Genomic DNA, 63,937 nt, shown 5'->3' with positions numbered 1-63,937 from the left:
TTTTATTTCACAATACTCATGTCCTGATTTGCTTATTGATGAATGCTACAAACATTTATTGTGCACTGATTATGTGCCAGATACTGAGCAAGGCACTAGGGGTTAGTGATAAGAAAGCAAACATGTTTCTCGCCCTCATGGAACTACTGTTTAAAAGGGAGAAAGGAATAACAGAGAAGTGTAAATTGTGATAAATCTTATATAGGAAAAATGCAGGAGACTATAAAGTCAGTATTACTTTGATATCAAAACCAGACAAAGGCATCACAAGAAAAGAAACCTACAGAAAATGTCTTATAAATATGGATGCAAAGATCCTCAACAAAATACTAGCAAATTGAATCCAGCAATACATAACACGCATAACACCATGGCCGAGTGAGATTTATCCCAGGGATGCAAGATTGGTTTAATATTTAAAAATCATTAATGTAATACACCACTTCAATAGAATAAAGGGCAAAAGCCACATGATCATCTCAAGAGACATAGGCAAAGCATTTGATAAAGTTCAACACCCCTTCATGATAAGCACTCAGTAAAATAGGAATAGAAGGCAACTTCCTCAGGCTGATAAAGTCAGGAAAAATCCACAGGTGAGATTATACTTAATGGTAGAAGAATGGATGCTTTCTTCCTAAGATCAGGAACGAGACCTAGATGTTAGCTCTTGCCATTTCTATTCAACATTGTACTGGAGGTTCTTCTAGCCGGGGCAGTTAGGCAAGAAAAAGAAATGAAAGACATTCAGAATGAAAAAGAAGAAGTAAAACAATTTCTATTTGCAGATGACATGATCTTATCAAGGAAATGCAAATTTAAGGCATAACGAGATAGCACTATATACCTACTAAAGTGGCCAAATTAAAAAGCAAAAAACAAAAAACACATGTTGGTGAGGTTGTGGAACAACTGGAACCCTCATTTATTGCTGGTAGTAATGGAAAATGGTATAGCCACTTGTAATAGAGTTCTCTATTAACTGAAATATATATACATATATACACATACATATGTATGTCTGTATATACATACATATGTCTATATATACATATATATGTATGTACGTATATGTGTGTGTGTGTGTGTGTGTGTGTGTGTGTATACACACACACACACACACACACACACACAGGTCCTAAGATCTGCAGGGTGAGTCAGCAAGCTGGAGATCTAGGAGAGCTCATGGTAGTTCCACAGTCCAATTCCAGAGGCCTGAGAACCAGGAGAGCTGATGGTATAGTTTCAGCCCAAAGGCCAGCAGGCTTGAGATCAAGGAAGAGCCCATGTTTCAGTTCTGCCTTATCCTGAAGGTTTTAGCCCAATACCCCTGCAAAGAGGGCCCTGCCTAGGATTCCCTCTAATTGGTGGCATTTATCCCAAGTCTGTCTACACTCACTAGGTATTCTCTTGTTTAATATGCCTCTCCCCTGCTGGACCATGAGCTCCGTGAGGTAAGAGTTAGGTTTATTTGTTCCCTCCTAATCCCTGGAGCCTCGCACAAGGCCCAGAGGCTCTAGAGGAAACTGGCTGAAAGGACTTCTCAATGCTTTACCAAGTGCTAAAGATTTATTTTGAAAGTTTAAGCTTCCCTCTAGTGGAAAATACAAGCCAAAATTCGAGCCTAGCTTTTATTCTTTGTTTTTGTCAATGAGAGACCCAGACTCGCAGACCAGAGAAGCAGAGACCTAGCATCTCTTCTCTCCCTGCAGTGGAGTAGACATCGTGGGCTACCTGCCCACCCTGGGCCCACGTGGGGCTCCCCACAACTGCGGATGGAGGGACAGGCCTCCCCCAGTGGGACCCCTCCCAGGATCTGGGGGCTCTCCCCACCCTTCTCTGAAGTTCAGAATTTGCACTGTCTGTCTTTGTCCTTGTCTGTGCTCAGAAACCCATTCATATGGATGTGGGAACACATTCTAAAGCAGAGCAGTGGGGGCCATGCTGGGCTTCTGTCCCCCACGGGTCAAAGTCCTGAGCTGCACACTTTAGAGAGTGCTTCTGTCCTTGGGGAGCTGGTGGGCTGGTTTGGGGGCAGAGGGCCCCCAATACAGGCCGCGTTCCCTGACCCTGACTTAGGTAATGGTAGTAATGCTGAATCTGTGGTTCTGGGTAGGGGGTCTCTGGGCAGCAGCAGCAGAAATTGCCCAGATCTGGCCATTTGACTCTAAACCTGAGCCTTTGGCTAATGGCATCATAATATTACACTATATATAAAAGGAGCAGTGTTAATTTAGTTTGTCCCTTTACTAAGTGAAGTTTAGTAGTAGTTACCAGCAGTACAAAGATCAATATGACATGGTACTTGTCTTCAAAGAACCACAGCCTCTGACGCAATGTCACAAGTAGACTAGGCCTCAGAAGTTGCAAACTGGTGGTCTACAGGTATGTTTTATTTGGCTGGCACAGTGTTTAAGTTGTTAAAAATTGGTTGCCAATCTTTTTTTTTCTTAATTAACTTTTTTAAAAAATAATTTATTTTTGGCTGCACTAGGTTTTCGTTGCTGCACGTGGGCTTCTCACTGCCGTGGCTTCTCTTGTTACGGGGCACGAGCTCTAAGCATGTGGGCTTCAGTAGTTGTGGCACGTGGGCTCAGTAGTTGTGGCTCAGACTTTAGAGCACAGGCTCACTAGTTGTGGTGCACAGGCTTAGTTGCTCCGCAGTATGTGGGATCCCCTGGACCAGGGCTCGAACCTGTGTGCCTACATTGGCAGGCGGATTCTTAAACACTGCACCACCAGAGAAGACCTGGTTGCCAATCTTTTAATATGGGAAATTTCTTATAAAAATCTAGACTCCTGGCTTCCATTGGAAAACCAACATGGCAACATGGGGTCCATACCCATCACTTCTCACGGGACTGGCACCAGTGCTCACTTCTCTCCTTCTGTCACCTACCTGGCCATTCCGGGCACTGATTGAGACCCCTGTGCTAGGAATAGCAAGAGGGGAGCAATTAATTCTGGAAGCAGGTGAGAGAGTGGGTGAGTCCTCTCAGGTGCGGTGACTTCCCAGGTGCCATCTCAACAGCCTGCATGGGAGATGGTGGTGGCCACAGGGGCTGTGGCAGGGAGGGTGGGATGAAATGAGAGCCTTATGAGCTGGAGGATGGGCTGCACTTGGCTTTGCAGCATTCATGAACGTGAATCATGAATGAGAGCTCCAGGTCAAGTTTTCCAGCAGGAGATGAAACTGAAATAGCTGCAGGAGAGAACTCAGGTCTGAAGACCTTTGTATCAAACATGAATTATGTTACTTGAGGACTGGGGATCTTGTTGAAATGCAGATTCCAGTCCAGCAGATCTGGGGGTAGGGGAGGGACTCTGCATTTCTAACAAGCTCCTGGCCCCTGGACTGTACTTTTAGCGGCTGGGGCTTAGAACAGAGGTTGCGATCCTAGTGGGCTGTGGGCCAAATTTGGCCTGGGAAATAAGGTTTTTCTGGGTTGCATAGTATTTACATTAAAAAAAAAAAGTTGCTAACAGCTTAAAATCAGGCATTTTCACATAAAAGTCTGAATCTGTCTTCACCACTCATCATTCTCTATCACATCACTGAATTTTATTTTATCTTATTATTTTTCATAATTGAATCTTGCTTGTTAATTGATTTTTTACTTGTTCATTGTGCATCTCCACGAGGCTGTGAATTCCATGTGGGCAGGACCTTGTCTGCTTGTTTGCCCCTGCTTCCTTTGAGCCTAGAACAATGTCTGGCACACAGTCTATACTCTCTATGTTTATTATTTTTCAAGTGAATTAGCACATCTGCTTTCTTGTGTGCTCACAGTGAGTGCCACTGTCCACACTTGGCCTTCTTCACTCACTTCTGTTACCTACTGAGGAAGGTGGACTCAGGATAATGCCCTTGGGAGTCCCCTAGGTTTAGGGGATCTGAGAAGGAGGAAGAGGAATGAAGGCAGGAAGGAGAACCAGAAGAGTGAAGGACCAGAAGAGAGAAGTCCCGGAGGCCAGGGGAGGAAGGACTACGGAAGGGGATGCTGGGCTGTCACTGCTGCAGCGGGCGGAGGGTGATGGGAGTGAGGGAGGGCAGGCCTCTGGAGGAAGCTACTGGCCGTTGAGAAAGCAGGAGAGGAAAGGCACTACCCCAGAGCAATTTGGTGCTATCCAGAAAGTGCGGAGGCAGTATCTCAAGATTGCAGTTGGGCTCTGGGAAGTTTTTAGGGGAGGGCAGTAAGTTTTGAGCCCCTGTGTAGACAGAGTATAAGGACCTAGTGGTGAGAAAGAGAGTGAAGATAGAAAAAAGACTGGGAATAGTGGGTGCCACCCCACCTAAGGCAGGTGGAAGGCTGCAGTGGGCTGCAGATGGAGGGATTGGAAAGGAAGAATTAAAAAACCCTTTCCTTAGGATAAGGGGGAGGGGCAGGAAAAGCAAACTCCCAAGAAATGTGTGCTCCTAAAAGGTCTCCACTTAGGGGAAAACTCTAAAAACTTTCCATATAATCCATGCAAGCATAGGTTTGGAAATGTATCCAGTTTAATAAGTGATTTGTCCTTAATATCATTTCAGCTGTGAGGGATCTGAGAGACTTTAGCCCAAGGTTTTCCTTTAAGGCAGTAAGTGGAAATGTCTTCCCTGTGATAACACTGTCATGACCAGGCTCTTGTCTTTCTGTGGGACTCATCTTCCTGGTATTCTGGTAACCTCTGCTGTTGCCGGCCATCTCAGGTCTGACTAGTCATGGCCTGGCAGAGCCATTAAAGCGTGGATTCAGAAATTTGGCTGGTTTTTAATACTGGCACTGCTGGGTTAAATTGGGCATTTCTTAATTTCTTGGTGACTCCATGTCATCATCTGTAAAATGGGAATAACAATAATATTTCCTGTCTCATAGGATGGTTTTTGAAGATTGAATAAGATACTGCAGATAAAATATGCAGGGGTGTCTTGCACACAGTACTCAACAAATGTTAGCTATTATCGTTGGAGGTTATAGTTGTTGATTAGTAAATGTAGGTAAAACATACTTTTACATTCTTTGAAAATATCCTCTGTGTGTAGGTAGTGAATGAAAGAGGGGGAGAGAAAGAAAAAGCGAGAGAGTAACTGATTTTTAGTGATGAAAAGTTTGGAGCCATCTAAGCCAATATACTATTAGAACTGAAGATGCTCTTCTAAGAGGTGAAGTGACTTGCCCAAGGTAATACCAGCGGTAATGGAAGAAACAAGTCTAAATACTATGTTTTTTGACTCTCAAGCCAGTGTCTTTTCCGCTCTACCTCATTTCCAGGTATGGCTTGTTAGTTTTTCGGAACTCATCCCAAATTATGTCCTAATTCAACTTTGTCTAAGTTCGTCCCAGTAAACAAAAAGAGCAAGAGCTGGGACGAGAAGATCAGTCCTTCCGGCCAGTAGATGGCGCCCAGGCACTGCCACCGGGGTGGGTGGAGGCTGAAGGGGCGGGGCTCGTGTGGAAACGGCTGCCACGCAAACTTTCCTTTAATTGGTCGAAGAGCCTCGGCCCACTATCCAATCAGAAGCGGCTGCTTCATCGCGTTACTGGGCCGGGCGGCCGCCCGCGGAAATTTGAAATGGCTGACGGGTTGCTGGCTGGTGGTGGGTTGGGGTCGGAGGCAATGGCGCGGGACCACGAGCGCACCGGCTGGGCTGCGGAAGAGGAGCCGGCGCCCCTCGGGAAAGGTGAGCACCCGTCGTGACGGGCCGGAGGAACCGCCGCCTGCGACAGACCGTGTCGGCAGCGCGGGGGGCGTCGGGACTCTCCGAGGGCGCCTGGGGCGCAGGCCTTCCGGACCTTGCTGGCCTGGGTGGCGGCAGTGGCTGGGCGATGCCCCGACGTCGAAGTCAGGAGGTACCCAGGACAACTCCCCCCGCCCAGTCTGGCCTCAGCTTCCTCGAGACTGGAGGGAACTGGGCCGGGCCGGGAATTCCTACTTTTGCTGTCTGGGTGGGCCCCCCGGGCTTTGTGCACGCGTTTGTGAGTCCAGAGTGGGCGCATTTTAAAAATGTGCATCTCAAAGGAGATCTCGTACCACACTTCCCTTTCCTGAAAGAGAAGAAACTTGAACGCTTGGCCTAGTTGGCTGCATCTAGGCCTGCACTGAGCATTGAGGGCAGGTGACATGCCCAAAGGTAGGGGAGCCAATTTGGGACGGAGTCTAAAAGTAGACCCCAGGTCTAATTCTCAGTCCTTTCTACCTCTTCATGGAGACTCCGTTTTTTCCCCCTGATATTTTAAGGTGGTTTTACTTTAACATTTTCAGTTGTATTGTGTAGTGGAAAGAGTCCTGGAGAAGTGAGAGAACATAGGTGTGACTTAACTCCTCTACCAGCCACTCTTGTGAACTGGCAACAGTCACTTGGCTTCAGTTTGCCCATCTGGAAAACAGGTAGTGGTGCTACGGAGTGGTGAAGATGAAGTGAAATAATGTGTGAAAAGAAATACTTTCAAATTGGATCTAAAGAATTGTGCTGAAGTAAGGTATATTCTTTTTCATTGTAAGACACACATAACAAAATTTACCATCTTAACCATTTTTAAGTGTACAGTTCAGTGGTATTAAACACATTCACATTGTTGTGTAGCCATCACCACCCTCTGTTACCATGGTTCTTTTCATCTTGTAAACTGAAACTCTATATCTATTGAATAATAAACCCCCAATCACCCCTCCCCCCAGCTCCTGGCAACCACCATTATACTTTGCCTTTATGATATGATTTTGACTACTCTTAAGTACCTCATATCAGTGGAATTGCACAGTATTTGTCTTTCTGTGACTGGCTTATTTCACGCAGCATAATGTTCATCCAACACTTGTCGTAATCTCCTTCCTTTTTTTTTTTGTTTTTGTTTTTGTTTTTGTTTTTTTGCGGTACGTGGGCCTCTCACTATTGTGGCCTCATCCGTTGCGGAGCACAGGCTCTGGACGCGCAGACTCAGCGACCATGGCTCACGGCCCCAGCCGCTCCGCGGCATGTGGGATCTTCCCGGACCGGGGCACGAACCCACGTCTCCTGCATCGGCAGGCGGACCCTCAACCACTGCGCTACCAGGGAAGCCCAACACTTGTTTTCTTGATAGTTTTTCTTGTTGTTTTTTGGATAATAGTCACCTAATGTGTGTGAGATGACGGTATTATTTCTTTAACAAACATTTATATCTATGTTATGTGGTGGGTACTGTTGTAAGTGATTAACATATAGTTTATTCTCTTAATTTAATTGAAGTTGGCATACTGTTTTCATCTTCCTTTAGGTACAGAGAGATTGTTACACAGCAGGTGAGGTATTGATGTCCTCTGAGGCTCAGGTGCATTGATAATCTGTAAGCAGGAAGCCCTTCAGTACACCTTGGTCATCTTGTTGCCATGTCCAAACTTGTACTGCTTGCTGCACGACAGGACAATAAATTGAGAGACGAGTTGTTGGGGCAAGGAATAGAGACTCTATTTGGAAAGCCAGCTGACTGAGAAGTTGGTGGAATAGAGTCCCAAAGAACCATCTTGCCAAAGTTAGAATTCAGGCTTCCTTTATACTAAAAGGGGAGAGGTTGTGGCTGGTTGTTGCAAACTTCTTGGTGTCAGAATCCTTTGTTCTTGCATCTGTCCAGGTAGGTCAGGTCAGGATATTCCTGTAAACCTACAAGACAAATGTTATTCTCTGTTTAGCAACTTTTTATCTCTATATGAGTGGAAAAGTGTTATACCTTTAAAGGTCAGAGCTTTGAGAAGGGGCTATCCTGTGTATTTCAGGCTATAGGCAACATTCTTGTATCAAAAGCAATAGGATACAAAGGGTAAAGTACAAGAAACAGATCCAATATGGAGTCAGATTTGTTCTTCCCTATTACAGTCTGTGGGGTCACATAATTCTGGTGGCCTGAACAGGGGCAGAGAAGTGGAAGGAGGGAGAAAAGGAAGGAGGAATATAAGAGGTAAGGGAAGAGAAAGACTGCTGCTAGTAGTTGTCTCAGATACCCTTCCTGAAACCACAGGAAAGAACTTTGCCAGTCTAAATGCTACCCTCAGCATTTATTTAGTAGTCGTTTTGTCTATTAAAAACATCGTATTGCACAGAATTAGATATGTCACTGGCCCAATCACGCCTTGTGAAACATGATTACATACAGCCCAAACCTAATGCGATTAGCATTTTCTAATCCTTTCCTTAGACACAGGCATTGAAATTAGTCAGGAGGAACCTAGAAACTTTGGTGAAGTAAACCTTATGCATTATTAAGAATCTCTCATCCCTGTTTATTGAGGGGGCATTGACAAGCTGATATTGTAGAAATTAGAGGGAGGTTTCAATTTGTTTGAGATGGAGTATAGAAATCAGCTCCCTATTTAATGCAGCTTTATGGAATTGTTTTGGAAAAAAATGACTGTAAGCTATGTGACCATTATAACTTGCTAGCTCTAGTAATAATCATAGCCGTGTTCTCTGAAGGAGAACTTGGGTGATTCCCACTTAATTAAAAACAACCCTCTTCTTCACAGAAGAGCAACAAAAACCTAACCCATGAAGTATTTTAAGTCCTTATTGTTTTGAAGTAGAACTTGGATTTTGAGATTTTTTAAATTTAGAAAACTGTTTTTTTCTGACAATGATAGAGGTAAGTAAAGCATTATACCCAAATACTTGTTTTTATTTGTTTGGAATTTCTAAGCAAGTATATGAAAATAGAAGCAGTTTATAAGCACTGGAAGTGTCTGGGATAGTTGAGCCTACCTATTTTTGTTCTCTTAGTTTTGTTTGAAGATGAAGATTCATGCAGTGATTGTAGCAATCAGGATAAACCAGGTACTAGTTTACAAAGTTTTGTGCCAGAAGGAAAAACTCATTTCCCAGAAATGTTCCAGACAAGTCACCTTTTGTTCTATGAACGATTCAGAGCTTATCAAGATTACATTTTAGGTGAGTAGGTCCTCTTTTTTGCTTCTTTTGTCTTTTAATTTATATGTATTCAGTAGATGGTCTCAGTTCCTCAGACTGCTGTTTGTTGGTTCTGAGAAAGTAGATTTGAGTAGATTTATTAACTTCTCTCCCCTTTATGCAGCCCCAATTCTTATTGCGTTTAATTTGTTTGTAGCTGACTGTAAGGCCTCTGAGGTAAAAGAATTCACAGCTGAGTTCTTAGAGAAGGTCCTTGAACCATCTGGATGGCGGGCAGTCTGGCACACTAATGTGTTCAAGGTGCTGGTTGAGGTAAATTTAATTCTGTTGTTAAGACATTTATCTCTAGCTAAAAACACTTTCCCTCAGACTGTTGTAGCACAGTGCTTATTTTTTATTAAGGTTTATGAGCTGATTGAAAATAGCATGTTTTTCACAACTAACTGTCATGGTGTATGAAGTGTCCCACAAATTTTAAAGGCAACTGAGGAGGAGCTACCAGGAAATAGAGGTGGTTTAAGCTTCAGTGTCCTTTAAAAAGGGGAAATAGATTAGAAACCTATGAAGTGAGGGTGGTATTTGAGACCGTTTAAAAAACAAAGAGGCCTAATTATAAAGTCAGTGGGGTTCGAATTGATTTTTTACCTTCTTAGTTGTAGCCCATTAAAGTAGCTCAAACCAAGCGGGCATTTTAAAACTAGCCTATTTTTTGCCTGACAAGTTTGTAGGTATGTGGTTAACCTCTTGATGTTCCATTGCAGAAAGTAAAAACAATCTTATTTTTCAACTGACTGGGCCTTTTACATTAAATTTGCACTCTAATTACAGCTGTGAATTTTTCTTAGTGTGTGTTAACCGGACCACAAACCTCCACCCCAGTTAAACTAAAATAGTAAACCAGGGAGTGTGAATGAGTACAAGTTGTGGCTGCAGCCCCTTTAAAAAATGACATCACATGCTGCAGTGACTATATATGAGGCAATGGTTTGCAAGCAGCTGTTCCTCGTGGATTTTTAAATTTTGGGTTATGCTAATGTCTTTGGTTGCAGTTCAGGCCTATTAATTTGATTATGATAGTAGCTCCCTTCCCCCAAAACACCTCAATTCTCTAAAAGCAGTCAAAGTCATTGTTTTTTTTTTTCATCTTTATTGGAGTATAATTGCTTTACAATGGTGTGCTAGTTTCTGCTTTATAACAAAGTGAATCAGTTATACATATACGTATGTTCCCATGTCTCTTCCCTCTTGCGTCTCCCTCCCTCCCACCCTCCCTATCCCACCCCTCTAGGTGGTCACAAAACACTGAGCTGATCTCCCCGTGCTATGTGGCTGCTTCCCACTAGCTATCTATTTTACGTTTGGTAGTGTATATATGTCCATGCCACTCTCTCACTTTGTCCCAGCTTACCCTTCCCCCTCCCCATGTCCTCAAGTCCATTCTCTAAGTAGGTCTGTGTCTTGTTTTAAAAGAGAAATGCGCCATTCCTCTGCTTACAAACCTCTAATGCATTGCATTCACCAAAGGCCTGTGTTGGCTTTATGGCTTCTCATTGTGCTAGATAACATGTAAAAGCCAAGCTCCTTCCAATGCCCTTTCTGTCCTGATCTTCTTGCCTCTCTCTCACCTCCTGCTGCCCGTACCTCATTTCCTTCCTGCGGTTCCAGCAAGAAACACTGCTTCTCTGCCAGCTGCCAAGCTTGTCTCTGCCCCAGGGCCTTTTGCATCTTTCCTACTCTTCACACAGCTGCTTCCTTTTCATCCTTTTTATCGCAGTTCAGAAGTGACTTCCCCTACCCTCCCAGTAAAACCAGACCACCACCCCTGCTACTTATTCTCTGTCACTTACTTGTTGCCATCTTGTTTGTTTATTTGTCCTCTCAATTACGATGTCAGCTCCATGTGGGTACAAGCCAGGCCTGTCTTGTTTATCCTTTATGTTATGGAAGAAGGCTCCCCACTCCCATTTCATGGTTTAAAAAAATCAGGCTGTAAGTAGTGTTTTAGATGTATCTTAATTTTGATTTGCTTATGTTAAGTCACATTATTTTAAATTTCAGGTCACAGATGTGGACTTTGTAGCCTTGAAGGCAGTGGTGAGGCTTGCTGACCCGTACCTCTGTGAATCTCAAGTCAGCACTTTTACTTTGGAGTGTATGAAAGAGCTCCTTGATTTGAAGGAACACCAGTTGCCCCTGCAGGAGTTGTGGGTGGTATTTGATGATTCTGGAGTGTTTGACCAGACAGCACTTGCAATTGAGCATATCAGGTAGGAAAAGAGGTTGATAAAAGTAACCTTGTGGCCAAAAACTTTGGATGAAATGCAGTAATTCTGGTCTGTAGATTTAAAACTCAAACTGTAAACTTGGTCACTGCAATATTTTAAAATATTCAAAGACAGTGGAAACTTTTTAAAGTTAAAAAAAATGTTTTCAATGTTTAAAATTTTCATTTTGAGGTAATTTCAGACTTACAGAAAAGTTGAGAAAAGTAGTACTAGGGATTCCTGTATAGCCTTCTCTCAGTGTCCCCAAATGTTAACAAAAGATATGGAATTTTTAAATTTGGTTTGTATATTTTTTTTTTTTTTTTTTTTTACAAATTTAATCAGTTATACATATACATATGTTCCCATATCCCCTCCCTTTTGCGTCTCCCTCCCACCCTCCCTATCCCACCCCTCCAGGCGGTCACAAAGAACCGAGCTGATCTCCCTGTGCTATGCGGCTGCTTCCCACTAGCTATCTACCTTACGTTTGGTAGTGTATATATGTCCATGCCGCTCTTTCACTTTGTCACAGCTTACCCTTCCCCCTCCCCATATCCTCAAGTCCATGCTCTAGTAGGTCTGTGTCTTTATTCCTGTCTTACCCCTATGTTCTTGATGACATTTTTTTCTTAAATTCCATATATATGTGTCAGCATACAGTATTTGTCTTTCTCTTTCTGACTTACTTCACTCTGTATGACAGACTCTAGGTCCATCCACCTCATTACAAATAGCTCAATTTCATTTCTTTTTATGGCTGAGTAATATTCCATTGTATATATGTGCCACATCTTCTTTATCCATTCATCCGACGATGGACACTTAGGTTGTTTCCATCTCCGGGCTATTGTAAATAGGGCTGCTATGAACATTTTGGTACATGTCTCTTTTTGAATTATGGTTTTCTCAGGGTATATGCCCAGTAGTGGGATTGCTGGGTCATATGGTAGTTCTATTTGTAGTTTTTTAAGGAACCTCCATACCGTTCTCCATAGTGGCTGTACCAATTCACATTCCCACCAGCAGTGCAAGAGTGTTCCCTTTTTTCCACACCCTCTCCAGCATTTATTGTTTCTAGATTTTTTGATGATGGCCATTCTGACTGGTGTGAGATGATATCTCATTGTAGTTTTGATTTGCATTTCTCTAATGAGTAAAGATGTTGAGCATCCTTTCATGTGTTTGTTGGCTGTCTGTATATCTTCTGTGGAGAAATGTCTATTTAGGTCTTCTGCCCATTTTTGGATTGGGTTGTTTGTTTTTTTGCTATTGAGCTGCATGAGCTGCTTATAAATTTTGGAGATTAATCCTTTGTCAGTTGCTTCATTTGCAAATATTTTCTCCCATTCTGAGGGTTGTCTTTTGGTCTTGTTTATGGTTTCCTTTGCTGTGCAAAAGCTTTGAAGTTTCATTAGGTCCCATGTGTTTATTTTTGTCTTTATTTCCATTTCTCTAGGAGGTGGGTCAAAAAGGATCTTGCTCTGATTTATGTCATAGAGTGTTCTGCCTATGTTTTCCTCTAGGAGTTTGATAGTGTCTGGCCTTACATTTAGGTCTTTAATCCATTTTGAGCTAATTTTTGTGTATGGTGTTAGGGAGTGATCTAATCTCATACTTTTACATGTCCCTGTCCAGTTTTCCCAGCACCACTTATTGAAGAGACTGTCCTTTCTCCACTGTACATTCCTGCCTCCTTTATCAAAGATAAGGTGACCATATGTCCGTGGGTTTATCTCTGGGTTTTCTATCCTGTTCCATTGATCTATCTTTCTGTTTTTGTGCCAGTACCATACTGTCTTGATTACTGTAGCTTTGTAGTATAGTCTGAAGTCAGGGAGCCTGATTCCTCCAGCTCCGTTTTTCGTTCTCAAGATTGCTTTGGCTATTCGGGGTCTTTTGTGTTTCCATACAAATTGTGAAATTTTTTGTTCTAGTTCTGTGAAAAATGCCATTGGTAGTCTGATAGGTATTGCATTGAATCTGTAGATTGCTTTGGGTAGTAGAGTCATTTTCACAATGTTGATTCTTCCAATCCAAGAACATGGTACATCTCTCCATCTATTTGTATCATCTTTAATTTCTTTCATCAGTGTCTTATAATTTTCTGCATACAGGTCTTTTGTCTCCTTAGGTAGGTTTATTCCTAGATATTTTATTCTTTTTGTTGCAATGGTAAATGGGAGTGTTTCCTTGATTTCACTTTCAGATTTTTCATCATTAGTATATAGGAATGCCAGAGATTTCTGTGCATTAATTTTGTATCCTGCAACTTTACCAAATTCATTGATTAGCTCTAGTAGTTTTCTGGTAGCATCTTTAGGATTCTCTATGTATAGTATCATGTCATCTGCAAACAGTGACAGCTTTACTTCTTCTTTTCCCATTTGGATTCCTTTTATTTCCTTTTCTTCTCTGATTGCTGTGGCTAAAACTTCCAAAACTATGTTGAATAAGAGTGGTGAGAGTGGGCAACCTTGTCTTGTTCCTGATCTTAGTGGAAATGGTTTCAATTTTTCACCATTGAGGACGATGCTGGCTGTGGGTTTGTCATATATGGCCTTTATTATGTTGAGGAAAGTTCCCTCTATGCCTACTTTCTGCAGGGTTTTTATCATAAATGGCTGTTGAATTTTGTCAAAAGCTTTCTCTGCATCTATTGAGATGATCATATGGTTTTTCTCCTTCAGTTTGTTAATATGGTGTATCACGTTGATTGATTTGCGTATATTGAAGAATCCTTGCATTCCTGGAATAAACCCCACTTGATCATGGTGTATGATCCTTTTAATGTGCTGTTGGATTCTGTTTGCTAGTATTTTGTTGAGGATTTTTGCATCTATGTTCATCAGTGATATTGGCCTGTAGTTTTCTTTCTTTGTGACATCCTTGTCTGGTTTTGGTATCAAGGTGATGGTGGCCTCGTAGAATGAGTTTGGGAGTGTTCCTCCCTCTGCTATATTTTGGAAGAGTTTGAGAAGGATAGGTGTTAGCTCTTCTCTAAATGCTTGATAGAATTCGCCTGTGAAGCCATCTGGTCCTGGGCTTTTGTTTGTTGGAAGATTTTTAATCACAGTTTCAATTTCAGTGCTTGTGATTGGTCTGTTCATATTTTCTATTTCTTCCTGATTCAGTCTTGGCAGGTTGTGCATTTCTAAGAATTTGTCCATTTCTAAATTTGGTTTGTATATATTTAGAAACTGTCTTAAAAGTTCTGGATGCTAAGGCTATAGTTGATGTACTTGAACATAAGAGGAAAGGAAAGAAGGTAAAGAAGGTGGTATACCATCACTTGTGCACTGATAAGACTGACATACAGTGTTTTCAAGGATATGTCTGGCCAAAGAAGGTGTTTTGTCAGGCCACTTCCAGGATCCTTAGGGGGTATGTGCATGGCTTTCAACCTTTTTTGGCTTAGTCGGTTTCCACTTGCACAGGTGCATGCCTTGTCCCTTAAGTGAGAAGGAAAGCCCATACCTGCATTAATAGGTATGCTTTTTTTTGTTTTTCAGATAACTTTTTTGTCGGATAGTTCCTAATACAGATAGTTCTTTTGAATCTTCTTTTTATAAGTATATTTACTAAGGAAGGCTTATATTTGGCTATTTAAAAATGGACTTAGGGGCTTCCCTGGTGGCACAGTGGTTGAGAGTCCGCCTGCTGATGCAGGGGACACGGGTTTGTGCCCCGGTCCGGGAGGATCCCACATGCCGCGGAGCGGCTAGGCCCGTGAGCCATGGCCGCTGAGCCTGCGCATCCGGAGCCTGTGCTCCGCAACGGGAGAGGCCACAACAGTGAGAGGCCCGTGTACCGCAAAAAAAAAAAAAAAAATGGACTTATATTCCTCCATGAACTGGAAGACTGGATAATATAAAGGTCATGTTAATAATGTTGCTTGGTGTTCTGTAGTTCAAAAAGTATTTTCCAGTTTCTATACCGTTAGTGAGTTAACCTGGTTTTGCTGAGCTTAATTTGATACTTTACAAAGAAGCAGGGTGTCTTGGGCCCTGCTTCTGACATTTCATAGAAAATTTCTAATTGTATGCAAGGACATTGGACTTGCATATGATGCGAGGACTGTAGGTATTCAATATTAGGCCAAACAATATAAATCTAAAGAACTGGCTTATGTCTAGAACCAAAATAACTCTCTTATGTTTCTCTCACTTAAAAAATCTGTCAGTTGAGGCATATGAAGGTAAAGGGATAATTGATGAGTTTAGGAAATTAGGAATCAGGGAGCTAATCTCTTATGGGTATAGAAGTTGATAGAAAGACAAGTATCTGGAATTAGTAATAGTATTATTTGAAGGCGAGCCTGGCTAAATTATTCTTTATTTTGAGGTGAGGGCTCAGATTCTGGTCAGTGTTCAGAAAAGGTCAAATTATGAGGGTTTTCATTTGTTCATTTTATTCAGTAAGTATTTCAGTGCCAGGTCCTGAGTTGAGGGTGAGATTTGACTGGTGCACAAAACAGAAACAATCACCATCACCAGGGAGATGTCAGTCTAAAGGTGGGAGATGAACCTTGATGAAATAATCACATAAAGTTATGTGTACAATTGGAAACTGCAGTGAGTGCTGTGAGGGATTACGGAGTGTTCTAAGACTAGGTCAGGTTGCTGTAATATGGTTATTTCCTGAGGAAATGATATTTGAACTTGGGTCTAAAGGGTTGGCTAGGTGAAAGTGGTTGTGGCAGTTTAGGGAGGGAACAGGTTCAGGAACTCAGTGAGTTTAAGAAGCCAGAGGGCCAATGTGGTTAGAACATAGACAGTAATGGAAGAGACTTAGGAAACTAGCTTAGAGGTTGTCAAGGGTCAGAAGATGCAGGGATTTGTCAGCCAATGAACGATTTTTGTCTTTAAGAGCAGTGGGAAACCGCTGAAGGGTTTTCAATCAAGGATGAATATGATCAGCTTTGTGTTTTAAAAGGTTTGTTCTGGCTGCTGTGTAGAAAGTAAATGGAGGGGGAACGGGTAGAGAGATCAGTTAAGAGATAGAGTGGACTAGGGTGCAGATATGGAGAGTACAGATTAGGCTTATAGAGAAAGTAGGATGGCTAAGACTTGGTGGTAGAGCGGATATGGGAGAAGTCAAGGCTGACTCCCAATTTTCTGTCTTGAGAGAATAAACACTGGAGGAGGTGCAGATGTGAATGAAATGTGAATGCCCCTTACTGAACTGGTGAGGATATTTGAGCTGGGTCATGAAGTGTAAATATAAGCTTACCAGGTGGAAAAGGTGGAAGGCAGCCTGACCAGCATGTCACAGCAGTTTTGAAAGAGCTTGTGAAATTGGTAGTTTGCACATAGGGTCTCTGAGGCAAAAGAGGTGCTCTAGAGGGGGACTGTGAGTCCATGTAATATCACCAAGCTCAGGAATTTGGGCTTTGTTCTGAGGACAGCAAGGAGCCAGCAGGGTTTTTTTGTTGAGTAGAGGCATGCTCAGGTTTGTTTTATTATTATTTTTTGTTTGTTTGTTTTTAAGAGATGGACTCTAGAGGGTGAAGAGAATGACAGTCTAATCTATAAGAATTAAGAGATGGCTTCATTTTCACTGCTCCTTCCTTTTCAACTTTTTGAGTTATATCGTCTGTACTTCCTGGCATTCCACTAATGCTTCTACTCCTACAGTACCATTGAAATTGTGCTTAAGGTCACTCATATTCTCGTATCCACTCGTCACTCCTCTGATCTCATCTTACCTTGACCTCTTGGTCACATTCTAATTATTTGATCATCCCCATCTTCTTAACATACTCTACTCTCTTCCCAGTTTCTGGGACACCACTTTATGATAGTGTGTCACGGGCTTGCTTTCTTAGTAATCTTGGCCAGCTCTTTCCTCTCATGCTCAAACTTTAGGATGTTGAAGTTACCCAGGGCTCAGGCCTAGGCTATCTACACTTCTCTCTCTCTAATCAGCTTTGAAAGCACATTAGAATCTCCTGGAAATTTTCTTTATAGGAGTATTCCAACTACTACATGAAGAAGGAATGATAAGATGAGAATATCAGTATTTTGCAACCCATAATAAAATAGAGGTTTCAGGCAATGATCACCAATGGCTGCTACAGCCATTGGTGAAAACCTGATGGGGAACTTTGTGGCAGATAAATCAGGCTGACAATATCTGAATCCATTGATCATTCTTAAGCTCATCATCAAAAGAGATGACCAGGTATCATGTGCTTCGTGATGAAGCTACATTATACCACCCTTGAAGTATTCTTGCCAAAAAGTCTTTCCTAAAGACGATCAAGTCTCTAGTCCTTACTATCAGTTTACTAGAAATAAAGGAAACAGAAGGACATCTTAAATGACCCCATGGGGATGCAATCAGTAAAATTCAGGGTGTGGGAAACTATTAAATAAATTGCAAGGTGAAAAAGAGGGATGGATAATCTATAGAGTAAAAGTGATTTAATTGAAGTCAATGACTGACCCTTGTTTGGACCCTGATGAGCAAGCCAACTGTAAAACAACAACAGCAACAACAAAAGAGATAATTAGGGAGAACTGAACACTGACTGGATACTTGGTTATTAAGGAATTAAAACTTTTTTTGTATAAAGATTTATTTTAGAGGCACATACTAAAAATTTATGAGTGATATGATATGTCAGAAATTTGCTTTAAAATGATCCAGTGTCAGGATGGTGGGGGTAGGAGAGCAGAGAAGTAAGTGGGTGGATTAGAGGTGAAATAAGATTGCCTGTGAGTTGATAATTGTTGAAGCTGGTGATGGATACATGGTATTCATGTTTTCATGTTTGCTCTTGTATATGTTTGAAATTTTCCATGATGAAAAATTTGTTAAATCACTTTGGGGAGCTTTAAAAAAATATGGATCCTGCACCCTCCCTCCCCCATCCCCCACCCAAGAGATTCTGGTTTATTGGTCTGGAATAGGGTTGAAAATCAATTTTTAAAAGCTTCCCAGGGGACTCTAATGGGCAGCCAGGATTGAAAACTACTGCTTTATTTTATGTCCCCGGATGATCTCATCTATTGCTCTAATGCCATCAATATGCTGAAACTTCCAGATTTATGTTTCTAGCCCTGACCTTTTCCTTGAGCTCTGGTCTGGTATATTTATCTGCACTCTTGACATCATCCATTTGGAGTTCAAATAGGCATCTCAACTTGAACATGGTGAAAACAGAACTCTTTATTTTCAACCCTAAACTTGTTTCTCTCCCAGCCTTTTCTATCTTAACAAATAGCACTACTTTCCACCAAGTTACAGATGGTCAATAAATAGTTCTTCTGATAAAAAGAAGGTCCTAATAGAATCAATTTTGTAGAAAACTTCTTTAGCCAATCCAAAGAAGTTCATGTGTGACTCATGACTATCAAATCTAGAAAATATTCAATCTTCTCTACCATACTTGATAGACTTGTTTTGATTTACTCTTATTCCTCCAAAACCCTAAGATTTTAAGCCAGTGATTGAATTTGAGTGATACTAATTTCCTTTTCAGGTTTTTCTATCAGAACATTTGGAGGAGTTGGGATGAAGAAGAAGAGGATGAGTATGATTATTTTGTTAGATGTGTTGAACCTCGATTGAGATTGTAAGTATTTATCAGTGGCCTTGTACATGTTGGAAAAAATAGCTATTTGTGATTTAATTTCACCTGTGTTTTGTATATACTGTATATATACTCCAGGGGCCTACAGATAGAAACAGACTCATATACAAATAGTATAACCCACTGACAAGTTATTAAATAAAAATTGTACAGGTGCAGAGAAACCTACTTTTAGTGTTTATAAACCTACTTGTAGTGTTTTTAGAATCTAAAAGCAGAGAATTCAAGAACATGTTAATTAACAGCTCACTCTTGTAAATTTAAATAAAACTTAATTGAGCTAATATGTTAAAAAGAAACAACCCGTTACTAAACTCAATAAAAACAATTGAAGAACAGTGAAAGTAATTGAATTATAGAAGACTTTTTTTTTTTTGGAGTACTTTTAAATACATGGCTTTACTCTTAAGTTCTTACAGTAAAACATAGTAGGCTAAACAGACTTACCTCAGGATGTTTTGTCAAGTTCTTTTCCTTAAATCTTATTTGATAAATAGATGAAAATACTAAATATTTAATATTGATGGTGAATAAAAATTTCCAAAATACCTAAATACATTCTACTGACTTATCATATTTTGGTAGGGAAAAACCCTTCCATTATAAAAATACCCCAAATTAACCATGCAACCCAATTTGTTGTCCTGCACTAACTTTGTTAACTGTGGCTTCCACTAGATGGTGCTATAAGACCAGGTAACTTTTTGGTACTTGTGCATGGTAATTTAATACGCAGTGCTGCAATAAGAATAAAATTAGACCTTGCAGGCCAAAAAAAAAAAGAAAAAAAAATTGTAGAAGGTAATTTTTTTCCCTGTGTGAAAGATGATTTGGTTACATAAGATAAGGCAGTAACCCTTTACATTTCTGTATAACCAATTTGATTTAGTAAGTTTCTCTTCATTTAAACAGTAAATCATAAGTAAAAAATACGTGAGAAGTCTGGTTAAGGTTGGTTCTACCTGGTTTAGAATTATGTATGTCTGATTTCAGCTTTTCATAAATTGGCTGTGATTTCTATTTAGCCTTTCCAATTTTTCCATTATGCATTTCTTGTTTTCTCATAATGTATTCAGTAAAATGCCAGAATTTCAATAAGCTTGCATATTTTCTAGTTTTGATATACTTGCTTTTAAAGAGCAATGATTGGTTTTGATTGAAGGGAAATGTAATGGTGGATGAATATCATGTATCTGGCAAATTTGATCTTTACTTGGAAAATAACTGTATTCCGATTTGACAGTCTTACATGTTGGAACAACAAGACAGGATTTACATACATATCTTATACATCACTGGCAGATGGGAAAGCATAAGCGAGGAATTGTTTTCCGTTATGGAGAAGAAACTATGGTACTTGATGGGGAAACTGGAATGTTATCAAATATAGGCAGACTCTTTAAAAGGTCCCTAGGCTAAGACAGGTGTAGAGCTATTCACAGGCAAGAGTTAAAGGGAATCAAACCATATTGTCTTGAGTTTGCACTGTGAAGTAAATATTTTTCCTTTCTAATTCAAAACACTCTGCTTCAGAGCTTTTGGGCCTGAGACACAGATGTTGGTTCATTACTTTCAGACTGTGAAGTATCACTATAATGAGAAGAAATAAGCTGATTGGCATGGATATTGGAAATGCTAAGAAACTAATTTTAAAATTTGAGTCTTAATCTTTGTAACTTAGTAGATCTGATCAAGCAGTCAGTGGTTGGGTCCCCAATTTCTTGTTTGCAAAGTGGATTTCTAGAATACCTTTAAATGAGTATGGATTAACCAAAGCAGACAAAATCCTTGCTTTTCAAGCTTCACCTAATTCATTTACTTGAAAAGTGGAAAAAATATTTTCTATTCATCTTAAATACTATTTAAATGTTCACTGTAACTTGATGTAAATTTGTTTAGGATATGGTTCTGTTTTTTTGTACCTGTATCTTATTTAGAGCGTGACGAAGTTAAGAAGACATTATCTAAGGCAATCGTACTCAACATTGGCTGCACGTTAGAATCCCCAGGGAACTTTAAAAAAATACCCCTCTACTTTCAGAGACTAATTTAATTGGTCTGGATGGGGACCTGATCATCTGTATTTTTTAAAGTTCCCCAGTGATTCTAACAAGCAGCCAAGGTTAAGAAGCTCTGGCCTAAGTCAGTATGCTTTTAACTGAGAAATAAAGCAATTATTTTAAAACGACAGGTAATGACAATAATATTGCAGTTTACTTTCAAATCCATTAATTTCATATCCATTAACTTGATTGTACATTCATAAATTATTATATCTAGAAGTACTTTTTGTTCTGTCTATATATTTGAGAAGGTTTATAAATTAATAATAAACTTTAAGTGCCAACACAGTTGTCCAATACAAGGTTATTTTGTTTTAATCACTCTCTAGTTTAGTAATAACAGCTTTATTTTTTTCTCAGAATCTCAAAGGCTTATGTTTTTGAAAGACTCTACTAATCTTCCTGAGGGAATATTCAGCAAATTCTGCTCCGTAGTGCTTTATTTATTTATTTAATATTTTATTTATTTATTTGGCTGCACTGGGTCTTAGTTGCAGCACGTGGGATCTTTAGTTGCAGCATGCGAACTCTTAGTTGTGGCATGTGGGGTCTAGTTCCCTGACCAGGGATCAAACCTGGGCCCCCTGCGTTGGGAGTGTGGAGTCTTAACCACTGGACCACCAGGGAAGTCCCCTCCATAGTGCTTTAAATACAGGAAAGGGGGACTTCCCTGGTAGTCCAGTGGTTAAGAATGCCTTTCAATGCAGGGGACGTGGGTTCAATCCCTGGTCGGGGAACTAAGATCCCACATGCCGTGGGACAACGAAGCCAGTGCGCCACAACTACCACGCCCATGCGCCACAGCTGGAGAGCCTGTGTGCCACAACTACTGAGCCCGCGCGCTCTGGAGCCCGTGCGCCACAACTAGAGAGCCCATGTGCTGCAACTACTGAGCCCGTGCACTCTAGAGCCCCTGCGCCACAACTAGAGAGAAGCCTGCGCACCGCAACGAAAGGCCCATGCACTGCAACGAAAGATCCCACATACTGCAATGAAGATCCCGTGTGCCTCAACTAAGACCTGATGCAGCCAAATAAATTTTGAAAAAAAACTAAACTAAATTAAAAATAAATAAATAAATATAGGGAAGGACTAGATGATTTGAATCATTTAAAATTTTTGATCCTATAAATGTGGTAATCTTAAACATTGTTATGAAACTACTTGAGATACTATCGTCACCACCCCTACCTCCAGGTTGCCCTCTGCCATCCACTTATTAAGATTTTGAATCTAATATATGAGAAAATAATTTCTTGTTAAGTAATGATTACAAATTGTGCAGCATGGACTCTCAGTGTTTCAAAAACACAAATGCTTGGATCTAAGGGGAAAAAAAATAGCAACTCCTCAAAAGAGAAAAGTTAGTGACCTTAATGAAGTGGTCCTTAAAGCTTTCAATAGCTTTCACCTACTCAGTAAGACTTAACATGTTCCTGAGTTACATACTATGAAACACTTTTCTTATGGGGTCTTTGAGGACTAAATCGGTGTCTTAATGATGGGAAAATGTGTCTGAAAGGCAGTGGGTTTCAATTTGCTTTTAAACTTCCAGGCATTATGACATTCTTGAAGACCGAGTTCCTTCAGGACTTATTGCTGACTATCAAAATCTGTTGACTCAGTGTGAGGAGAGTTACAGGAAATTTTTAAATCTGAGAAGCAGTTTGTCAAATTGTAACTCTGATTCTGAGCAGGAAAACATCTCCATGGTGGAAGGATTAAAATTGTATTCAGAGATTGAACAGTTGAAACAAAAGCTAAAACTCATTGAGAATCCTTTGTTGAGGTATGTGTATCTTTGTTCTTCCCAACTAGTTGGCATCTTTTCTAACCAGCTGTCTTATTGAGAACTGACAGGTCTGTTTGGTTTCTTTAAGATATGTGTTTGGTTATCAGAAGAATTCTAATATACAAGCAAAAGGCATCCGTCTAAATGGCCAGAAGGTCACCCATGTGGTCTCCTCCACCATAATGACTGGTCTGCTGCAGTCCCTGCTCAGGGATAAGCTTTGTCCAGATCCTTGTAAGGAAGAAATAGAAATTCAGGTAAAAGGAGAGTTTCTTGCTCCAGGTGGCTTTTTTTCCTTCAGATTCACCCCAGCCTTTCCTGAATTCTACAAAAAGTTTTTAGGAGTTTCCCAGAGCTGGTTTTCTGTGAAATGGAAAGCAGTGAGAGCACTGCCTTTCTGCAGTATTAGTCACTTATCAACCATGCACTGAGCTCAGTGCAGTAGCAAAGGAGATACCTACATATGCAGTTTTGGCTCCCTTTTCAAAATGAAACATGAAGGCGCCTGGAGTAATACTCAGGTTGCATTTGAGGGGTATATATTTTCAATATGTTGTTGTTTTCTAGTTCCACAGTGATCCGTTGTCTGCTATAAATGCCTGCTATGAGGGCGACACTGTTATTGTTTGTCCTGGCCATTACGTGGTACATGGTACATTCTCCATTGCTGACTCCATTGAATTAGAAGGTGAGTATGGAAGATCATACAACCAAACTCTCGTGCATGATACGCTTAAGATAACACTAAATCACTGATCTTGTTGAAGCTCCGAGAATTTGATTTCAACCCATTTGATTTCAAATGAGTTGCCTTGAAACATTAAGGGTTTTTGGAGTGTACAGGTTATTGACTCAGTGTTTGAGCCACATGAAGTGTGATTCTTTGTGGCATTATAAATGTTGGGAAGACAAAAACATAGAGAAAAAAAGACCATTAGGAAGAAGTATAATTCCAGATTATAGGTGGTTGGTGAAAAGGAAATTCATTATTAGAATTAAAAAAACATTCCAAGCAATATTTTTTAATTTGTTGCTTCCTCTTATTTCATATATGTTGTGGACATATTGGTGCTTTTTTTTTTTTTAATTTAGCTTACTTTTTGAAAGGTATAGGTCCAACTTGAAATTAGATACAAAATCTTTATCTTAATTCTTTAAAAGCTTGTTGAATGTCGCAAATTCTAAAGTGTACTTTTGAGAACATTAATGTTGAAAGAGTCTTTTTAAAATAACTTTATTTATTTATTTAATTTTTGGCTGTGTTGGGTCTTCGTTGTTGTGCGCGGGCTTTCTCTAGTTGCAGTGAGCGGGGGCTACTCTTCGTTGCCGTGCGAGGGCTTCTCATTGCAGTGGCTTCTCTTGTGCAGCACGGACTCTAGGCGTATGGGCTTCAACAGTTGTGGTAGGTGGGCTCAGTAGTTGTGGCTCGCGAACTCCAGAGCGCAGCCTCAGTAGTTGTGGCGCCCGGGCTTAATTGCTCCGTGGCATGTGGGATCTTCCCGGACCAGGGATCAAACCCATGTCCCCTGCGTTGGCAGGCGGATTCTTAACCACTGCACCACCAGGGAAGTCCTAAAAATAACTTTTTAGAAGTTGAAATCTTATTGTACATTTAGAGTGATTCCTAAATTTAGGTTACTTTACAGTAGTTCACCTTGGTCCTTTGTATTTGCATAGCGTGTCAAATTTAGATGCACCTGTTCAACTATTTACCAGAAGAGCTTCAAGTTAGCAATAAAGCTTGTCATGCAAAAAATCATATATCATTTTGGGACTGGTGCAGCTGTTCACAAACTGCTTAAGCTATGTTCTTTAATTTTATCTTGTCTAGAGTTCTTAATGGAAGCAAGGCTGGGAATTTAATTTCCTGCTGTTCACTAGTACACCACCTCATCCCCTTTTCTGTTTTACGTGTGTAATTTTTGTTCCTTTTCCTCTCCAATATTTGATATATAATAGATGTGTGTTTATAAATAACACATCTGCAGGATAAAGCACTGCAATAAAAACACTTTATTTTTTTGGCATAGTGCAAACAGCATTGCTATTACACATTGTATGGTGGATAAGCATTCTTCCTAGATTGTTGAGGAAATTATAATGTAATTGCCAACATGTCATAAATAATCATATAGAATTCTGATAGTTAAGTGTAAGAATGACTGTAAATTTATGAACGGAGGGCATTTCTGAGAATTTGGGGAGTCAGGTGATATCTCTAGTGTGAATATATAGAGTACTTGTTCACGAGTAAGATTAAAGCTTATCTGATAGCTTTTCTGATCTATAGCTGACACTTACAACAAAAGATATACACTGAGTACCTGCTATTTGCAGGGTATTAACAGTACTTATAATAGGATTTTTCTTTCTTGTTTAGAAAATCCATTCAGTTAGGCGAGGGCTTTGTGTTTTAAACTGCTAAGATTATGTAACTTGTTTATGTAATAACTTGTTTATATAATGTAATATGGCCATCCTTTTTATATTTTTAATTTTTCACATGATAGAAAGCCATAGCTATTATAAAAATGTGCAAAGTACAGGTAGACACATAAAAAGAATCAGGGAAGGACTTTCCTGGTGGTGCAGTGGTTAAGAATCTGCCTGCCAATGCAGGGGACATGGGTTCGATCCCTGGTCCGGGAAGATCCCACATGCCATGGAGCAACTAAGACCACGTGCCACAACTACTGAGCCTGAGCTCAAGGGCCTGTGAGCCACAGCTACTGAGCCCATGTGCTGCAACTACTGAAGCCCACGCACCTAGAGCCCATGCTCTGCAACAAGAGAGGCCACCGCAGTGAGAAGCCTGTGCACCATGACGAAGAGTAGACCCCACTCGCCGCAACTAGAGAAGGCCCATGCGCAGCAACAAAGACCCAATGCAGCCAAAAAAAAAAAAAAAAAAAAGAATCGGGAGAGAAATTTACTTACAATCTAATCATCCATAATCCACCACTGGTAGCATTCCTGTGTGTGGAGTCCTCTTGCATTCTCTAGTGTCCCCAGAGGCTTGTCTGTACTCTTCAAGTGTAGAAAACTTTAGTGACTTTGCCTGTTTAATGTTGTCACTGCTGTTATTTACTCAAGCAAAGACTCAACTTTAGACAGTGAGAGTTATTTCTTAAAGCTTTGTCTATGTGATTGTGTTTTATGATAAAACTCAGGCAAAGTTTTCTAGTTTTCTGATACTCCAGTTTTTCATAAGCCCATTCAGAGGTCTGACCTGTATTATTAGTTTGATTAAGATTTGTATAGAACAATGTTTTTTATTGGTTAACAAGATAGACCTATTTTTCCAATAGCTAAAACTGTTCTAAGTCAGTTTGTCAGATTTTAAGTCAATCTATTTAAGAGAATATAAAATTTAGAAAATCTTGAGAAATGCCTAGGCTTTTTCAAACCTAATTACGATAGAATAATAGAATCTTAGAGTTGGGAAATAAAAAACTTATAGGGCTAAATGCTTCAAAGCCCTCTACCCAGCTATGAGTACTTAGATTATTACTATTTTTTTAACTTATTTATTATATTTTTTTAACATCTTTATTGGAGTATAATTGCTCTACAATGGTGTGTTAGTTTCTGCTTTATAACAAAGTGAATCGGTTATACATATACATATGTTCCCATATCTCTTCCCTCTTGCGTCTCCCTCCTTCCCACCCTCCCTATCCCACCCCTCTAGGTGGTCACAAAGCACCAAGCTGATCTCCCTGTGCTATGCGGCTGCTTCCCACTAGCTATCGATTTTACATTTGATAGTGTATATATGTCCATGCCACTCTCTCACTTGGTCCCAGCTTACCCTTCCCCCTCCCCATGTCCTCAAGTCCATCCTCTATGTCTGCATCTTTATTCCTGTCCTGCCCCTGGCTTCTTCAGAAGCTTTTTTTTTTTTTTTTTAGATTCCATATATATGTGTTAGCATCCGTAATTGTTTTTCTCTTTCTGACTTATTTCACTCTGTATGACAGACTCTAGGTTCATACACCTCACTACAAATAACTCAATTTCGTTTCTTTTTATGGCTGAGTAATAGTCCATTATATATATATGTGCCACATCTTCTATATCCATTCATCTGTCGGTGGACACTTAGGTTGCTTCCATGTCCTGGCTATTGTAAATAGTGCTGCAGTGAACATGGTGGTACATGACTCTTTTTGAGTTATGGTTTTCTCAGGGTATATGCCCATTAGTGGGATTGCTGGGTCATATGGTAGTTCTATTTGTAGTTTTTTAAGGAACTTCCATACTGTTCTCCATAGTGGCTGTGTCAACTTACATTCCCACCAGCAGTGCAAGAGGGTTCCCTTTTCTCCACACCCTCTCCAGCATTTATTGTTTGTAGATTTTTTGATGATGGCCATTCTGTTACTATTTTTTTTAATAGCAGTTTTGTAAGTGACTTTAGTGCTGAAACTGGTATGAGATGGTTGATAGGGGGTAGTCTTCCTGATATGCAGGCAAATTGAGGAGTTGTTATTATTAAAAATTGTATACCTTGGTAAAAATTAAGCAAGATATGTGGAGAGATAATTAGATTTTATTTAGATATAACTGGGTTAACTGGTCTCAGATATCATTTGGAGTCATTTGATATAGAGGAATCTATCATAGAAATTTTGTGTTTAGACATTTCCCCTCACCTATCTTAAATGTTCTTGCTCTCTTCCTTAGGATATGGCCTACCAGATGATATTGTGATAGAAAAGAGAGGCAAAGGAGACACTTTTGTGGATTGTACGGGTGCAGATATTAAAATCTCAAGCATAAAATTTGTTCAGCATGATGCTGTGGAAGGAATCTTAAGTAAATATCTGAATATTTCATTTATTATTTGTTCCAGACTTTGAAGGAAAACTGTACTTTCCCTGGAAGATAGAATTTAATAAAATACCACTCTTGAGTAGTACGCAAGGCTGAGTATTTATGTACATAGCTTGACAACTGAGGAAGCTTACTCTAAAGTGAAAAATAGTTCAATGTATTCTTGAAAAGTTGTTAGTTTAATATTTGTTTCTGTGTGATCATTTTTTTCTTTTAAAACATTCCAGTATTGTGGTCTGTGTTCTTTGTATTTGATTTAGCCCTGGACTCAAACCAGCTATCTTCACATTGTGATAGTATTTATTTCCTGGTATTTGTATCCCTTATTTTGAATTGGGCCTCCTTTTCTTCTCTCTTCTAAGATAGTCATGAAAGTTACTTTCTGATATTTTTTTTGTAATGAGAAGTGCTTTTTAACTTGATTTTGCCTTTCTGAGGGCAAGTCATTTTTTTTTTAAGAATGCTGCTTTTAGATTTTATCAATAGAAAATAACTCAAAATAGTCATTGTTTTATAAATTATGAATTCATAATTCCAGTAACAGAGTTTAAATGAGAAATATTTAGATTGTATCTAATATCAGCTCTAGGCCATTTCTAATATTGGAAAAGACACATACTTCTTAAAGTATTTGATTGCATGTTTTCATCATAGTTATTCACCATGGCAAGACTACATTGGAAAACTGCGTATTGCAGTGTGAAACTACAGGAGTCACAGTACGAACATCAGCAGAATTTTTAATGAAGAACTCAGATTTATATGGTGCCAAGGTATGATAATCTCTTATGGGAAGTGGTTTAAGTTCTAAATAAGTACCTAAAATGTCCTGGGACAAGATGTAAATGCATACTCCTGTTCTCTTTCTTCAAAGAAGTTCAGATACTTCCATGTACTAAGTCAGCCAGACTCAACTGTATAAGGTTCTTCTTATTAAGCATTTTCAAAACAGAGATTAGGAAGAAAATAATAAATCTCACAGTTTCTCTGTCATAGCTTTAAAAGATGTTAGACCCACGGCTTCCCTGGTGGCTCAGTGGTTGAGAGTCCGCCTGCCGATGCAGGGGATGTGGGTTCGTGCCCCGGTCTGGGAAGATCCCACATGCCGCAGAGCGTTTGGGCCCGTGAGCCATGGCCGCTGGGCCTGCGCGTCCGGAGCCTGTGCTCCGCGGCGGGAGGGGCCACAGCGGTGAGAGGCCCATGTACCGCAAAAAAAAAAAAAAAGAGGTTAGACCCTTTAAGTATGTAAATTATGTTGTAGCAACTGAGGCTGGGTTGATTTTTTTTAATTAAATTTTTATTTTGAGATTGTAGATTCACATTCTGTTGTAAGAAGTAATACAGAGGTAGTCTGTATGTGTATCCTTTACCAGTTTCCTCTAATTGTAACATCTTCCAAAACTATAGTACAGTATCACAACCAGGATAAGATTGATTCAGTCAAGTTGAATATTTCCATCACTACAAGGATCCTCCATGTTGCCCTTTAAAGCCATATCTAGGTGCCTCTCCTTCTGACGTTCTCATTAATCACAGGCAAACGCTAATCTGTTCTCCATTTCTGTTATTTCATCATTTCAAGAATGTTATATAAATAGAATCATACAATATACAACCTTTTGGAATTGGCTTTTTTCACTCAGCACAGTTCTCTGGAGCTTCACCCAGGTTGTTGCACGTACCAATAGGTTGTTCTTTTTTATTGCTAAGTAGTATTCCATATATGGTTGTTCCACAGTTTAACTGTTCACTTGTTGAAGGACATCTGAGTTGTTTCCAGTTTTTGGCTTTTGTAAATAAAGCTGCTATAAACATTGGTGTACAGGTTTTTGTGCAAACATTGTTTTCATTTCTCTGGGATAAATGCCTAGGAGTGCAGTTGCAGGGCATGTGGTTAGTTGTGTGCTTACTTTCTTTAAGAAACTGCCAAACTTTTCCAGAGTAGTTGCACCAGTTTACATTCCCACTAGCAATGTTTGAGTGATCCAGTTTCTCCATATCCTAAGCAGCACTTGGTATTTTCACTACTTTTTAATTTTAGCCATTCTGATAGGTGTGTGGTTTTAATTTGCATTTCCCTTGTGGTTAATGATGTTGAACATTTTTCATATGCTTATTTGCCATCCTTCAGTGAAATATATATTCATAACTTTTGTCCATTTTCTAATTGGATTGTTTGTTCTTTTTTACTATAGAGTTTTAAGAGTTCTTTATAAATTCTAGATATGAATCCCCAATTGGGTATGTCATTTACAGATATCTTATGCTAGTTTGTAGCTTGTTTTTTCATCATTTTCACATGGGCTTTTACAGAGCAAAATTTTAAAATTTGATGAAGCCCAATTTATCAATTTTTCCTTTCATGTGTAAGAATTCTTTGTCTAGCCCTAGGGTGCAAAGATTTTCTCCTTTTTTTTTTTCAATTTTATAGTTTACATTTTACATTTAAGGTCATGAACCATTTCTGAGTTAATTTTGGTATAAGGTGAGTTTTAGGTCAAAGTTCATTTATTTGCTTATGGATGTCTAGTGGTAACTGCACCATTTCTTGAAAAGTCTATCCTTAAATAAATTGGTTTTGTATTTTTATCAAAAATAATTTGGGTATGTTTTTGTGGGCCAATTTCTGGGTTCTCTGGTAGAATAATTCCTCCCACTCTCACTTGTCTTTTTTTTTTAATTGTTTCAGCTATTCTAGTTCCTTTGCCTTTCAGTATAAATTCTAGAAAAATCTTGTTCGTATCAACAAAACGTCTTGCTAAGATTTTAATAGGACTTTCAATAAACCTATATATCAATTTGGGGAGAATGGACATCTTTTTTTGCGTTGAGTCTTCCAATCTGTGAACATGGTATGTCTCTCCATTTAGATCTTTGATTTCTTTCATCAGCATTGTGTAGTTTCAACATATAAGTCTTGTATGTTTTTATAGATTTGTACCTAAAAATTTCATTGTAAGTGATATTATATTTTTAATTTATTGTGCTTATTGCTAGTATATTGAGATACAATTGATTCTCATATGTTTGTTTATATCCTGTGACCTTGCTGAATCTTCTTATTAGTTCTAGGAGTGCTTTTATAGATTTCATGGGATTTTTCTATGTAGACAGTCATATCATCTACAAATAGAGACAGTTTATTTCTTCCTTTCCAGTCTGTTTGCCTTTGGTTTCCTTTTCTTGCCTTATGGCACTGACTAGAACTTCCAGCGTTATGTTGAATAAGAGTGGTGAGAGTAGATATCCTTACCTTGGTCTTGAAATTGGGGGACTGTATTCAGTACTGTACTGTTAAGTATAAGGTGTTTTTTGCTTTTTTAAGAATTAAAAGGTCTTCCCTGGTGGCGCAGTGGTTGAGAGTCCGCCTGCTGATGCAGGGGACGCAGGTTCGTGCCCCAGTCCAGGAAGATCCCACATGCCGCGGAGTGGCTGGGCCCGTGAGCCATGGCCGCTGAGCCTGCGCGTCTGGAGCCTGTGCTCCACAACGGGAGAGGCCACAACAGTGAGAGGCCGGTGTACCGCAAAAAAAAAAAAAAAAAAAAAAAAAAAAAGAATTAAAAAAAATCCTTTTTCAGCTTTACTGAGGTATAAGTGACAGAAATTTTATATATTTAAGGTGTCCAGTGTGATGCTTTCATATAAATATACATTATGAAATGATCATCACAGTCAGGCATTCATTACCTCACATCATTACGTTTTTTTAAATTCCGCATCCACTCTTCCCTCTGGCAACCACCTGTTCTCTGCATACATGACTTTGTTTCTGTTTTGTTTGTTCATTTGTTTTGTTTTTTAGATTCCACATATAAGTGAAATCATACACTATTTGTCTTTCTCTGTCCAGCTTATTTCACTTCGCATAATACTGTCTAGGTCCATCTTAATTGTTGCAAATGGCAAGATTTCATTCTTTTTTATGGCCGAGTAATATTCCATTTGTGTGTGTGTGTGCGTGTGTGTGTGTGTGACACTACATCTTCTTTATCCATTCATCTGTTGTTAAGGACTTAGGTTGCTTCCATATCTTGGCTATTGTAAATAATGCTGCAACGAACATACATCTTTTTGAGGTACATATATTTTTTTGAATTAGTGTTTTTGTATTCTTATATAAATACCCAGGTGTGGAATTGCTGGATTGTATGGTAGTTCTGTTTTTAATTTATAGAGGACTCTCCTTACTGTTTTCCATAGTGGCTGCACCAATTTACATTCCTATCAACAGTGTACTACGATTTCCTTTTCTCCACATCCGTGCAACACTTACTGCTTATTGTCTTTTTGATAATAGCCATTCTAACAGGTGTGAGGTGATATCTCATTGTGATTTTGATTTGCATTTCCCTGATGATTAGTTATGCTGAGCACCTTTTCATGTGCATGTTGACCACCTCTATGTCTTCTTTAGTAAAATGTCTATTAGGATCCATATTTTAATCCGGTTGTTTTGTTTTGTTTTTATGTTGAGCTGTATGAGTTCTTTGTATATTTTGGATATTAACCCCTTATCTGATATATTGTTACCAAATATCTTCTCCCATTCAGTAGGCAGCCTTTTTGTTTTCTTGATAATTTCCTTTGCTATGCAAAAGCTTTTTAGTTTGATGTAGTCCCATTTCTTTATTTTTGCTTTTGTTTCCCTTGCCTTAGGAGACATATCTAAAAAATATTTCTCAGACCAATGTAAAAGAGGGCACTGGCATTGTTTTCTTCCAGAAGTAGTGTAGTTTGATTCTTTTGTGTGTAGCTGTCCAGTTTTCCCAACACCATGTGTTAAAGAGGCTGTCTTTTCTCCATTGTATATTCTTGCCTCTTTTTATTGTAGATTAATTATCCAGATGGTGGGGTTCATTTATGGTCTCTCTATTTGTACCATTGATCTATGTGTCTGTTGTGCCAGTACCATACTGTTTTGATTACTGTAGCTTTGTAGTATAGTTTGAGATCAGGGAGCATGATACCTCTTGTTTTGTTGTTCTTTCTCAAGATTGTTTTGGCTATTTGGGGTCCTTTGTTTTTCCATACAAATTTTAGAATTATTCTAGTTCTGTGGAAAACGCCATTGGTATTTTGATAGGAATTGCTTTGAATCTGTAGAGTGCCTTGAGTAGTATGATCATTTTAACAGTATTCTTCCAATCCATGAGCACAGTATATCTTTCCATCTATTTGTGTCATCTTCAATTTCTTTTATCAGTTTTTTAAGTTTTCTAAGTATAGGTCTTTTTTTTTTTTTTTTTTTGGCTGCACCATGCATCATGCAGGATCTTAGTTCCCTGACCAGGGATTGAATCCATGCCCCCTGCAGTGGAAGTGTGGAGTCTTGACCACTGGACCGCCAGGGAAGTCCCATAAATATAGGTCTTTTACCTCCTTAGTTAGATTTATTCCTAGGTATTCTTTTTGATGTGATTGTAAATGGGATAGTTTTCTTAATTTCTCTTTCTGATAGTTGTTAATGTATGGAAATGTGACAGATATCTGTATGTTAATTTTGTATCCTGCAATTTTACCAAATTCATTGATGAGTTCTAGTAGTTTTTCGGTGGCATCTTTAGGATTTTCTATGGATAGTATCATGTCATCTGAAAACAGTGATGGTTTTACTTCTTCTTTTCCAATTTGGATTTCTTTTATTTCTTGTCTGATTGCTGGGGCTAAGACTTTCAATACTACGAAGAATAAAAATGACAAGAGTGGGCATCCTTGTCATGTTTTCCTGATCTTAGAGAAAACGCCTTCAGCTTTTCACCACTGAGTATGGTGTTAGCTGTGGGCTTGCCATATATGTCATTCATTATATTAAGGTATATTCCACCAATGGACACTTTGTTGAGAGTTTTTATCATAAATGGATACTGAATTTTGTCCAAAGTTTTCTCTGCATCAACTGAGATGATCAAATGATTTTTTATTCTTTCATTTGTTAATGTGTTGTATCACATTGATTAATTTGTGGATATTGAACCATCCTTGTATCCCTGAGATTAATCCCACTTAATCATGGTGTATGATCCTTTTAATGTATCATTGGATTCTGTTTGCTAATATTTTGTTGAGGATTTTTGCCTCTATGACTGTCAAGAATATTGGCCTGTAATTTTTTTTTTTGTTTTTTTGTGGTGTCTTTTTCTGATTCTCATATCAAGGTGATGCTGGCCTCATAGAATGAGTTTCTGAGTGTGCCTCTTCAATTTTTGGGGATAGTTTAGGAAGGATAGGTGTTAACTCTTCTTTAAATGTTTGGCAGAATTCACCTGTGAAGCTGTCTGGTCCTGGACTTTCGTTTGTTGGGAGCTCTTTTATGACTGATTTAATTTCATTACTGGTAATTGATCTATTCATATTTTCTATTTATTCCTGTTTTGGTCTTGGGAGATTGTACATTTCTAGGGATTTGTCCATTTCTTCTAGGTTGTCTATCTTATTGCCATATAATTGTTCCTTGTAGTCTTATGTGGTCCTTTGTATTTCTGTGGTGTCAGTTGTAACTTGTCCTCTTTCATTTCTGATTTTATTTGGGCTTTCTTCTTTCTTTGTGAGTCTGGCTAAAGGTTCATCAATTTTGTTTATCTTTTCAACGAACTAGCTCTTAATTTCTATTTCTATTGCTTTTTAGTCTCTATTTCATTTATTTGTGCTCTGATCTTTATTATTTATTTCCTTGTCCTAACTTTGAATTTTGTTTGTTCTTTTTCTAGTTCCTTTAGGTTTAAGGTTATTGTTTATTTGAGATTTTTTTCTTGTTTTCTGAGGTAGGTTTGTATCACTATAAACTTCCCTCTTGGAATTGTTTTTGCTGCATCCCATAGACTTTGGATCATTGTGTTTCTATTTTCATCTGTCTCCAGGTATTTTTTTATTTCTTTGATATCTTCAGTGACTCATTGTTTGTTTAGTAGCATATCGTTTAGCCTCTACATGTTTGTGTTTTTTGCATTTTTTTTTTCTTTTTTTTTTTCTTTTTGCGGTATGCGGGCCTCTCACTGTTGTGGCCTCTCCCGTCGCGGAGCACAGGCTCCGGACGCGCAGGCTCAGCGGCCATGGCTCACGGGCCCAGCCGCTCCGCGGCATATAGGATCCTCCCAGACCGGGGCACGAACCCGTATCCCCTGCATCGGCAGGCGGACTCTCAACCACTGCGCCACCAGGGAGGCCCATGCATTTTTTTTTCTTGTAGTTGATTTCTAGTCTCATACCATTGTGATCAGAGAAGACGCTTGATAGGATTTCAGTCTTCTAAATTTTTGAGATTTGTTTTGTGGCCTGTAGAATTATCCATGTGCAGTTGAAAAGAATGTGTTTTCTGCTGCTTTTGGATGGAATGTTCTCTATGTATCTACTAAGTCCATCTGACCAGTGTTTCCTTATTGATTTTCTGTCTGGATGATGTATCCATTGATGGGGTGTTAAGTACCCTACTATTATTGTGTTACTGTCATTTTCTTACTTTAAATTCTCCAAATGTGTCAGTGCATACATATTTACAATTGAAATATCTCCTTGTTGGATCTATCCCTTTATCTTTATATAATGTCCTTTGTTGTCTCTTGTTACAGTTTTTGTTTTAAAGCCTATTTTGTCTGATATAAGTATTGCTATCCCAGCTTTCTTTTCATTTACATTTGCATGGAGTACCTTTTTTCATTCCCTCACTTTCAGTCTGTGTGTCTTTAGATCTGAAGTGAGTTTCTTATAGGCAGTATATATACGGGTCTTGTTTTTGTATCCATTCAACCACTCTATGTCTTTTAATTGGAATGTTTAGTCCATTTACATTTAAAGTAGTTATTGATAGATATGTACTTATTGTCATTTTGTTAGTTGTTTGGGGGTTGTTTTTGCAGTTCTTTATTGTTCCTTTCTTTTCTTTTGTTCTCTTCCCTTGTGATTTGATGACTATCTTTAGTGTTATGTTTGGATTCCTTTCTCTTTTTTGTGTGTGTATCTATTATAGATTTTTGATTTGTGGTTATCATGAGATTTATATATAGCAATCTTTATGCTATGTGATTATTTTAAGTTGCTGGTCTCCGAATTTCAAGCACATTTTAACAACCCTGCAGTTTTACTCCCCTCCTCCTACAGTTACTGTTTTTTTGACATCATATTTTACATCTTTTTGTTTTGTATACCCCTTAACTACTTATTGCAGATATAGATGATTTTACTACTTTTTTCTTTTAATCTTCCTACTAGCTTTGTACATGGTTGATTTACTACCTTTACTGTATAATTGCCTTTATCAATGAGTTTTTTCCTTTCATAATTTTCATGTTTCTAGTTGTGGCCTTTTCTTTTTTGCTTAGAGAATTCCCTTTGACATTTCTTGCAAAGCTGGCTTGGTGGTGCTGAATGCTTTTAGCTTTTGCTGTCTATAAAACTTTTGATCTCTCCATCAAATCTGAATGAAAGCCTTGCCGGATAAAGTATTCTTTTTTTTTCCAACATATTGTATAATTCATTTTATGTGAAATGCCCAGGACAGCCACATCTATATGGATAGAAAGTAGAGTAGTGATTGCCTAGGGCTGGGAGTAAGGTGGGGAAGACGGGATTGGGGTAATAACTGAAGGATACAGGGTCTCTTTCTAAGGTGATGAAAATGTCTTAACATTGACTGTGGTAATGTTTACACAACTCTGTGAATATACTAAAAACCATTGAATGGTACATTAAACTTAAGTGGGTGAATTGCATGGTATGTGAGTTGTATCTCAGTAAGAAGGGAATGATGTAGCCAGGATGGTGGGAAGCATCCTTTGGGCTCCAGCTTTCTCCTTGACCCTCTCTATCCTCACTGTCCCTACAGGGTGTCTTCCTTCCCACCAGGTTCCAGTCCAGGAGTGTCTTAATCTGTCCCTGGCCATCCCTGTTGCCTTTCTCTTCTTTTGGGTGGACCATGAAGTATGCTGGCCTTTCATTAGCTGGTGTCTGATATCAGGATTTCTTATTTTTTGATTATTGAAGTATAGTTGATATATGATATCTTGCTAGTTTCAGCTATACAGCAAAATGATTCAGTTTTATATCTGTATATTTTTTCAGATTATTTTGCACAGGTGGCATATTCTTGATTTTAGGTTTTTCCCTTTTATCACTTTAAATATATTGTACCCTTTGGCTTTCAGAGTTTCTGCTGAAAAGTCAGCTGATAGCCTTATGGGAGTTCCCTTGTACATAACTTGATGCTTTTCCCTTGCTGTTTTTAATATTCTCTTTATCTTTAATTTTTGCTATTTTAATTATAATGTGTCTTGATATGGTCCCTCTTTGGTTTGATCCTATTTGGGACTCTCTGCTTCCTGGACCTGGATTTCTGTTTCCCAGATTAGGGAAGTTTTCAGCTTTTATGTCTTCAAGTATGTTCTCTATGCCTTTCTCTCTGTGTTCTCCTTCTGGGATTCTTATAATGTGAATGTTTTCCCACAGGCCACTTAAACTGTCCTCATTTCTTTTTATTCTTTTTCTATGTTCAGCTTCAGTGATTTCTACCTCTCTGTCTTCCAGCTAGCTGATTTGTTCCTCTGTATCATTTAATCTACTATTGATTTCTTCTAGTGTATTTTTCATTTCAGTTATTGTATTTCATCTCTGTTTGGTTCTTCTTTATATTTTCTAAGTCTTCGTTAAACTTCTCTTTATGTTCATCCAGGTTTCTCCAGAGTTCTTTGATCATCTTTTGAGCATTACCTTGAACTCTTTATCAGGTGGCTTGTCTATCTCCACTTCACTTAGTTCTTGTGGGGTTTTTATCTTGTTCCTTCTATTGGAACATGATCCTCTGTCACCTCATTTTGTCTAATTCCTGTTTGTGGGTTGCCTACCCTGGGGGTGTAGGTCTTGACTGTACTGGGTCTCTGCCCCTCCTATCTGTCTCATTGCAGTTCCTTATTTATAACTCTAATTGTGGGAAATATTTTCTGCTAGTCATCAGGTTGTTCTCATTGATAGTCACTCTGGTAAATAGTTTAATTTTGGGGTGCCTGTTGGGGGAGGTTCTCAGGGTCTTCCTACTTTGCCATATTTGCCACCGGTATAAGGTTAACTGTAGGTTTTTTGTAAATATTCTTTATCAAATTAAGGAAGTTCTCCTTTATTTCTGTTTTCTGAGATTTTTTATAATAAACTTGTGTTGGCTTTTGTCAGATGCTTTTTTCCTGCATCAATTTTTGGTGGCTTACAAGTGATTGATTTTCAAATTTTGAACCATCCTTGCATCCCTGGAATAAACCACACTTGGTCATAGTATACAATTCTTTATATATTGCTGAATTGTATTTGCTAATATTTTCTTAGGAATTTATGTCTATATTCATGAGAGATATTGGTCTGAAGTTTTCCTTATTTGTACTGTTTTTGTCTGGTTTTGTTATCAGAGTAATGCTAGCTTCATGAAATGAATTTGGAAGTATTCCCTCTTCTGTTTTCTGGAAGTGATTGTATAGAATTGGTGTTAATTCTTCTTTAAGCGTTTGGTAGATTTCTCCAGTGGAATCATCTGGGCCTGGAGATTTCTTTTTTGGGAGTTTAAAAATTATGGATTAAATTTCCTTAATAATTATAGGGCTATTCAATGACTTATTTCATGTTGGGTGAATTATTGGATGCACTCATAGGGTACAGAGCCCCTGTGACCAGGACCCAGTTGGTGGTGAAGGGCTTTCCTATTTGACAGTGATGGCAGCAGGCTCCTGGCACACCTGCTACATGCACCATGTTGCATGCAGGGGTGTTGCTTGCACACCCCGCCCCCCATCCTGTTAGACCTCACACCAGCCTGGGGATTCAGGTGGACCATTTCTTCTTCTAAGTTGTCAAATGTATAGAGTTGTTTGTGGTGTTCCCTGATTCTTTAGATGTTTGCAGGGCCTGTGGTGATATCCCCTGTTTCATTCTTGATATTAGTAGTTTGTGTAGTCTCTCGCTCTCTTTTTTTCCTTTTTTCTTTGTGAATCTTGCTGGAGGTTTGTCAATTTCATTGAAGTTTTTTCAAAGTGCCAACTCTGTTTCGTTGATTTTCACTATTCTGTTTTCAATTTTATTTATTTTTGTTCTTGTCTTTATTATTTCCTTCCTTCTGTTTACACTAGGTTTATTTTGCTCTTTCTCTAGGTTCTTTGGGTGAGAGCTTAGATTGTTGATTTGAGACTTTTCTCTTTTTGGATGTATGCTTTTAATGCTATAAATTTCCCTCTTGGTGATTTAGCAAATTTTGATGGGTTCTATTTTCATTTTTGACCCATGCAGTATTTAGAAGTGTGCTATTTTGTTTCCAAGTATTTGGAGTTTTACTATTATCTTTTGTTGTTGATTTCTAGTTTGATTCCATTGTGGTCAAAAAACACTGTATGACTTCAATTTTTAAAATTTTTTTGAGGTTTGTTTTGATGGCACAGGATATGGTCTGTCTTGGTATATGTTCCATAGGCCCTCGAAAGGAAATGTGTATTTTGCTGTTATTGAGTATAAATGTCAACTAGATCGGGTTGGTTGATAATATTTTTGAATTCTTCTATATTCTTTCTGATTTTCTGTCTAGTTGTTTCAACTTTTGAGAGATGGATTATTAAAGTCTCTTACTATAATTGAGGATTCGTCTTTCTCCTTTCAGTCCTATTAGTTTTTGCTACACATATTTTGTAGTTCTGTTATTTGGTGCATACCCATTTGGGATTGCTTTTTTTTTTTTTTTTTTTGGTGAACCAACCTATTTATCATTATATAATGTTACTGTCTATCTTTGGTAATTTTTTATGCTTTGAATTCTACTTTATCTAATATTAACAGAGCCACACCTGCTTTCCTTTGATTAAAGTTTGCATGGTATATCTTTCTTTTTTTTCAAGATTTTTTTGACGTGGATCATTTTTTAAGTCTTTATTGAATTTGTTACAATATTGCTTCTATTTTATGTTTTGGTTTTTTGGCCACGAGGCATGTGGGATCTTAGCTCCCTGACCAGGGATTGAACCCGCACCCCCTGCACTGGAAGGTGACGTCTTACCCACTGGACCAGCAGGAAAGTCCCTGCATGGTATATCTTTTTCCATACTTTTATTTTCATCCTGTCTTTATTGTTCTGTTTGAAGTGAATTGTAGATAGCATATAGTTGGATCTTGTTTTTTAATCCACTTTGCCAGTCTTTGTCATTTAATTGGTGTATTTAGACCACTTACATTTAGTGTAATTATTGATGTTAAGTCTTTATTCTGCCATTTTATTTTTTGTTTTCTATTCTGTTTTTCATTTTAATTTTTTTGCCATCCTGTGGGTTACCTGAACATTTTTTAGAATTCCATTTGTTTTTGAGTATATCTCTTTGTATAGTTTTTTAAGTGATTGCTCTAAGTATTGCATTATATGTACATAACATACCACAGTTTACTGAAGTTATCTCACCAGTTTGAGTGAAGTTTAGAAACTTTACCTCCCTTAACATCTCTTTACCATACCCTGTCTGTAATATAATTATCTTCAATATTTCCTTTTCAAACTTCTAGACACATTAGACCACATTAGACAGTGTTATGTTTAATTATGATGTATCTTGAAATGGATTTCTTTGAGCTTATCCCATTTGGGTTTTTCTCAGCTTCTTGAGTCTGTAGGCTTAATGTCTCTTGCCAAATTTGGGAATTTTTAGCTATTTCTTCTTTGAATTTTTTTTAGCTTCACACATCCTCTCTTCTTCTAGGACTCTGATGACACAAATTTTGGATCTTTTGTTATTGTCTCATAGGTCCCTGAGGTTCTGTTCACTTTTCTTTTTCAGACTGTTTTCTCTCTGTTGTTCAGACTGGATAATTTCTATTGTTCTGTCTTCTGTTTCACTGATTCTTTCCTCTGTTCTTACCTTTCTGCTGTTGTGCCCACTACTGAGCTTTTTATTTCAGTTATGGTATTTCTCAGTTCTGAAATTTCCATTTGGTTCTTTTATCTTCTACTTCTTTGATGAGACTTTCTATTTTCTTGTTCAGCCTGCTATTGATATTTTTCATTTAAGTATATTCATAATTGCTCATTAAAGCAATTGGCTGCTTTAAAATCCTTGTTAGCTAATTCCATCATCTCTGACATCTTGGTTTTGGTTTTTACTGATTATCTTATTAAGTTTGACATCTTCTTGGCACTTGGTATGAGAAGTGATTTTCCACTGAAACCTGGATGTTTTATATTATACTATGAGAATCTGCATCTTCTGTTTTAGCTGGGTTTCTCTTACCCTTGTTACTGCCAGGTGGAGGTAGAAGTCCAAGTTCCCCATTTGGCCTCCATTGACATCCAAGTTGAGTGGGGAAGCTCCTTCTTACTTCTGGGTGGGGGTGAGAATTCCAGCTTCTTACATGTCTCCACTGATGCTCTGGCACATGGCAGTGGTCTTGTTACTACTGGCAATGGTGAAAGTCTTACACGCCCCACTGGGCCTGCTCTGACACCACTCCAGTAGGGAAGGTGTGTGGCACCTTGTTATTATCAGTTGGGGATACAAGTGCAGGTCCCCTATGTAGTCTCCACAAGTGAGAGGGCCTTGTTACTAGCTGGTGGGGATGAAAATCCTTGGCCTTAACTGAAAATCCCAGTGTGGGTGTGGGGGTGCCTAGTCATAGCCTCAAGAGTGTGGAAGTCTAGGCTCCCCTGGGCACTTGCCAGCATTGGTGGGGGTTGGCCAGTTTTTTTCCTATGGTATTTGGATAGAATAGAGCTGTTACTGTTTCAAAGTTTTGTAGGCTTGCCTGGTCCTTTGGCTAAAGAGAGCAGGCTTTTAGGGAGGCATTTCTGGTCTGTTTGGCACTTATGGATTGCCAGCTTCTTTAGCTTCATGTCTGGGAATATAAGGCAAAAAGAATACCCAGGAAATGCACCAATGTGTTGGTGTCATTCCTCAGGTGTTGAGGTGTCTAGCTGGTCTGCCTTTTCAATCATCTTATGTTTGTTTTATATATGATGTCCATGGCTTTTTACTTGTACCATTATCTTAGAAGTGGCAGCCTCTTCAGTTTCTTTTTAGTTACTGAATATCTGTTCAGCTTCCTAGCATATTTTGAACATGATTGTCCCATTTACTAAGTGACTGTGGCTTAAGTTATTCTTCTCTTTAAGTTTTACATGATTCCTGATAATTTGATATTTAATTTTAACTATATCGTTGTGTATGTATTTTTAATGTTATTGCCCCTAAATCTTTTTTTGTATATAGCTATAAACTGAAAATCTTAGCTGAAGGCCCATTTCCCAGATCTTTTGACCGCTCTACAGAGAGTTAGGTTTGTGTGTAGTGACCATCCCACTACATATATGTTTTAGTAATCCCTAAAGGGGAAAATAATAATAAATGTTTTCTCATGGCACACTCCTATTCCTAGGAAAACAACTCAACATACATGCAATAGATGTGTCATAAATGGTTAATAGCAACTCTTCTTCATCTAGGATATTGTGTATAAAATTATTCCAAAAATGAATTTTTAAATAATCATAGAGGTTTGAGCTGAACCATTTTTACTTACTAAAGTGCCTAGCATAGCATCAGGAAATCATTCCTATTATTGTTACTTTTTTTGTTGGTACCATGTGGTACCAAGGGACAATGTGAGAGCATTGGGCAATGCATGGATTGTTCTGGTTACTCTGTAGGTATAAACAGGACACTTGATTTGGTTACTAATTTAATATGTGTGTAGTAGTGGGGACCATTAATTATTTTAATTCATGGAAGTGATTTTCAAGTTAGGTTGGGATATTTTTAAACTGGTGTGCTTTTAAAAATATAGGGCCTTATTTCTATGTACAGCTTAACAATATTTTACTAGATTTGAACACTGTTCTCCAACTAACTGAGTATTTCTGAGAGAATGGTCATTTTTAATAAGTGTATCTTTCAACATAATTGTTAACTGACTTTTTTTTGGCAGAATCAGAAAACTGATTTGTCCCAGATGAAAGAGAGTGAAATAGTAATCAAGTGTTGAAACTCTTAGCAATTGTTTTGTGTGTGTGTGTGTGTGTGTGTGTGTGTGTGTGTGTGGTATTTGAAAGTAATAAATGATAGACATCTTGCTGGAAATGAAGCAAATGGAAATGTTGATTAGAAATACCTAATAAAACTTTCTATAAAATACTTTGTATTTGCACTGCATTAAAGTCTAAGAAGTGACAAACCTTCTTTTATAGTCTTGCCTATTTTAAACTGATTGTCATTACCTTAAAATGTAACTTGTAGGGTGCAGGTATAGAAATATATCCCGGGAGTACATGCACCCTGAGTGACAATGGGATCCATCACTGCAAGGAAGGGATCCTCATTAAGGTGAGCACCTGCTGAGACACCCTCTTTCAAAGGTTAGAATGGTTTTACCTAAGAAATAATTATGTTTTATTAAATTCCCATGTTGTTCCTGTTGTTTTCTGGTTTTGAAAAACATAAACAGTATGTAAATTTTAATAATGTCAATAGTTGGTGGTTGAAAGTCTCTTGTGAGAATATTTTGTTATCTATAGATCTGCAGAAATGACAAAGGAATGCTGTGTCACTCAGAGCTCAGATTGTGCTACCACGTATTAATAAGCATAGCTTTCTATTTTATTTTTAGAATAGCCTGAAAAAAGTGAGATTTTTAAAGCAGGCAGTGTTGAATGTGACAGTTCCTTAAAATATTTGTTTTCAATGTCGCAGGACTTCTTAGATGAACATTATGACATTCCCAAAATAACCATGGTGAATAATGTCATACATAATAATGAAGGTTATGGTGTTGTCTTGGTGAAACCTACAATTTTCTCTGACCTGCAAGAAAATGCCCAAGATGAAACTGAAGGTATGGTGTATTTAGTAATTTTCAAAATAAAAACCAGACCTAATTTATTGTATTTCAACATTAAACTCCGATTAAAGATCTTAATCTTCTTCTCCCCTTTAAAAAAATAACTAGCATATGCTTAGGCATGGAGATAGAGAAGCTTGATAAAACTATAACATTATGGAATCTTGGAGTGAAAGAAACTTTCAAGGTCAACTAGTCAGCTAGTCAAAGACTTTGATGTGTGGTTTCTGTGGTCCTGCATTTCCCTTCTTACCATGCTTGGCTTTCGATAAATTTATAGAATAAGGTTGGGCATATGATAGCAATGGTGGCTCCTGCTGGCATTTGTTAAGGATGGAAGCAGAAAAATGAATGTGCCAGGTTGAAGGCTGCATTTGACTAGAGGGGATCATGGAGTTTACCTCTAGTTTTTATTTGTAAAAGTAAATACCTCCCTGTCAGCTGTCTTTCTTGGCAGCAAAGCTGATCTAACACAGTGGGAAGTTCATGAATTTCAAGCCATGACCCAGATTACTATGAAATCTCAGTCATGGAGAAGGATTGTGCATTGGCATAGGTGAGGAAAGTTTAAAGGATGATGAGTAGTCCTTGTCATCCTTCAGGATCCACTCCAGCTATCTGGTAGTTCTTTTTCTCCTCACAGTTCTGTAGGTCAGAAGTTATGGTGAGCTTGGCTGGGTTATCTGCTTAGGGGCTCACAGGGTGAAAGAGGTATCAGCTGGGTGGGGCCCTTATCTGCAAGCTCTGGGGCGAGAATCTGCTTCCAAGTTCCTTTATGTTGTTGGCAGAATCAGTTTCCCTGAGGTCATAAGACAGAGGTCTCTACTTTTTTTTGCTGGCTGTTGGCTGAGGATTGCTCTCAGCTCGTAGGGACCACTCTTGGGTCCTTGCCCCATAACCCCCTCCATTTCAGTAACAGAAGACCTCCCTCAAAGCAAATCTCTCATGCTTCAAATCTTTTTCATTCTCTGAATCTCTTTATGCTTTTCTCTTCTTCATCCAGCCAGGGAAAACATTGCTGTTAAAGGGTTCATATGATTAGGTTACATATACCTGAGTTATCGACTGATTAGTAACCTTAATTACATCTTTCATCTTATGAAAGTAACACCAAGTGGCAGATGACCCTGCATCACGGGGCCATCTAGAATTCTGCCATCACAGGCAGTCACTTATAAAGCTGCTAGATTGGGAGTTCCTTTAGGGAAAATAGCAGTTTTATTTATCTTTGCATCTAGCTTCTAATACATGGCTTAGTAAATATCTAAGAGGGGTCTGTTGAGTAAATGAGATCTAGGATAAGAAAAGAAAATTCAAAATTGGTAATCTTGTATTAGAGTCAGGAGACCTTGAAGACTAAGACACCTGCTTGTTGAGATACTTATGGCAGAGAGTTTGTGAAGTCCAGTCAGATGACAGCTGGAATCCTCAACAGGAAAAACTTGAAAGCTCTGATAGACTGTAGAAATACATGTTTTAGTTGGGTTAGTTTGTATATTTAACTCTATTTGTTGTAATTTGTTTTTTTCTTCAGAAAATAAAGCATTTAAAGTTCAGACAAGTGGAGAGGCAGATGTAGCTGAAAGAGTGGATCTAGAAGAGCTGATTGAATGTGCAACTGGTAAAATGGAGCTTTATGCGAGAGCTGACCTTTCTGAGCAAGTCGAAGGCAATTGTGAAATTGTAAATGAACTAGTTGCTGCCTCCACACAAAAAGGCCAGTTGAAGAAGAAAAGGTTGAGTGAACTGGGGATCACACAAGCTGATGACAACTTAATGTCACAGGAGATGTTTGTTTCAATTGTGGGGAACCAGTTCAAATGGAATGGGAAAGGGAGTTTTGGCACATTTCTCTTCTGACCACTGTGATGTAAATAGATAGCAAAATATTGGATTTTGCACATGCTGCACCCAAGAATCACTGCTGCTATCATACTTTGCTTCATGTCTATATTTTGTATCTGATATATTCGATTGGGTTTGAGTGAAACATAGATTTATTTCTGTCTGCAGGTGTTGCACATAAAACACTCTCTTTATAAAGAAGGTCATAAAAACAGAAAATATTTGGAGATTTCTTATCTAGAAAGTCTTGCTTTTTCAAACACATAGTTCTCATATTAAGTCTATTATTAACTTTCTAGTATAAATACACTTTAGCACTTCAAAGAGGAGGAACAAAAGCAGGGAATGCAAGATGGGCACACAAAAACACAATAGGCATCAATGTGCAGTATTCTTATAGTTGTCTTTTTAATCCCAATTATAGTGAGTCTGATATCCATGCTTTATTTGCATAATACTTGTCTTAAAAGCTTTTATGATTGGGTGGTTATCTCCCTTATCAGGCTTATTATTGAGAATCTGAGTGGGAATGCCTTTTTATGTTGAACTATGTAATCATCAAAACAGTAATAGCATAGCAGGTTTGAAACAGAAATGAAACGTGTTATTCAGAGCCAATGCATACATAGAGCATTTTCACTACTGCTGAATATGAATGATTAAAAAGAAGGTGCTTTTCTTTCACCAACAGTATTCTGATCAAATTTCTTACATAGTCAAAATGATTACCTATACAACCTGTATCAGCTCTGTGTTCTTGATATCATATTGTAAAATACAGCTTTTAAAAGTATTTATATTTTTAAAAAGTATATGTGACATTGAAATTCCTACTGATTAAAATTATAATGATGAAATAATAAGTTGAATCTTGGTATATTTTTCCAATGGCATTATGGACCATAGTGCCTGTGTAGCATGTGTGATCCTTTGAAATACATACAATATTTTGATATCTTTTTAGTGTTTCAGAGAGTATTAAAATTTTTCCTCAGTCAAATCGTTTCTTAAATTTGAATAAATTATAATTTTATTTTTCAGATGCTACTAAATGTGGAAGGATTTATGTTAGATTTTTTTGTTTGACCATTGAAAGGCATTTTTCTTTTACTCTTGAAATCCTGTTGCAAAAGTAATGCTAATTAATTCTGCATCAACTTGAGCCAAATACTTATTTAAAAACCATTTATTCAACTTTAAAAAATCAAATTGGTTTTTCAATTAAATTTCCTTTTTATCTTAGGGTTTAGACTTTGTATATTCTCTTATACCTTGCTAGAGTATCAAGAGAATGACAAGTAACTAGGTAAGTTACTTATTGTTCCTTATTATAGGATGATGGTTTTTCAGATTTCATTTCTATCTTAGTTTAAATCTAATCTTACATTAATTTTTATTCAAATTGTAAACTATTAGTGAATAGGCCTAGTGTATTCTTATTTAAGTCACGTAGAGTACTTTTGCTTATTGGGGAGAGTTGAGCATCTCAGATGACTTAGTCCATGGAGTATAGAGAGAGCCCTGGAGGGATGTGGATTTGACAGTTGAGGTGAAAACACTGACATGGAAAAAATATTTACTTGAGTTTTAAGTATTAACGTATAGTCAAATCTGCTCTTTGGGGTCTGTGACTTGTTTACATAGGGCTTGTCTATTACAAGATTATAAAAATATTTTATATTATCTTCTAGTACAAGTAGGCTTGTTTAAATTCACATTTCTAATCCATCTGTAATTTGGTTTTATGTGTGATATGGTGTAGAACTCTTTTTGTCTAAATGGTTAGCAAGTTCTCTTGATATTGTCTATTGAATAGTTCATTTTTTCCCCACTTACTTGGAATCATGCTGAATTCCCATGTTTGCCTACAGTTGACCCTCTGGCTTAAACACTTCTGTCTGATAATCTCCAGCTAAATGTATATTCTGTTACTAGGATCCAGCTCACTAGCACTCAATCACATTTGACTAGAAAAAATGTTTTCTAGCCATCCTGCATTGTAGCAAGTTGTTTTTCCTCCTAGTGACTTGGGGAAAATGTAGCCTCACTTCCATTCCATTCTTATTTTTCAAAACCTTCTTGGCTATTGAGCTGCTTTTTTTTTTTATTAGCATTTATCAGCTTTTTTGATATAATAAAAAATCATCAATTTTAAGTCTACAATTCTAAGTCTTGACAAATATATATAGTTGTGTAACTACTACCACAACACAATATTGAAAATATCTGTCATCTTTAAAAGTTCTCATTTTCTTTGCAGTCAATCTCCCCCTCCCCAACCTTGGACCCTGGCAACCTCTGATCTGCTTTCAGTCACCATAGTTTTGCCTTTTCTAGAATTACATATAAAAAGAATGACTCTGTATATAGTCTTTTGTGTCCATCTTCTTAAGCTTAGTATAATGCTCTTAAAATACATCTATGTTGTTTCCTGTGTCAGTAGTTTGTTTGTTTTTATTGCTGAGTAGTTTTCCATTGTGTGGATATTGAATATTGTGTATTCATTCACCCATTGATGGGCCACATGGGTTGTTTGTAGTATTTGATTATTATGAATAAAGTTGCTAAGAATATTTGGGTAAAGGTTTTTGTCTGAACATACTGTTTTTATTTCTCTGGTGGTAAATACCTGTGAGTGGGATTGCTGAGCTGTATAGTAAGTGCACATTTTACTTTATTAGAAAGTTCCAAATTGTTTTCCAAAGTGGCTATCCCATTTTGTTTTCCTACCAGCAGTGTATGAGAATTCTAGTTGCTCTACACCCTTGGTAACACTTGATATTGTCATTCTTTTAAAATTTAAGTATTCTAATGGATGTGCAGTGATAGCTCACTGTGTTTTTAATTTGCATTTCCCGTATGATTAATGATGTTTAGCATCTTTTCATGTGCTTATTTGCCATTCCTATATCTTTGGTGAAGTGTCTGTTCAAATCTTTAGCCTATTTTAGTCCCCCCAAATCAGGTTGTTGTATTGAGTTGTAAGGTTTGTGTGTTATTTTTTTTTAAATTCTGGGTGCGAGTTTTTAATCAAACATATGTTTTGCAAATATTTCCTTTCTGCCTGTGGCTTGGGTTTTAATTTCTTAACAGTACCATTTAAGCAGCAGAAGTTTAAATTTTGATCAAGTTCAGTTTATCAATTTTTTTTATGGTTTGTGCTTTTTATGTCTTATCTGAAAATCTTGTTTTCTCTTTTCCTACCTTCTTTTGGATTGAGGGTTTTAAATTTTTTTTTTAATGGATCCATTTTACCTCTACACTTGGCTTATTATATATACATATATATAGAGAATATATATTATATATATTATATATTTTATAGTTTTGCTTCAGGGCAGTAGTTCTCAACCAGAAGCAAGTTTGGTCCCCTACCCCCATCCCAAAAGGACATTTGCCAAAGTCGAGAGACATTTTTGGTTGTCACAACTGGGAGTGAGGTGCTAATGGTATTAGGTAGAGGCCAGGGATGCCACTAAACATCTTACAATGCACAGGACTACCCTCACATCTGGAATGACATTTTGGCCAAAAATGTCAATTGTGCCAAGATTGGCTCCTGCTGCAGGCCAGGGCTTGGCAACTTTTTCTGTAAAGAATCAGAGAGTAGGGCTTCCCTGGTGGCGCAGTGGTTGAGAGTCCGCCTGCCGATGCAGGGGACACGGGTTCGTGCCCCGGTCTGGGAGGATCCCACATGCCGCAGAGCGGCTAGGCCCATGAGCCATGGCTGCTGAGCCTGTGCGTCCGGGGCCTGTGCTCCGCAACGGGAGAGGCCACAACAGTGAGAGGCCTGCGTACCGCAAAAAAAAAAAAAAAAAAAAAAAAAAAAAAAGAATCAGAGAGTAAATATTTTATGTTTTCTATGACGTACGTACATGGTCTCATATTTCCTTCTACCCACCCCATTCCAAAATGTAAAAAAATTCTTAGCTTCTGAACTGTACAAAAATAAGTAGCAAGATGGATTTGGCCTATGGCCTGAATTTGCTGACCCCTGCTCTAGAGTTTACAATAGACATAAACTACCTTCAAATATTTTATCACCTTATATATAAGGTCCATTTTCCCTTCTATCCTTTGTGTTATTGTTGTCAAACATGTTACTCTTACATATGTTATAAGCCCCTCAATATTTTGCATCATTTTTGCCTTAAACTATTAGCCTTCAGAAAGATTTTAAAATGTATCTTTTAATTTATTAACGTTTGGACCATTTCTGGTACTCTTCATTCTTCATTGTATAGATCTAAATTTCTATTTGGTATCATATTCCACCTGAATAACTTTCTTTATCATTTCTTTTGGTATAGGTCTGCTGACAATGAATTCTTCTAGATTTCGTTAGTCTGAAAATGCCTTTATTTTGTCTTCAATTTTGAAAGATGACTTTTTGCTGCTTAGAGAATTCTAAATTGACGGTGTATCTCAGTATTTAAAGATGTTGTTCCACTGTCATTTTGCTTACATGGTTTCTGGCAAGCAGACTGTTTTTAAGATTTTATCTCTGGTTATCAGCAATTTCATTATCCTGTATATTTGTGTGGATTTCTTTGTTTATTCTGCATGGAGTTCATTGTACTTCTTCATTGTGTGAGTTTATTTTTTCAGATGATTTTTCTGTTCTACTCTCTCTCATCTCTCTTTCCTTGGCTCTAATTACATGCATGTTACTCTGGGTTTTTTTGTCCCTAAGGTCACTGATGCATTATTCATTTTTCAGGTTTTTTTTTTTTATGTGTTTCACTTTGGATAGTTTCTATTGCTATGTCTTCAAGTTTACAAAAATTTTCTTCCACACAGTTTAAACTGCTGTTAATCTCACCCAATGAATTGTTCATTTCAGATATTATATTTTTTAAATTCCAAGATGGTTTTTTGGGGGGACTCTATCACTCTTTATAACATCTTTCCTTTCTCTCTTCAACATGATTGTATTTACTTCTACTTCCTTGATCATATAGGACATATTTATAATACCTATTATAGTATCCTTATTTGATAGCTTTATCATCTCTGTTGCTTCTGTGTCTGTTTCTATTGATTGATTTTTCTCTTGGTTATGCATCATATTTTCCTGTTTCTTTGCTGACTGCTTATTTCTGATTGGATGCTAGTCATCATGAGTTTTATGTTATTGCTGTAATTTGTTTTAGTCCTTTAAAGTGTTGGCTTTTTTTTTTTTTTCCTCGAATGCAGTTACTTGGAATCAGTTGAATCCTTTCAACGTTTGCTCTTAAGCTCTGTTTGAGCAGCCTATAGTCTGGGGCTAATTTACACCTCCCTTCCCCTTTCTAGAAATCTATCTGGTGCCCCATGTATTATGAGGTCTTTTCACTCTGGCTGGTAGGAGTGAAGTTTTTCCTGCTCATTCTTTTCTGGTGACCCTTTCCACAGCCTTGCATAGTTTCTTCTCACACATATGCAGGTTGGTACTCAACCAGTACTCAAGGAGACCCACTGCAGGTTTCTGAAGCTCTCTTTCTGTGCATCTCCCTTCTCTAGTACTCTGCATTACAAATTCTGGGTGCCTTGGCCTCTAAACTCTAATTTCTGTTTCCTTACCTTAGTGAATCAACTATGCTCTGTTCCCCCTCCCTGTACTGAGGCCTGGAAACTGCCTCCAGGCAGTAAGCTGCTATAATTTTGTTTCCCTTCTCAGGTATCACAGTCCTGTGTTACCTGTTGTCTGATGTCAGGAAAACCATTGTCTCATATGTTTTGTCCAGTTTTCTAGTTATTTAAGGCAGGAGGGTAAATCTGAAACTTGTTACTCAGTCTTGACTAGAAGTGAAATTCTTCTTGAATCCTCCAGGTTGGAACCATTTCCAAAGGAAATGGGGGACTATGTTAGAACCAGTTGGTAACCAGGTCAAATTTCTGAGTTTCTCTAGCTTATTTCTGTTGAAATCTTTACTAGACTGGTTGGTATTTGACCATAAAAACATTTTTGGCTCATTTAAATAAAGGGGAGTATGGGTGGGGTGGTGTCACAGGCCATTAACTTTTTCGGTTGAACACATTCACATTCTAGAATCTTAGCCAACCCTAATTTGGTTTGCTCACATCCAAAATTAGGAGTTTTCTGCATTCAGACTTATTTGTGTGGGTGAGGTCAAGGCTGGTTGGTAAATAAAATCCTGTCTTATTAAGAAGCATGTGTGAGCTTACCATGCATGCATGCTTTTGGAGTTCAGCTTTTACTGTCTTCAGGCCAGGTGGGCTGACAACTTTCTCACTGAAATAATCTTGGTGTATAGCTCTTTAAAGGCCATTTTGAATAAAATTGGACCAATTTAGCAAGCAATTAAAAACTAATTAGAATCTTTGCATTATTTTCATGTGAAGCATAATGCATTGCAGTTACTTGTGAATGTTCTTGCAAAATCAAGTATCCCTAATTTATAGTTGGTCCTTGAGCTAGAGGCAGCTCTCCTAGGTGATAGCTGGTGATATTTTCCATCAAGACTTTTAGGAGTTCACATACTGTTTTATTTTAGATTGCTCAAAAACTTTCTGAAGATGTTAGTCATATTAACATTAATGTGGCTTTTGGTACATTAATAAAATGCTCCTGCACTTAGCTTTTCTTCAGTGCTTACAAGGTACCAAATGAGCCATAAGGAAGATGAGCAGACAGTTTAACACTTTCTAAAGTAATATTAAGCTTTATAGCACTAGAAATCTATCTAATTCCCTTTCATTGCTTCTAAAATGCATTTCAAATCTGTTGTCATTGGTAAAATGCTCAGAGACATTGGAGAATTATTTTTGACTTGGTGTTTATATCTAAAATTTGCTAGTGAGACAAATCCTCTCCAGTGCTAGAGGAAATTAACATTTTGGCTTTTCAACATAGTTATCGATTAGGTTAGAGTTTACAGTTCCCTGGAGGCTTTCAATTTTATGGGTTTAGAAAGGCTAACAGATTTCATACTCCTTGGTTTTGGAAAGTCACATTGTCTTGGTCACAGAGTTTTCCTCTAAACCCAATTTTCTGTTCTTTTAAATAACCATTTTGTTAAGCCAAGTCTCTGTAATTCCGTATTACGTAGATGTTGTCCCTTAATTTGAAAAGCAGAATCAATGGCTGTAATTCTCTTTTTAATCAGTGAAAAACGCATTTGTCTAGGCTGTAATTGACTATTCAGCAATTGATAAGGGAGGGTTCTGGCTCTGTGGAATGTAATACCTAATTTGCTGATGGCATTATGCTGGGATGAGGGGAGAGAGCAAATGTGCTCTGCAGAACACTACCACCTAAAAGCTTTTCTGGAGGGGAGGCTGATATGCACTAGTAATGTTAGATAAGTGCTTACACTATGAAATCAACTGCATAATGTCACATGGAAAGATCTGAGAATATTAAAGCAAATATTGACAATAGTAAAGCCAAGTCATTTTTCCCAAGACAGAAATGTTGGTCTACAGGTATTTTTCTGTAACATGTGTTAGGGCATCTAGGTGCTTGAGGAAAGAGATTGGGTCTTTTCCGCATCCAATTTTTGAAGATGTTAAGGATGTAGGAAATGGCAGGAGTATAGGAGGCTCTCAGAAGATACTATTTTAGAGATCATGGAAATGTATGAATATCTCATATTTATCCAGCACTTTTGCTTCTAGAGAGTCTAAGGGTAATTTCCACAGGACATGGAGGTGAGATTATTTCAAGTTCAGCACTCATGGTGTTGGTTGTGAATGCATGTGAGTCTGAGTCTTCCGGTATTGCCCAGCCATTTCTAGAGACCAAGCATGTAGAGTCATTATTTCAGCCCCTTTATGTCTTTTTTTCCATGCCAGCTTTGTAAGATAACAAGGCTAGAGTACTAGAGGATGATTCTCAGCACTTAGCTGCACATTAGAGTCACTTAGTGCACTTAAAAAAAAAACCTTATGGGGGACTTCCCTGGTGGCACAGTGGTTAAGAATCTGCCTGCCAATGCAGGGGACACGGGTTCGATCCCTGGTCCAGGAAGATCCCACATGCCACGGTGCATCTAAGCCCGTGAGCCACAACTACTGAGACTGCGTGCCACAACCACTGAAGCCCACGTGCCTAGAGCCGGTGCTCCACAGTAAGAGAAGCCACCGCAATGAGAAGACCTCTCACTGCATCGGAGAGTAGACCCTGCTCGCCGCAACGAGAGAAAGCCCATGTTCAGCAATGGAGACCCAACACAGCCAAAAAAAACCAACCAAACAAACAATATGCATAGGCACACCCACCCTCTCAAGATTCTGAAATAACTGGTCTAAATCAGTTCCGGCATAGATAATTTAAAAGAAAACATCTGTTACATTACTGCCTGGTGGTCATATATGCAAGAAAGCCCAGAACTCTAAATGTCTAGAGTCGTGTGAAAATTCCTTTTTCTTGACTTCTGCCACCAACTACCCATGTGACCTTGAACATGTGAATAACCCACCTGAACGTTTTCTGACTTGAGAAATGGGAATAATACAGCTTTGCTGACGTGTTTAAGTTAATTTCAGAAACGTTCCTTAACGTCCAAGTCTCTTAGCTAAGTATTAATATGATAATGTCTTGAGTATTCATCCATTAACTTATCTGGAGAGTGCTCTATGTAAGGCATCCTGCTGGGCATTGTGGGAGAGTGAAGGATGTGTAAGATCCAGCTCCTGCACTCAAGGAACTTGGGTAGGTGGGGAAACACCTAGAAAGAAGTCCCATAGAATCTCACACTGTGCCAAATGATCAATCAAGGTATATACAGGAGAGAGCGCTGTAGACTGGATGGTAGGGTGACCAACTCATCCGGTTTAACAGTGACTTTCCTGGTTCTAGAACTGTAAGTTCCATGCCTTGGGAAAGCCTGCTGTCATCCTACAGTGTTTAAGGCTTAGCAGTGATTGGAGTGTGTCTTGGAGGGGCATTTTAGGTGGTGGTAAAAGTAATAATTGCCTCTCTACTAATTCTCAACATACACCCCTGTTACAATCCAGCAATTTTTTCCCAACTATATAGAACCACAAGAAATGGGTTCATAGCAGTGTTACCAACCAGGGTTCTTGAGCTTCCTTAATCAATAGAAATTGATAAGGGACCAGACAAGGGTTTACTGGGGTCCCTGCTGCAGCAGGGGGTAGTGAAAACAAGTAACATGTTTCCTTGCTCACTCCTGAGGTGGGGCAAGCTCATTTCTTACATGGGGTCGAGGGTAGGGGCAGGTCCAGGGGCGGGCCAGAGGGATGGCCTAGGTGGTTTGCCCACCCCTTTGGCGGTGTTGTGTGCAGGGGCATGCTAAAACCTGCTTTTGCTCCCAGCACCCTGCTTTTGCTCCTGGCTCTTCAGAAGTGGTGGTTGGGGTTTTTGGTCTTTTTATATCTTATTGTCCATAATTTGCCCCTACTGGGCATGCAGGCTGTTACTTTTAGTCCCTTATAATTTCTTTGTATTCTGTTGCTCAAGGAGATGTTTGTCCATGTGCAAGCACTGCAGCAAAGGGTCCCAGGTCCCAGCCTGTTTCAGCAGCATGGCTCATGCTAAGCCCCAAATTGCAGACAACCCAAATGTCTACCAACAGGAGAATGGATATGTAATTGTGGTATTTTCACAACCCAGACTAGTACATACAACATGGGTGAATTTCTCAGATATAATGTTGGGTGAAAGAAGCCAGACATACAAAATAACAGAATCTATATGATTCTATTTATAGGAAGCTTAAAAAAAGGCAAATCTATTTTATATGATAGAAGAAAGAGCAACTGATTACCTTTGGTAGGGGGCTATTTAGAAGGGAATTTGAGGGAGAACTGGTATGCTGGAGAGATTGCTTCTCTTGATCTGGTTAGTGGTTACATTGGATATATGTATGTATGTGTGTGTGTGTGTGTGTGTGTGTGTGTGTGTGTGTGTTCATTCAAACTGTCCATCTAGGATTTGTGCACTTTACTGAACGTATGGTTTCTCGAAAAAATTTTTTCTTTTTTTTAAAATTTATTCAACATACACCACTGTTACAATCCAGCAATTTTCCCCCAGATATATAGAACCACAAGAAATGAGTTCATAGCAGCGTTACCAACCAGGGTTCTTGGGCTTCCTTAATCAATAGAAATTGATAAGGGACCAGACAAGGGTTTACTGGGGTCCCTGCTGCAGCAGGGGGTAGTGAAAACAAGTAACATGTTTCCTTGCTCACTCCTGAGGGGGGACAAGCTCATTTCTTTTTTTTTAAATTATCTTTTTTTTTTTAATTTTCTGGTGGCATCTTTAGGATTATCTGTGTATAGTATCATGTTGTCTGCAAACAGTGACAGTTTTACTTTTTCCTTTCCAATTTGTATTCCTTTTATTTATTTTTCTTCTTGGATTGCCATGGCTAGGACTTCCAAAACTATGTTGTATAATAGTGGTGAGAGTGGACATCCTTGATTTTAGAGGAAATGCTTTCAGTTTTTCACCCTTGAGAATGATGTTTGCTGTGGGTTTGTCATATATGGCCTTTATTATGTTGAGGTAGGTTCCCTCTATGCCCACTTTCTGAGGGTTTTTATCATAAATGGGTGTTGAATTTTGTTGAAAGCTTTTTCTGTATCTATTGAGATGATCGTATGATTTTTATTCTTCAATTTGTTAATATGGTGTTTCACATTGATTGATTTATGTATATTGAAGAATCCTTGCATCCCTGGGATAAATCCCACTTGATTGTGGTGTATGATCCTTTTAATGTGTTACTGGATTCTATTTGCTAGCATTTTGTTGAGTATTTTTGCATCTATATTCATCAGTGATATTGGTCTGTAATTTTCTATTTTTGTAGTATCTTTGTCTGGTTTTGGTATCAGGGTGATGGTGGCCTCATAGAATGAGTTTGGGAGTGTTCCTTCCTCTGCAATTTTTTGCATGAGTTTGAGAAGGATGGGTGTTAATTCTTCTCTAAATATTTGATAGAATTCACCTGTGAAGCCCTCTGGTCCTGGACTTTTGTTTGTTGGGAGTTTTTTAACCACAGTTTCAATTTCATTACTTGTGATTGGTCTGTTCATATTTTCTATTTCTTCCTGGTTCAGTCTTAGAAGTTTCTAAGAATTTGTCCATTTCTTCCAGGTAGTCCATTTTATTGGCATAGAGTTGCTTGTAGTAGTCTCTTATGATGCTTTGTATTTCTGTGGTGTCCGTTGTAACTTCTTTTTCATTTCTAATTTTATTGATTTGAGTCCTCTCCCTCTTTTTCTTGATGAGTCTGGCTAAGATGAGAAGACTCATCTTCTCAAAAGAACCAACTTTTAGTTTTATTGATCTTTGCTATTGTTTTCTTTGTTTCTATTTCATTTATTTCTGCTCTGATCTTTATGATTTCTTTCCTTCTACTAACTTTGGGTTTTGTTTGTTCTTCTTTCTCTAGCTCCTTTAGGTGTAAGTTTAAATTGTTTATTTGAGATTTTTCTTGTTTCTTGAGGTAGGATTGTATTGCTATAACCTTCCCTCTTAGAACTGCTTTTGCCATGTCCCATAGGTTTTGGGTAGTCATATTTTCATTGTCATTTGTCTCTAGGTATTTTTTGATTTCCTCTTTGATTTCTCCCGTGCTTTCTAGGTTATTTAGTAATGTATTGTTTAGCCTCCATGTGTTTTTTTTTTTTTTTACATTTTTTTCCCCTGTAATTGATTTCTAATCTCATAGTGTTGTGGTTGGAAAAGATGCTTGATATGATTTCAATTTTCTTAAATTTACTGAGGCTTGACTAATGACCCAAGATGTGATCTTTCCTGGAGAATGTTCCATGTGCACTTGAGAAGAAAGTGTAATCTGCTGTTTTTGGATGGAATGTCCTATAAATAGCAATTAAATCTATCTGGTCTATTGTGTCATTTAAAGCTTGTGTTTCCTTATTAATTTTCTGCCTGGTTGATCTGTCCATTGGTGTAAGTCAGGTGTGAATTTCCCCCACTATTATTGTGCTACTGTCGATTTCCTCTTTTTTTTTTTTTTTTTTTGTGTGTGGTACGCGGGCCTCTCACTGTTGTGGCCTCTCCCGTTGTGGAGCACAGGCTCCAGAGGCACAGGCTCAGCGGCCATGGCTCACGGGCCCAGCCGCTCCGCGGCATGTGGGATCTTCCCAGACCGCAGCACGAACCTGCGTCCCCTGCATCAGCAGGCGGACTCTGAACCACTGCGCCATCAGGGAAGCCCCAGAGTTCCTCTTTTATAGGTGTTAGCATTTGCTTTATGTATTGTGGTGCTCCTATGTTGGGTACATGTATATTTATAATTGTTATATCTTCTTCTTGGATTGGTCCCTTGATCGTTATGTAGTGTCCTTCTTTGTCTCTTGTAATAGTCTTTATTTTAATGTCTATTTTATCTGATATGAGTATTGCTTCTCCAGTTTTCTTTTGATTTCCATTTGCATGGAATATCTTTTTCGATCCCCTCACTTTCAGTCTGTACGTGTCCCTAGGTCTGAAGTGGATCTCTTTTAGACAGCATATATATGGGTCTTGTTTTTGTATCCATTCAGCGAGCCTGTGTCTTTTTGGTTGCAGCATTTAATCCATTCACATTTAAGGTAATTATTGATATGTATGTTCCTATTACCATTTTCTAAATTGTTTCGGGTTTGTTTTTGTAGGTCTTTTTCTTCTCTTGTGTTTCCCACTTAGAGAAGTTCCTTTAGCATTTGTTGTAGAGCTGGTTCGGTGGTGCTGAATTCTGTTAGCTTTTGTTTGTCTTTAAAGCTTTTGATTTCTCCATCCAATCTGAATGAGATCCTTGCTGGGTAGAGTATTCTGTATTGTAGGTTCTTCCCTTTCATCACTTTAAATATATCATCCCACTCCCTTCTGGCTTGTAGAGTTTCTGCTGAGAAATTAGCTCTTAACCTTATGGGAGTTCCCTTGTATGTTATTTGTCATTTTTCCCTTGTTGCTTTTAATAATTTTTCTTTGTCTTCACTTTTTGTCAATTTGATTACTATGTGTCTTGGCGTGTTTCTCCTTGGGTTTATCCTGCCTGGGACTCTCTGCACTTCCTGGACTTGGGTGGCTATTTCCTTTCCCATGTTAAGGAAGTTTTCAACTATAATATCTTCAAATATTTTCTCAGGTCCTTTCTCTCTCTCTTCTCCTTCTACGACCCCTATAATGTGAATGTTGGTGTGTTTAATGTTGTCCCAGAGGTCTCTTAGGGTGTCATTTCTTTTCATTCTTTTTCCTTTATTCTCTTTTGCAGCATGAATTCCACCATTCTGTGTTCCAGGTTACTTATCTGTTGTTCTGCCTCAGTTATTCTGCTATTGATTCCTTCTAGTGTATTTTTCATTTGCATTATTGTATTGTTCATCTCTGTTTGTTTGTTCTTTAATTTTTCTGGGTGTTTTTTCTTTAATTCTTCTAGGTCTTTGTTAAACATTTCTTGCATCTTCTCGATCTTTGTCTGCATTCTTTTTCCGAGGTCCTGGGTCATCTTTACTCTCATTATTCTGAATTCTTTCTCTGTAAGGTTGCCTATGTCCACTTCATTTATTTGTTTTTCTGGGGTTTTATCTTGTTCCTTCTTCTGGTACATAGGCCTCTGCCTTTTGATTTTGTCTGTCTGTGAATGTTGTTTTTGCTCCCCAGGCTGCAGGACTGTAGTTCTTGCTTCTGCTGTCTGCCCTCTGGTGGATGAGGCTATCGAAGAGGCTTGTGCAAGTTCCCTGATGGGAGGGACTGGTGGTGGGCAGAGCTTTGTAAAACTTTAATCTGCTTGCCTGCTGATGGGTGGGGCTGAGTTCCCTCCCTGTTGGTTGTTTGTCCTGCGGTGACCCAGCACAGAGCCCACAGTCTCCTTGCTGGGGCTAATGGCAGACTCCGGGAGGGCTCACGCCAAGGAGTACTTCCTAGAATTTCTGCTGCCAGTGTCCTTGTCCCTGCAGTGAACCACAGCTGCCCCCTGCCTCTGCAGGAGACCCTCCAACACTAGCAGGTAGGTCTGGTTCAATCCCCTCTGGGATCACTGCTCCTTCGCCCTGAGTTCTGATGTGCATACGACTTTGTGTGTGCCCTCCAAGAGTGGAGTCTCTGTTTCTCCCAGTCCTGTTGAAGTCCTGCAATCAAATCCCTTGAGCCTTCAAAGTCTGATTCTCTTGGGATTCCTCCTCCTGTTGCTGGACCCCCAGGTTGGGAAGCCTGACGTGGGGCTCAGAACCTTCACTCCAGTAGGTGGACTTCTGTGGTATAATTGTTCTCCAGTTTGTGTGTCACCCACCCAGCAGTTATGGGATTTGATTTTATTGTGATTGTGCCCCTCCTACTGTCTCATTGAGGCTTCTCCTTTGTCTCTGGATGTGGGGTATCTTTTTTGGTGAGTTCCAGTGCCTTCCTGTCGATGATTGTTCAGCTGTTAGTTGTGATTCCGGTGCTCTCACAAGAGGGAGTGAGTGAATGTCCTTCTACTACGCCTTCTTGAACCAACTCCGAAAAATATTTTTTTAATAGTACAATTTATTGAGCACTGCCTATGTGCCCTGCAGTGTGTTAAGCATTATAATCCTCACAGGAATCCTGCCTGGTGTGACTACTGGCCACTTTAAGCATTCGGCCCAGAAATTGTAAGGGGATTTCTCTTAACCACTAAGAAAATATTTCTCAAAGGGTGTTTCAAGAAATAGCAGTTCTGCAGTTGTTGTCTGCAAAAAGAGCTTGTGGTGAAGTAAGTTTGGAGGGTGTTTAAAGGGGTTCCGTGTATCCCTTTACTGCAGGATTAGTATGCCAGTGTGCACTGTGAATTCCCAAACGGTGGAAGTAAGGGAAGGGGATAGAGTAGGCAAAATTTCCCAGACTTACTTGATCACAGATATTTTGGGGGCGAGGAGAAGAATGTTACAGGAGCTTTGGAAACCTTTCCTTCTGCCATTTAAGCAAGGGCTCTTCCTGGGACAGTTTTCTGGCTGCAGTGCTAGGCTGTGCAGGGAAGCAGTAAGACAGAAAGCCAACAGTTAATTTGGGGTTGGGCTATTGAGGGATTTGAACACAAGGCAAAAGATGATGAACATAGGACACTGACGTTGAAAGTACTCTGAGACTTATCATGGACACAATGACTTGGAGGGGAGAGGTAGGGCTTTAATTAGGAAGCTTCACTGTGGTCTTGGGGTGAGTCAAAAAGGCCCCAAGCTGGAGACTATATCGTAGTGAGGGCATAATCTATAGCATTTGAGCTGGAGAGTCTAAGATATCAAGTCAATAATCACTTTCTAAGAAATGTTTCACTTTTAATTTCAAAAGTCACACAGGCCCTGTTATATCTTAAGTTACTACGTTGGTGATTTTTTATTTTGATGCTTGACTGTTTTCATTACCATTTAACCTATTCTCAAAGTCACCAGTTTTCTTACGAAATGGGCCCATGAGCTTGCTGCAGAGCTCCCATCCCCTGGGCAGGGACGGTGGTTTTAAATGTAGTAGGGCAGATAGAAAAGGTGTCAGGAGGATTTGCGGCAAATCTTGCCTTATTGCCCACACTGAAGAGCAAGGGCGTTTGGGGGCCAGGATGAAGGGCACCTGTGCAGGCTTCCTTTGGCTTTTCCCAAGGTGACTCTTAATTAGCAAACTCACCTTCGGAACTGCTGGGTTACAAAGTTGGCCCTCTGGGAAGGTTATGAAGAATAGAACTCATGGTTTGTAGCAGGAAACAATTTAGCCTGGTGGGAGGAATGGAAGATTTGGGGGCAGAAGATCTGGACCTCAGACCTGGATTTTCTGCTTCCTGGCCATGTGGCCTGGGGCAAATCTTTTCACATTTCCCAGTTTCTCCTACCTGTGAAATGGGAATAATGGTTCCTGTCCTGCCTCTTTTACACATTCACTAGAATAAGACGAGGCAACATCTGTGCCAGGGCTCTCTCCTTTTCCATGTTACAGTTAACCTCTTGATTGATTCTAAACCTTTTCTTTCTCCCTCTTTTCCTTTGGGTAGTTAAGTGCCCGTAAGTTAGTTACTAATGATGATGGTATCCAGTCCTCAATAAATGTTGGCTGGCATTAATTACGTTCTAGGAGCTGAGGGAAGAACTACCATGTTGGCTTGTGGGACAATTGTTAGTTTCTTCATCTGTGAGTCTGGGCCAGTGAATCTCGGGGATGTTAGGCTGCCTGCCATGGGTCACACAAGTGAAAGTCAAGCCCAGAGCAGGCTGACTCCAGAGACTGAACATATAACCCTTTTACTGTCTTTATTGTGCCAGACCTGACTGTATGAAGGCAACTTGGGGTATGAGAAGGAGCTAAAGCAATGACCCCATACCCCACCTAGGGGCCAAGTGGACAAGCCAATTGGGACTCCTCGTTTTTTTTTTTTTTTTTTTCTATTTTTTTCCTTTTTAAAAAAATTATGGTATAGTTGATTTACAACATTATATAAGTTTCAGGTGTACAACATAGTGATTCACAATTTTTAAAGGTTATGCTCCATTTATAATTATTATAAAGTATTGGCTATATTCTCTGTGTTGTACAATATATTCTTATAACTTTATTTAAACATAATAGTTTGAACCTCCTAATTACTTACCCCTAAATTGCCCCTCCCCCTTCCCTCTCCCCAGTGGTAACCACTAATTTGTTCTCCATATCTGTGAGCCTGTTTCTTTTTGTTATATTCACTAATTTGTTTTCTTTTTTAGATTCCACATATAAGTGATATCATACAGTATTTGTCTTTCTCTGTCTGACTTATTTCACTTAGCATAATATCCTCCAAGTCCATCCATGTTTTTACAAATGGCAAGGTTTCATTCTTTTTTATGGCTAAGTAGTTTCCATTGCATATATATATACCACATCTTCTTTATCCATTCATTTGTTGATGGACACTTACATTGTCCCAATACCTTGGGTATTATAAATAGTACTGCTATGGACATTGGGGTACATATATCTTTTTGAATTAATGTTTTCGTTTTCCTCAGATATATACCCTGGCATGAGATTGCTGGATCATATGGTAGTTCTATTTTTAGTTTTTTGAGGAAGCTCCATACTATTTTCCACAGTGGCTGCACCAACTTACATTCCCACCAACAGTGTAAGAGTGTTCCCTTTTCTCCACATCCTCGCCAACATTTGTTATTTGTGATCTTTTTGATGATGGCCAGTCTGATAGGTGTGAGGTGACATCTCATTGTGATTTTGATTTGCATTTCTCAGATGATTAGTGATGTTGAGCATCTTTTCATGTGCCCGTTGGCCATCTGTATGTCTTCTTTGGTAAAATGTCTATTCAGGTCTTCTGCCTATTGTTTAATCGAGTTGTTTGTTTTTGAGCTGTTTATGTATTTTAGATATTAATCCCTTATCAGTCACATCATTTGCAAATATTTTCTACCACTCAGGAGGATGTCTTTTTGTCTTGTTAATGGTTTCCTTTGCTGTGCAAAAGCTTTTAAGTTTAATTAGGTCCCATTTGTTCATTTTTGCTTTTGTTTCCTTTGCCTTAGGAGACAGATCCCCCCAAAATATTGCTACGATTTATGCAATTGGGACTCCTGTTTATCACACCATTCTCTGTTCCAAGTCATGTCACCAGCTTTTTCTTAGGAGAGTCACATGGGGCAGGCCTAAGTCTGAGTTTTCTGCTAAGGGTGAAAGCTCAGAAGACCAAGGCATAGTGGGCTGAAAATGATGCTTTGCTGCTTTTCACCTTTAGGAAAAGTTTCTAGGGGTCTGTTTTTGAAACCATTGGAAAACCCTGCAATCCCTGGTGAGGTGGAGCAGGACTCTGCACCTGGCAAGGAGGTTTAGAAGGACAGAAATGGAACAATGAATTAGAAGTTGCTGAGTCCAGCTGGCAGCTCTAAGGCTTCTTTTTGCCCAAGAAACAGTAAAAGAGATAGTCCAGAGGGGGCCTGGAGCTTACCTCTGCCAGTTAGGGCCTTGTATTGGGGTGACTCTGTCTTGCTCCCATATATTAAAAAATTCCTTCTTGGGGAGAAGCATTTTCCTAATTTTTTTTAACATCTTTATTGGAGTATAATTGCTTTACATTGTTTTGTTAGTTTCTGCTGTAAACAAAGTGAATCATCTATATGTATATATATATATATATATCCCCATATCCCCTCCCTCTTGCGTCCTAATTTAGATTTTGTAATAATAAGGAAAGCTCTCAGTTGAGGCTGCAGATATTAGGAGAGTGAACAGACTGACCCAATTTATTTCTTAAAAAAGTTGCAAAGATGAAATTGATGGAATGAACAGCCCAATTGTCTCAGTCCGATTTCCAAGTTTTTGTTTTTTATTAAAAAACGAGAGAGGAGAAATGTGGTTAGATATTAAAACACAAAAACAAAAACAAAACTGAAGTCCTAAATTTACTAAGTCTAAAATCAAAATAGAAGATAAATGAACAATGACCTCCAGCCTGGAATGATCCCACCTAGATGGAGGGAGAAGTGAACCACAGAGGTCAGTGTCCAAATTGTGAGCTGGGCTCACCCCTCCTGCCACCTGCTGTGTGAGGTCTCTTGTGCCTGAGGGAATGTGTGAGGTAGTATTTTATATGGGGGGAGAGGAGGAGGAGCTGAGAATGTGCTAGTTCAGCATTTCTCAGTTTGATCTTCATAATATTCCACTATCTTGCTGTTTACAGGTATTCTTTGTAGCAAAAAATAGGTAAGTAAATTTAAACGTGCCTTTCAGATGTTAATGACTCTGAGAGGTCCCACAGAAAAGTGCTTGTAAAACTCCCAGAGAAGGATGTATGCAGCGTTTCCACTAGCTCTTTTTCAGAATTCCTGTCAACACGTTCCAGGACTTCAGTGTCACTAACAGCAGCAGAAAGCATGAAATCACTGGCCAGCATTTACTGAACACTTACTATGTGC

At 38.6% G+C, this 63,937-nt stretch overlaps 1 protein-coding gene across 1 annotated transcript; it reads left to right on the top strand.

The window, feature by feature from the left end:
- Window positions 1-5,529: 5,529 nt before the first annotated feature.
- On the top strand, window positions 5,530-45,969 carry SHCBP1 (SHC binding and spindle associated 1). The gene is made up of 13 exons (XM_060084415.1): window positions 5,530-5,662; window positions 8,732-8,899; window positions 9,075-9,190; window positions 10,937-11,145; window positions 18,629-18,721; window positions 22,358-22,591; window positions 22,683-22,851; window positions 23,162-23,282; window positions 27,281-27,412; window positions 28,085-28,203; window positions 42,661-42,747; window positions 43,114-43,255; window positions 44,796-45,969. The coding sequence occupies exons 1-13, from the start codon at window positions 5,554-5,556 to the stop codon at window positions 45,119-45,121; spliced, it is 2,025 nt and encodes a 674-aa protein (XP_059940398.1). The 5' UTR covers window positions 5,530-5,553; the 3' UTR covers window positions 45,122-45,969.
- Window positions 45,970-63,937: the final 17,968 nt, after the last annotated feature.

Source organism: Mesoplodon densirostris, chromosome 19 (assembly GCF_025265405.1).
Source record: "Mesoplodon densirostris isolate mMesDen1 chromosome 19, mMesDen1 primary haplotype, whole genome shotgun sequence".
Lineage (NCBI taxonomy): Eukaryota > Metazoa > Chordata > Mammalia > Artiodactyla > Ziphiidae > Mesoplodon > Mesoplodon densirostris.
The sequence above is the reverse complement of the archived record's forward strand: the minus strand, read 5'-3'. Positions and strand labels throughout refer to the sequence as shown.

Excerpts from the sequence above, each read along its gene's own strand:
- SHCBP1 (XM_060084415.1), top strand. The coding sequence starts at position 5,554 with ATGGCTGACGGGTTGCTGGCTGGTGGTGGGTTGGGGTCGGAGGCAATG. Across the intron at positions 23,283-27,280 it reads TGACTCCATTGAATTAGAAG|GATATGGCCTACCAGATGAT; the intron begins GTGAGTATGGAA and ends TCTCTTCCTTAG. Across the intron at positions 28,204-42,660 it reads CAGATTTATATGGTGCCAAG|GGTGCAGGTATAGAAATATA; the intron begins GTATGATAATCT and ends TGTAACTTGTAG.